Source organism: Chenopodium album, chromosome 8, assembly GCF_948465745.1.
Source record: "Chenopodium album chromosome 8, dcCheAlbu1.1, whole genome shotgun sequence".
In the NCBI taxonomy this organism is placed as follows: Eukaryota; Viridiplantae; Streptophyta; class Magnoliopsida; order Caryophyllales; family Amaranthaceae; genus Chenopodium; species Chenopodium album.
In genome coordinates this window covers 1,303,178-1,375,266 of record NC_137841.1, presented here as the reverse complement: position 1 = coordinate 1,375,266, position 72,089 = coordinate 1,303,178, and the positions used below count along the sequence as shown (strand labels likewise).

Here is a 72,089-nt window from a genome sequence, read left to right as displayed (position 1 = left end):
GGATCTGCAACTGTGGCTAATGGAAGTTGTGTTCCAACCGCACAACACCAGGCTACACTCCTCCAAGACGTTCGAGTTCTTCAATCTGGGACCCTAAACCTTGTCAAATCTGAGGAAGGAAATCTTTCTTCGAGATCCTCTACCTGCACCCATGATTATTGTTGCCTGGAATGCGAAGGGAATCGCTAGAAAGGGTTTCCTCACAAACCTGCACCACCTCATTCAGGAACATACCCCTAATATCATCTTTCTGTCTGAAATCAAAACTAGCCGTGCCCACACCAAACACATAATCCAAGACCTTCCCTATGATCGCTTTGAGCTGGCTGAACCTAGAGGGTTAACTGGAAGGGTGCTTCTCCTCTAGAAATCTGAGGTGCTGGACTTTTGTTCTGTCAGCAGGGACATTCATGCCATACATAGAATGTTTAAGGTAGTCTCCTCAAATTTTACTTTTTTTATTTCTGCTATTTATGCTAGTACTAAGTTTAAGGGTAGGATTGATACTTGGAATGATTTAGAAAAATTTTCTGCTTCTATTAATGTGCCTTGGATTGTTATGGGGATTTTAATGAGATTGTTGCTGCTAATGAAAAATTGGGGGGAAGGCCCATTGTTCAAAGAAGGGCTGCTAGATTTCTTGAATGCATCCATACTTGTGGGCTTATTAATGTGGGGTTCATTGGGAATAGATTTACCTGGTCGAACAAAAGGAAAAGAAGACCTATTTTCCAAAGATTAGAAAGAGCCCTGATCAACTCTCTTTGGATCCAGAAATTTCCCCAATTAAGCCTTACTCACCTAACTAGGGATACCTCTGATCATTGCCCAATTAAACTTCAATGTACTCAGCCCCAACCCTTTGTCCAAACCTTGAAATCCTTCAAAATGGAACCTTTATAGTACTTCTACCCTGGGTTTAGAAATATGGTTGAAAATGCTTGGCCCCTTGATTCTGTTCCTATCCAACAGAAACTAAAGTCCCTCTCCTCTTCCATTATGTGTTGGGTTAAGAATTCAGTCCCTAACCCTCTAGCTGTTACTAAGAAATTTCATGGAAGGATTGCTGGTGTCCAAAGTGCACTTGAAAGGGAACCAAATAGCCAATTCCTCCACAATCTAGATTCCCATCTGTCCTGTTCTCTGTCTACTGCTTATGCCCAAGAGGAAGCCTTCTGGGCAGTGAGAGCAAAGTTTAATTGGTTGTCTGAAGGGGATAGGAATACATCCTTCTTTCATAACTCTGTCCTCATTAAAAGATCCCACAATAGAATCCAAAACTTGTTTAATGAGGTGGGTGAGCCTGTGTCTAGCTCTAACCTGCATGATCATATTGCTAGTTATTTCTCCAAGCTATTCACTACTGAAGCTACTCTTTCCCTTGGTGAACCTACCTATGGGTCTTTCTTCTGTATCTCCCACCCTCCTACTCTGTTTGAAGTTCACCAGGCTCTTTTTAGCATGAAGAAATTTAAAGCCCCTGGTATGGATAGGTTCCATCCCTTCTTCTACCAGGAGCATTGGTCCTTTATTTGGAAGGACCTCTTAGATTTCTCTCAGGACTGTTTCTCCTCCCTTTCTATTCCTGCTGAGGTGAATAGAACTTCCATCTGCCTCATTCCCAAAGTCCAGAATCCAGAGTCAATCAAGCAGTATAGGCCTATTAGTCTTTGCAATACTGTCTATAAGATCATCTCTAAAATCCTAGTTCAGAGGATTAGACCTAGGATAAACTCCATCATTTCCCCCAATCAGAGTTGTTTCCTCCCTGGTAGGGGGTGCCAGAACAATTACATTGCTGCTTCTGAGATTTTGCACTCCATGAGAGCTAGAAACAGTTCTTCAGGCTGGTTTGCCCTCAAAATTGATCTTGAAAAAGCCTATGATAGACTAGAATGGCCTTTCATTAGATTTTGCCTTGCTAGGAATGGGTTTGATGAGCCCTCTACCAACTTGATTATGAACTGTATTGCTTCCTCCTCCTTTCAAGTCATGGTAAATGGCAAGCCTACCAAAACCTTTCATGCCTCTAAAGGGTTAAGACAGGGAGACCCCATCTCTCCCTATATCTTCATTATATGCATGGAATATCTGTCCTATCTTATTCAGGATGCCTGTGATGAAGGGGGATGGAAACCTTTCTTGTTTAGGAATGGTGGCACCCCTATCTCACATCTTCTGTTTGCTGATGACCTTCTTTTGTTTGGTAAGGCTAATCAATCCACCCTCCATGCTATAAACCAAACCCTTGATACTTTCTGGGATGTATCTGGTCAAAAAATGAACCCATCTAAAAGCAAAATCTACTTCTCCAAACACTGTTCCCTCCAAACCATCCAGGATTTCTCTGTTGCCCTTCATGTCCCTGTTAGTGATGACCTAGGGACCTACCTGGGTTTTCCCCTGACTGACAAGAGGCCCTCTATCTCTCAGCTTACTTACATCACTAACAACCTAGCCAAGAAACTCTCTGCTTGGAAGACTTCTAATCTGTCTAAGGCTGGTAGGTCCATCTTGATCAAAGCTTCCCTTGCTGCTATTCCTGAGTATTCTATGCAGGTGATTGCCCTTCCTAAGAAGATTTGCTCTAAGATAGATAGAATTTGCTCCAGGTTCTTTTGGGGGTCAACCCCAGATAAAAGGAAATCTCCCCTCATTGCCTGGAATAAGATTTGTGGCCCTGTCCATAAAGGGGGTTTGGGATTTAGAAAAAGTCACCTAAACAACATGGCCCTAATGGCCAAGCTGTGCTGGAAGATCCATAGCTCTAACAATTTAGCCACCACCATCATCAGAGAAAAGTATTGTAACAGGAGTACCCCTAGACCTTTCAGATATGGATCTCACATCTGGCAAGACATGGGGAAAGGTTGGAATACTTATGCTCACTTTACTCAATGGTGCATTGGGAAGGGAGACCAGTGCTCCCTCTGGTTTGATGACTGGACTGGCATGGACCCTCTTAGGAAGCTTATTGCTGGACCTCTCAAACCTGTCCAATACCATCAGAAGGTAGAATCAATCATGGGGAATGATGGTTGGGTGCCATCTAATTTTCAGGACCTTATTCCTCCCCACATTCTCTCCACCATCTCCTATACCCTTATCCTCAATCAATCTGAGGACTTCCCTTTCTGTTCCTTAGGTAAAGGCAATCATTTTAAGACCTCTACTGCTTATCTGCACCTCTGGAATCAAATCTATCCTAGGAATAGTGCTTCTTTCCTTACTGATGACTTTTGGAATATAGATGTCAAACCCTCTGTCAAATTCTTTCTGTGGGCCTGTGCTTGGAAAAGCTTGCCTACATCTGCTGTGCTCCATGCTAGGAACATTACCCCTTCTAGTCAGTGCCCCTTCTATCCCCATACTGATGAAACCATCCTCCATGTCCTTAGGGATTGCCCTAGAGCTGTTGAGATCTGGTCTACCATCCCTTGCCCTCAAAGTTTCTTCTCTGACCCTTTTTCTACTTGGTTCCCTAACAACATTAAGGACTCCAGCAATTCCTTGTTTCTTGACCAAGATTGGAACTGCCTCTTTGCTCTTATCTGTTGGAAAATATGGTTGAGGAGGAATAAATGGGTGTTTAGCAAGATAAATATGTCAACTGATCAGTGCTGGCATGCTTTAAAGTGGATGATACATGAGGCAACTTATCTGAGTCCCACCAGGTCACATAAGAATATGGTGTAGCTGACGCCAACCCTAGCTAACTGGCGCCAGGCGCCAGGCCTAGCTCTAGGCGCCAATGCCTAGAGTCAGGTGTCAGGCCTGTTTTTGACACGTTTTCGAAAATCAGATAATTTTTGCCGTAGAGGAGGATAAAATCGTATATTTTCCTCGAAAATACTTTTTAATTTTAATTAAAACTCTAAAAAGTCAACAAAAGTCAATTTATCAATGCTAATTGAATTAGGAATGAAAAGAACCTTCTAGAAGAATCTAGAAGACTAAAACCATTCCTAATTGCATTAGGAATGATAAATCATATCAGGCCCTCCTCTAGATCATTGGGCCGCATATAAGGCTCAAACCGGGCCAGTTTAGTAAATTGGCCATAACTTCCTCAATATTCATCGGAATTAGGCTTATAATATATCGTTGGAAAGCTCTTGTCAAGCCCCATCTAACTGCACTACTATTGGACCCATATCATGGAACAACCAAACTGGATTGGTTGTTTTCTTAAAATAAGTTTTCAAAAACAGAGAGAAGAGAAAAGAAATTAAAACTATCCGCAACACTAGACTTTCCACACTTTCACTTCATTCGATTATGATTCGACGCAAAAGGTACTCATCACTGGGTTTGGTTTTGTGGAGACACAAATGGGTGTCTACAAAAGCCCCTACTTTGACTGAGTTTGGAGAAACGCAAGTTTTGAAAACAAAAGTCAAAGTATCGATAGGGACGGAGAATGATTCAGAACGTTCTGCGATCCTAAATCATTCTTGCAACGCCGATACCTACAAACTAGCGTAAGTTAAACAGATAAAAGAGTTAAGAAACGCGTATCTTGCACCGTCGAGCACACGTCTCTGAAAGTAACCGATTGTTTTGATGACCTTCTGCAAGCTAGAGAATGCCATCCCGCTTGAAGACCGCTACGCCTGTAACTGCTTCCAATATAGAGGATTGCTTCGCCTGAAACGACCCTCCTCCGCATTGATAATATTCCACGTCCAAGGGAATACTATCGAATATTGCTTCTCTTGAAACAATCCTCAGTTGTTTGTGACAACTCTCCACAATCTAGGGAACGCCACATTGCTATTTCGATATTCACTCGTCTCTGAACAAAGAGCTTCTTTTTTATATGTTCACGCGCCTCTGAATAAAGAGCTTCATTTCTTTTTGGATATGTTCACGCGCCTCTGAACAAAGAGATTCTTTTTGATATGATCTTCTGAATGATGTGTTCACGCGTCTCTGAATGAAGAGCTTGATAATAGGATGCCCACGCGTCTCTGAGAAAAAGAGCTTGTAGAAAATGTCCACGCGTCTCTGAACAAGAGAGCTTGAAAAGGATTGTCCACGCCTCTCTGAACAAAAGAGCTTTGATGATATGCCCACGCGTCTCTGGAGCAAGAGAGCTTGATGGAAATGTTCACGCGTCTCTGAACAAAAGAGCTTTGATGATATGTCCACGCGTCTTTGAACAAAAGAGCTTTGATGATATGCCCACGCGTCTCTGGAGCAAAAGAGCTTGAATGAAGATGTTCATGCGTCTCTGAACAATAGAGCTTCGGTACTTGAACGTTTGTTGCAATAATATTCTGAAGAAAAATTTATGAAGACCAACGTTTGTCGATCTCTAAAGCTCGCCTGAACTTTGCTTCCGCTAAAACCAGTATGTCGGTGTCTCCGTGATTAGGCGCTTTAAGCTAAGTGAGACGATCTTTCACTAGTAGAAAATATCTAAAAGGCACCCCCTAATTGGCACCGGTTCAGCCCAAACCAGTGCCAAAAATGGCCTACAAAATTGGTGGGAAGCTGAACCAGAGTAAAAGGCACCGGTTCACTTTAAACCGGTGCCAAAATCATAAAGGCTACCGGTTTGAACCGGTGCCTTTGTGTACCGGGCCTTTAATTATTTTAAAAAAAAAAAACGGCCTCTTCTTATAACTCGGCCTCTTATAACGCCTAACCCTAAAATCAGTCGGCCTCTTCTCTCTCCTCTCACTCCGCCTCTTCTTTCTCCTCTGCTCTCCCTTCTCCTCTGCTCTCCCTTCTCTCTCCTTCATTCCCAATCTCTTTTCTTTCTCTTTGAACATCTCCGCAACAACAACAACACCACCACCGCAACAACAATAACAACACCACCGCAAAGCCGCCGCCACCATCTCTTCTCTTTAATTTTTTATGGGTTTCATCAAAAAAAATTTGGTTTAATCCACCACGAACACATGCATGAGCTAGGTTAGGGTATAATTTCTTGATTTTAATTCGATTTTTTTGTTTTCGATTTCTGGGTTATTTTGTTTCCGAATTCAATTTTGATTTTTTTTTTCTGATTTTTGTTTCTTGTTTATTCGATTTTAATACATTTCGATTTTGATTTTTTGTTTTTCGATTTCTTGGTTATTTTTTTTCCGATTTTAATTTTGATTTTTTTTTTCGATTTTTGTTTATTCGATTTTAATATATTTTGTTTTCGTTTTTGATTTTTTATTTTTCGATTTCTGGATTATATTTTTTCTTATGTTTGATTTTGAATTTTTTTTCGATTTTTGTTTTTGTTTATTCGATTTTAATATATTTTGTTTTGGATTTTAATTTTTTCTTTTTCTGATTTTTGTTTCTTGTTTATTCAATTTTAATACATTTTGTTTTCGATTTTGATTTTTTGTTTTTCGATTTCTTGGTTATTTTTTTTCTGATTTCAATTTTGATTTTTTTTTCCATTTTTGTTTATTCGATTTTAATATATTTTGTTTTCGTTTTTGATTTTTCATTTTTCGATTTCTGGATTATATTTTTCTTATTTTTGATTTTGAATTTTTTTTTCGATTTTTTTTTTGTTTATTCGATTTTAATATATTTTGTTTTCGATTTTGATTTTTTGTTTCTCGATTTCTAGGTTTTTTTAATTTATATTTTTTATCTGGGTTTTTTCGATTTCAATTTTTTTTCGAGTTCAATGTTTTTTCGATTTCTGGGTTTTTTAATTTATATTTTTTATCTGGGTTTTTTTCGATTTCAATTTATTTCCATTTCGATTTTGATATTTTTTTCGATTTCAATTTATTTCCATTTCTGGGTATTTTTTATCTGGGTTTTTTTTTATTTCTGGGTATTTTTCAATTTAATTTTTTTTCGGTTTAATTTTTTTGCGATTTAAAATTTTTTCTGGGTTTATTTTTTTTGGAAGCTTAATTATATTAATCGTTTTTTTTGCTTTAATTGGTGCAGGTATCTTGAGTTAGATCTTAAATGGAAGAACCAAGATGCAAGAATATTGAGTTTATTTTTTTTATTTATATTGTAATTTTTTTTATATGTTGTAATTGAACTACTACTGTATTGATCTATATTGTAAAATTGTTTTGATTATATATTGTAAATTTTTTATTATGTTGATTGAAATTCAATCTATATTTTGATGTTCTAAATAATTTAAGTCGATTTTTAATCGTTTGATGTTCTAAAAAAAAAATTATAATGTTTGGCACTTTTGGCACCGGTGCCAAAAACAATTCCACATTTTTTTAAACCCATTTTTGGCACCGGTTAACCGGTGCCAATTTCAAGTTTTGGCACCGGTTTGAACCGCTGCCTTTTTAAACCCCTTTTTGGCACCCCCCACATTGGCACCGGTTCAAACTGGTGCCTTAGGCCGGGTTTGAACCGGTGCCAAATTCATTTTTTCACGTAGTGTTTCATCAGGTCGAATCATTTCAAATTGCTTATAGGGGTTAACTGGCGTACCATGGAACCCGAAATTGTTGTATGAGGTCGAAATCACCTTTCTGAGAGGCTTCGAGCTCTGTCGTTGCTGAAATATCTCTGGCGCCAAGAATTGGAGTTGGGTCTTCCCTATTCTGCTGCACCTGTATTTATTTTTTACTATAGAACTTTGCCAATCTCTTTAATCATCTTAGGGTTGACCTAAGGCTTAATTATCTTAGGGTTGACCTAAGGTTTAATGTTGCTTGACTCAATAACTTGACACGACTCAAGGTATAAACTTGACTCGATGTGATCGACTGGCTCGAGGTTGACTCGATTCGAAGTGAAATGACACGTGTGACTCATGACCCGTGTGTGCATAGTGTTGATTATGCGACTCGAAAATGCAAAAAAGCAAAAATTTTCCGTCATTTTTGTGGAGGGTACCGACTTTCTCCTGAAAAAGAAAGACGCGAAAAAAGAATCGAAGTTTTGAAGGTGCATGTTGAACGAGCTTAGTCAAATGTTGTTTGACACTATCTCTCAAGGTGAAAGGATTAATCCATCCTAGGCTATCTCAACTATTGACTCCATGATGAAAGTATTTGGGTAACTTAGGCACGGAGGCTAAGTACTTCATACTTCGTGATGCAACGATGATTGGTGAGTGATGAGCGATGTGACAAGACATGCTTTATGTTAAGATTCCATGACAAAGGGTTCCTAAGGGGAGTAAATTTGGTCATGTATCTGTGCAGTGTGTGAAAGTAACACTAAAGCTAGGCCGCAAGAGCTAAGTGTGCGGAAAGATATTATTTCAAGAAGAGTCAAATGACGGTGACTCTTAGGTTAGGCAAGCTAATGATGTAAGGATCAAGCGTCCAAGTCTAGCTCTACATGAAAAGGGATGAGCATAGGAGATCCCTTGATATGATCATGGTGTAAGTGTGTGAATGTGAATATGAATGCATGTTTATTACGGTCGCACCTCGATGTGAGGTTGCCTACGTATCTGTTAGGAATCAGGCCGAACGTAGCTCTAGCCGAACCTTGCACAAGTGTATGTATACCTCAAAAAGGTCTTTTTAAGGGTTGTAACGTGATTAGGCTAAAGGCTTGAAGAAGAAGGGGATAAAGGCTCAAGACCCTAGATAAGCCCCCAAGGTGTGCAACCTCGCTTTTAAATATTTGTATATCCATGCTTGAGGTTTTCTACTCTTTTTTTAGCTCTTTCTTTTGCTTTAGCATTTATTTCATTTTGTTATGTGTGGGCAATCCCGATCATGCGGTCTATCACTCACTTGGCATTCATGTTTCTCAGGCAAGGTACCGAGCACTCGATAAGAGACGCAATCTAAGACGTGTTCATATCAAAGATATTTTCATATTAAAGACATTGGAACACTTACCCTTTTGTACACTTTTATTTATTTATTTGCTTTTGCTTATTTTTGCTATTTTTAATTTTTGAATTTGCTCAAGCTTTCTTTAGAATTGCAAAAGTTGCACACCATCCCATCCCAAGGTTAGGTAGATGTAGGTTGAAAAAACAAAGGTCTATCGTTAGACGAGGCTCAAAATGATTTACCAAAAAAAAGAGGATATATAATTGAAGGGTGAAAGGTAATATAATGTGGTTACAAGGGGTGCCTCAAATCATTGGTATACCTTGTGCTTAATTCGACATGGATTTTTTTTTTTTAAAATGCAATATAATGAAATGATCATATATAAGGAAATAAATGCTCATTTTTATTAAAAGAAAATATATAATGATCCTGCAAAATAAATCTAAGGAGAATAAAAAGGTGCCTATGCTAGACTTATTGGGGAAAGGAAAAAAAAAAAGGAATAGAAAAAAAAAAAAAAAAAAAAAAAAAAAAGAGGTCACGAAATCTTGTCATTGAAGCTCGCCTCTTGTCTTGTGTTATTTCCTTTATCATCACTCACTATTCTTGTAAAATGGAGGTATAGGAAGCTTATTATTATCAATCAAATGTTGGGCATCCTCCTTTAGCTTCCAACAGCTCTCAGTAGCATGACCCCTACCTTGGTGGTACTTGCAGTGTTGGTTTGGATTTCAACTAGGTAATCTTTTCTTAAGTGGGGGATCTTGAATAGGTCCAATGGGAGTAATGATTCCCTTGGCATGGAGTCGATCGAAAGCATCATCGTAGCTAATTCCAATAGGGGTAAATTCCCTTTTCGACTGCTTTCAATTACCCATGGCTAGGATCTCACTAAGGTCGAAAGTACCAACACTATTACTAGAGTAGGTGTTTTTGGAAGAAGAAGGATAGTCGTTCTTCTTCCCATTACAGCCACTGTTACCATTGTTACTAATCTTGGCCTTCTTGTCGCGCGGAGGAACATGAAGGAGATTTGAATCAATGAAGTCTTGAACACGATCCTTGAGGGCGAGACACTTTTCAGTAGTGTGACCACGATCTTTATGGTATCGACAATAGGAATTCGGATCCCAATTGGGAAAACGTTTTTCGGGTGGAGGATCTTGACCTTGATCGTGAAGAAAGTCAGAAGCTTCATTGTAAGTCATTCCTATTGGTGTGTATTCTTCAATGGTCCATTTTTCCTGTGGCTTAGGAGCATTGAGTTCTTCATTAAACCCTTGGCGAGAATTTTGTTCGATGGCTATTACCCGATTTGCTAATCCTTCTACCACATTCAAGAGCATGGCAACGACATCTTGCAATTTTCGAACGTCCTCTTTTAGACTTGACGAGTCTTCCTTGGTATTATCTAAGAAAAGACTTTCATCCTCCCCAATCATGGCCACTTCGTCAAGAGAGGTCATATAAGTTGTCTCGATCACGGGATCTTCTACAGGTGTGATCAGAAGTGATGGATCGAAGGATGCTTGGTCATCTTCGATGGCTAGAATCTTGGAAGTTTCTTTGCTATCGATCAGATCTTGAATAGCTTCTTTGATTTTCCAACACTCTTCAGTGTCGTGACCCTTTCCTTGGTGATATTTACAGTGCTTATTAGGGTCCCACTTAGGTGGCCTGGCTTCTGAAACTGGATCTTTGATGGGCCCTATGGGCATGACTAGTCCTTTGTGATGTAGCTTCTCGAAAGCTGTTTCATAACTCATACCAAGTGGAGTGAACACTCTTTTTGATCTTTGGATTCGTGGTTTAGAGGCGTTCGTGGCATGTACCTCGTTAATGGGAGAGGAAGAAGAAGGATGGTTGCTCTTCTTTCCTCTCGCACTATTATCTTTTAGAAGGTCATCTGCAATGTTAATGCCTATATCATAGACAGCCTTGAAAGTATTCAAATTGTGTTGGTACTTTAAGTGTTTTGAATACTTCCCTTGGAGATTCTTGATAAACATCCTCACAGATTCCTTTTCGGTGGGAGCCTTGACCATATTAGCAGAAGTTTCCCTCCATTTATTGAAGAAAGACGTGAACCCTTCGTTTTCTTTTTGTTTTAACATCTCAAGTTGTCTATGGTCCGTTTCGTCTTGGATGTTGCACTTGTATCTATCAACGAAAGCGTTTGTTATCGACTCCCAAGAAGAGGTTTTTTCTTTCTCGAGAGAAAAGAACCATTGTTGACAAACGGTTTCGAGAGAAAGTGGGAACAGAGAGGGAAAAACCTTCTTATCGATACCCTTAATACTCATTATGGTTTCGAAAGCTCTTAGATGAAAATAAGGGTTATCGGTTTCCTTGAATTTAGGGATGTCAGTGGCGTTGAACTTATGAGGAAGAAGTTCCTTGTCCAGCGAGACCCCTTGTGAACTCATGCCCTGAAATTTGTAGTCACTAGATAGCTTGCTCAAGCTTTCTTACATGAGGTTCATTTGTTTTTGCTTCACGGGATCATCGATCTTGAGTGTGAGTAGCTTTAGTGTCTCGGTCACGGTAACCAATTGGTTCCTAAGCTCATTGACTTCCTCTTGAGTTGTCATTATCTTCTTAGCCTTCCTCTTTTGACGAATCGGTTTATCAAAAAGTGAGACTTGAATAAAGAGGTTGTCCTTGATTAATCGTCCTTCTCTCCTCGACTAAGTACTGTGGAAAAGGAATTTGGGGATATTCATTGTTAATTATTTGACTCAAACTTTATTCAACGTGCAATGGATGGAGGAAGTGAAGAAAGATTGGAATAGAATGTGAAAGAAGATTTAGATGGAGGGATATGAAGAATTAGGAATATTATGTACCCCCCAATTCAAATGACGGAAAAGACCGACTCATGCATGAACCTAAGACGTGGTCATAGTGACATATACTCAAAGTGTGTGCTAAGACTAGTGAGCGTATGTGACATGTTAAGACTCGTTTCATGACCATGTGACTAGACTCAAGTAAAGACTAAGTTAAGACTTCACGTATATGCATTAAATTGGACAGGCTGTGGTATTTTAGTCATAACTTCTGATCTGTGACTTTTATTGGGATGAAACCAACGCCAAATTAAAGATAAAACTCGGGGCTACAGATCTATAGGTTATAAGACTCTTAGTTCTTCCTAGAACTCCAGCTATGACCAAAACAAGTTGACGCTTGTGCAGTATACGGGAATAAAAATCCGGGTTGTTTTAAAGGAACTATGACTCGATTTAGGTATATTAATTAGCTCTAATTAATTAATAAAATAAAGTCCTAAAGTCATTAATTAGTTTATTTAGGCTTAATCACAAGTAAAAAAAAAACGGTTAGGAAAAACACATAGAGTATGCACAACAAATAATGCACAATTAGTCAAGTAGGCACAATATGATGCAATGAGTTTGCAACCTAACCATGGCTCTAGTTCTCTAAAGTTCGGGATATGGTTTAGTCAATAGAGGGTCCATGGTTAATTGTCCAGATGCACCGCGCGGAAGCCTAACCGTGAAGGGTTGGCGCGAGTGGATGGGACACTGCGAGTTTTAGAAAAACTTGCTTCCATGGTTTGGTGAATTCAACATTCTCGGATGTACCCTTTGTTGCACGGAGCGTTCAATCGGGTAGATGGAGTATGAATTCCCAGAGGGTTATGTCCATATGTAGAACACATATGGGTTTCATAAAAGTGAGAAAAAATTCAATCAGGAAGTAGGATCGAGCAAACAATACGAAAAACCGGTCGAAATTAGAACGCATATTTCTGGCTCGGTATTGGGGGAGGTTGGCACCAGCAATCAGAGACTGGCGCCAGTTTTTAACTGTAGCGCCTGGCGCCAATACTGGCGTCTGGCGCTACGGCTAAAAGTCTGGCGCCAAGCTCTGGCCCATGGCGCTACTTCCCACATGCCTCAGCAGCTGTCTGTGTTCGATAAAATTTTTCAGTTTCGCGCGGTGTTATTTCGGTCCTAGTTGTGAAAGATATTTCTCAAGTTTCCTACGTGTAAAATCCTATGTTTTTAACTCATTACGGATGGTCTTTCCAATGAGATCTTTTTTATGCATATGACAATAATGTTAATCAAAATTACGCACATGAAATACTTAGAACGTTTCGAGTCTCATCCACTCATTCTAAATCATTGCCGAAACAAATTCAGGAATTAAAATAGAAATCCTCCCCCAGTGGAGTCGCCAAAAACTGTAGGGAATAAATTTCAAGCGTTAACCCCTAGCTTGAACCCCACTGTGATCATACACTAAAGTACGGTGGCGTCCAAAAGGGAAGAAGATAGAGCAAAAGAGTTGCCAACAAGTTTTAGGAACTTGTAAACCGTTCACAGGGTGAAGGTTACACCCCTTAACGATCCAAGAGATCGTCAACTCCATAAGGTCTTGAACCAAATAAGGGTTCGGGGATGAAGGTACAAATCCAACCTAAAAGAGATTGAACCTGCCCTAATAATAGGCCTCTACTTTATTCTGATCGTATTCATGTGCGCTTTCTGACTAACATGCAATCAATAGGATTAACCCTAAACCTGTTTATCTATGTTGGTTGAATATAATATTAATGCACAAATAAATCTATTATTGGCGATCACTTGAAATTATAATCACAATTAGCCCTAACAAGATTATTAATTATCTTATTAAGCGTGATTACAAGTACCAATTCCCTTTAAACATGCATAAAAGGTGTGATCAAGCAATAAATAAATAAATAATATCAAGCAACATAATAAATCATCAAAATAAAAATTATAATTATAACAATCATAATAATCATAACAACAATCATCATAATAATAACAAAAATAATCATCATAATTAAAATAATCATAATAAAATTAATTATAATTAATTTAATCATATTAAAGCATAATAATAATAATAATAATAATAATAATAATAATAATAATAATAATAATAATAATAATAATAATAATAATAATAATAATAATAATAATAATAATAATAATAATAATAATAATAATAATAATAATAATAATAATAATAATAATAATAATAATAATAATAATAATAATAATAATAATAATAATAGCAAGATCCTAGGCATGATACTAACAAGATTAATAACAAACCCTAGCATGTCACTAAGCAATAAAAATCAAATCTTTAACCCTAACATGATACTAACAATCATAAATATTAGGAAGAACATAGGAAGCATCATAACAATCATATTAAGCATATTTGATATTAAATTTACCCTAGACATGATACTAGGAATATCATAATAACAATTTAAACATGATTTCTACATCATAACATCAATAAATCAATTAAAGTACTTACTTTGATGCCTCGTACCTCTTTCTAATAACAAAATACACACGTTAGTAACTTCAAGGAAAATAATAATCAAACAATCAAATTAAATAATTGAAAAAGAGATTTGGGACCAAATCCTCAGAAATTAAACCTTTCACATCTAGGGCGAAGGCAACTTCGAATATGGCTAGGTGTTTCTAGATCTTGCGAATGCGAAATTTTGTATGTAAAAGCAAGGTTTAGAAAAAGATAAAGAGAGAGAGATGAATGAATTAAGGAAATCTTGATGAGAATCGGTGAACGAAAGAATAAGAATTGAAGAGAATGAGAGAGAATTGAAAACTGATTGTAGGTATATATTAATTAAAACTGATTGTTGATGAATGTAGATGAATGAAAACGAAGTTTTTACGTCGTTATTTATAGAGAAAATCAGCCAAAAAAGATAAAATTAACAAAACAGAGTATTGGCGCACGAAAAACAGAGCTGACGCCAACCCTAGCTAACTGGCGCCAGGTGCCAGGCCTAGCTCCAGGCGCCAATGCCTGGAGTCAGGCGCCAGACCTGTTTTTGACACGTTTTCGAAAATCAGATAAGTTTTGCCGTACAAGAGGATAAAATCGTATATTTTCCTCGAAAATGCTTTTTAATTTTAATTAAAACTCTGAAAAGTCAACAAAAGTCAATTTATCAATGCTAATTGAATTAGGAATGAAAAGAACCTTCTAGAAGAATCTAGAAGACTAAAACCATTCCTAATTGCATTAGGAATGATAAATCATATTAGGCCCTCCTCTAGATCATTGGGCCGCATATAAGGCTCAAACCGGGCCCAGTTTAGTAAATTGGCCATAACTTCCTCAATATTCATCGGAATTGAGCTTATAATATATCGTTGGAAAGCTCTTGTCAAGCCCCTTCCAACTACACTACTATTAGACCCATATCATATACCAACCAAACTGGATTGACTGTTTTCTTAAAATAAGTTTTCAAAAACAGAGAGAAGAGAAAAGAAATTAAAACTATCCGCAACACTAGACTTTCCACACTTTCACTTCATTCGATTATGATTCGACACGAAAGGTACTCATCACTGAGTTTGGTTTTGGGGAGACACAAATGGGTGTCTACACCATGGTATATCTATTTACATTTTGACGACCTTAACATTCTCCAATGCACATCTTAACGTATGCTAATAATTATTTTATTGAAGGTGTGGAGCATATTTGTGGAGACATGTTTGAAAGTGTTCCTAAAGGAGATGCCATTCTTATAAAGGTCACTTACGCATCTATTTTTTTTTTTTTTTTTTAATTTTTATAATGTGGTCTAATACTCTAATAATTGCATGCAATGTAATCTTCATTCCAATATAATTCAACTCCCATAGTTAGTTAACATTATGAAAGAAACTCTACTAAAAATGCTACATCATTTCGCGTACAATCAACATTATGAAAGAAATTCTACTAAAAATACTCATGTCATACGTATCATACATGTACGACAGTGGGTTCTTCAAGTTTGGAGCGATGAGCAATGCTTAAAACTGCTGAAGAATTGCTACAAAGCGATACCGGGAAGCTCATAATCGTGGAATCAATTGTCGAAGAAGAGGCTGAAACTACGGTGGTAGCAAAGGCAATTAGCCAAATGGATGTCTACATGATGACCAAGAAAAATCCAGGAGGTAGGGAAAAGACGCACAATGAGTTTTTTTGCCTTGGCTAAAGCAGCTGATTTTGGAGGCATTAAACTTGATTGCCAAGTTGGTCGAATTTGGGTCATGGAATTTTATAAATGAGTACTCTTTTATAAATCAAATTACATATGAGAATTATATGAATGATTTATGTACCAAGTGTTAGAATATTTGCTTCAAATTGTTAGTCGTTAGGCCACTTAATATTGTATAAGATTTTTTTAATTTACTAGTTAGTAAGAGTTTAATTTATAAATAGTTTGTTTTAGTGGAGTATTAAGAGTAATGGTCTAAGGGCATGTTCTCATTGACTAAGAGACTATTCTCATACGTTTATTTTCAGTTCAGTTCAGTTTAGCTCCTAATTTTCTTCTCTTATAAAATATTCAGTTTAGTTTAGTTCAGCTCAGTTCAGTTCAGTGTATTAGAACATGCCTTAAAATGAGCTGAGCTGAATTGAACTGAATTAAACTTATTAGAGCTGAACTGAACTGAATTTATTAGAGCTGAACTGAACTGAACTGGATTGAATTTATTAGAGCTGAACTGAACTGAACTAAAATGAATATTTTATAAGAGAAGGAAATTTGGAGCTGAACTGAACTGAACTTATTAGAGCTGAACTGAACTTGTTATAGCTGGACTGAACTGAACTAAACCGAATATAATCGTATGAGAACAGGCCCTAAGTTGTTTGTGGTATAGCGTATGATCATGGGATAATGTTCCCACCGTTTAGCTTTAATTAATTTGTTTTTATCTTTCCCCAATATTATTTTGGAAAAAAAACACCATTGATTACTTTTTAGTACAAATTGTTGTATGTAGTAGAAAATGAAATTTGTATAGTACAGGCGGTGCAATGGTACAGCCGAAAGAACATTAACCATAAATAAAATAACATAACTTATAAATAAAAGAACATACATTACATATAAATAAAATAAAAGAACATTATTACATATAAATAAAAGAACATAACTTTTAAATTAACTTTCATTCCTCCATGAATAATCAACCCTTTCGCATCAACCACATCGTGACGTTGATGAAAACACTCTTTTCCTTGGCCATCGAGACTCGAACAAGTTTAGTATACCGCAAGAACAACTCTTCCATGATGGATTCTCCAAAATGATGTATGAGTAAAGGCTCAGTCGCAGATCTCATGCACTTGACAAAGTCATAATGAGATGAAGCCGCCTTAGAAGAATTTTCACAATGATCATCTGCTTTTGCTTCCCAGTTTACTTCGGAAATATCAATTTGATTTACAACAAATGATCCTTCTTTCTCCACCAAAAAGCGTAGCTCCGCCTCTGATGGCGTGTAATAAGGGATGTTTAATGTGTTTAGCTTATCTTCTTCGATGAAACCCTGCATAATTCTAACTTTTACAAAGCCATAATGTATAATATTAATGTTCTAAATTTGGTTAACTTATTGCTTAATCCATGCTTGAATAAAGAAGAAAATTATATATTGTGTATTTCACTTCACTTTCTATGGACTTTAGTTCTTGTTCACTTCACATTGAATAATAACGTTCAGTACAAAAATAATTTCAATTCATTTAAAATAATTTTAATTCAACACAAATAAGGTGAAGTAAACAGAACCTTAAGTAGCTTATAATAAAAAGTTAATTACGAAAAGTCCCACAAATATCGAATGATTTTGATAGGGATAGTATTAAATACCTCAGAAACCATATCTTTGAGCGCAGTAGCAAGAAGATCAAACATATGACTTGATTCCTTGCTGTATAGTAAACTACTTTTTCTTCCCAATATAGTAAGCACCATTATACCTCCTCCTACTACTTCTTCGGACCGACATTGTAGAAACACTGAAAAGTCCTTTTGAAATTGCTTATAGTAAGCTTCAAGCACATTAGATGGGCTTGTCTTTGCTATGTAAATGTTCCCCTTGTTGTCCATTATATCTTCCGGTACCTTAAATATCATGATAAAATGGCATATGTACAGTTATGACGATATAACTACGTATACAATTTATTTAACAAATTAAATTTTACATAAGAGCATCCACGTTGATAGGCAACCCTAACGATCTCTTCATTTGTTTATTCTAAGGTTACGAAAACAAGTCATCAATCACCTCTATTTTATCATATCACAATAATCACTAAAAGTATATGAATCTATCTTGAATTTCAATCATCAGCATAACTTTTTAGTTGACCATCAACTTAACTTTTTGGTTGAGATGAACCTTTAATACAGTATCAGAGTCAACGTGATACAAAAATCACAGATTTAAATCTCATCTACTTCCCAGTTAAGTGAAATATTTTCTACTAGGCATGTGGGGTCCACATACATTGCATCCACACTTCAAACCCAATAGGCTGGTGATAAAGTATATAATTAAATCAATTTTAGGCTTCAACTATCAGCATAAATTCTTGTTTGAATTGGTCCTTTAACAGTATAATCACACAAGTATCATACATTAATACTAGTCTTAGGCAACAGACTAAAATCTAACAATGAAGATAGATAAGAGATTTTATTACCTGAGATAGCCACTGGAGGCTATATGAAGAATGGACAAATTGTAAATGATTTTTAGGGAAAAGCCTGCCATAGAAAGTTCCAGGGACCCCATTTATATAACATCTACCAAAATCATCTCCTAAGTGTTGCTTAAGCATATCTTTAAAGCTTCCTAGTGACCTAAAGATGGTGTTGAAATCGTTCCCCGGGAGATCATTTAGGTAAATTTGATAGTCTTGGGGTCCATTACCAAGTTCTCGACGAGCTTTGTCAACGATGGCTATGAGATCGAACACGACATTCAAGCTGTTCGCCGTAGAACACCCCAAGTCTGCAATGCATAAGGTTGCTGGTTGATCCTTGCAATAGAACTCTTTCATAGCTTTCTCTTTTATGTGTTTTGTCAATGATAGCACTTGTTTCTGTTGCATAAAAAATAATTATAATAATAATTTCTATTAACTATGATTAGTTGATTAGAGTAAAATTTAGTACATGTATGTATTTAAGTGCTCGCTCGAATTGAATCAATTAATCGTTTCCATTTCTAAATGGTTAGCAAACCTCATAGTAACAAAATTAGCTTTTGCCTTAGACAATGTCATGGTTCGTTATGATATGTTTTAGTAAACATATATGGTTCGTACATATATGGTTCGTATAATGTCTTCTACAACAACATCTCTAATTACTTCTTGTTTTTTCAAGTTTGATTTTTATTATCCCTTTAATGTGTTACCCTCAATCCAAGTATAACCTTAAAGATGATAAATTCAATTTCGTAACAAAAATATACTAGGTACGTAGGATGTATATTCCTATACTTAAAATTAAATATAGCAATGATGTATCAAAACTTGGAGCTAAAATTTCTCATCACTTTATTTTCAACATTTTTTCAAATTAAAAGTAAGAATAGTATACCAGGGCCGCCCAACCATGTTGGAGGCCATGTGCAAAAATAGAATATAAAATTTGGCTTAAGAATTTTCTCTACTCACGGTATTTTTTAATACAAGAAACAAAATCGTTGTTCTTCACAAATATGGAATATATAAAGTTTGTAATTATAAAAAATGAAATACTTTGTAAATAGAGTTTAGAAAAACATTAATGGTTTAGGAAATAGTAAACATTAAATAAGCATAGACATTAAATACATTAATGGTGAGAATTGAACCAAGGACCTCTTGCAAGTGAAGATGGTAGAGCTCATGAAACCACTAAGCCATTATTGATATAAATGAATAATTTTACAACATATATCAAAGTTGGGGCCTGTGCGGCAGCTCATGCTGCACACCCTATGGTCGGTCATGTAGTATACTACTACGTATAGTAGGATTTATATTTTTTTAGTACCTATTTCTTCTATCCTTTTTTTTAACCCCATTAAAAATTATAAAAACGTGATACTTAGAAATATACAATGTATCGAATCTAAAAAGACCCCCACATAACTATATTATCTCTTGTAAATTAACGGTAACATATGATCAAAATTTTAAAAGTTTAACCCAAACAATGACAAGCATAAAGAATGGGACAGATGATGAGACAAATTTAGCATGACTACACGTTATACATTTGTTTTTCTTAAGTTAAATTACAAAAAGATAGAAGGTCAAGAGAGAATATGTATATAGTGCAAAATTTTTGACCAAATAAATTATTCCGTAGTTAATACAAAGTATTAAAGAACAAAAGAAGAAAATGTAATCATACCTGAATATAGGATGTTTTTGCATAACTGGTTTCATTAGTCCCTTCGTTCATGTGTATCACCTGCATTATATCGATTGTCGTCGCCATTTTCAAATAACGAGCAAGTAATATAATAAGATACTTATGCAATAAGCAATGATCTTGTTATTGAGTTCTATATAATGAATTTTATTTTTTTATTTTTTTTTTTTTTTTTTGACGGAGAGTTCTATATAATGAATTAATGATAATAGTATTTATAGACGTTATAGGAGTATAGCAATGCCAATTATTCACCATCACCAATTTAAATTTTAAAACCAAAATAAAGGTACGTAGTACATGTACATATAATAGGACAATAATTACTTGACAGTCAACTAATTAAGGAGTATAATTCATTTCAAAAAAAAAAAAAAAAAAAAAATACTATGTGATTAATAGAAGTACTAATAGAGGTTATGGCCTAATGGGACAATCTCTAAAATTCATTTACTTTTCTACTATATTTTATATTATGTGCAACAATTACTAAAAATAGTAGTTATTTATTATTATGTGTAACAACTATTTAGTTGTCATTTTTTTTTTTTGTTTCAAAAAAAAAAAAGTTGTCATTTTTTTCTATGTATATCTCTCTTCTTAATTCTCAATTTCTCATGCATCATATGTATTTCTATCTTTCTCTCTGCATTTAACAACCATAAATAAATTTTATCTAGATATTTGTGTCAAATCTTTTGTGAGTCAATTTCAAATTATATTTGTAATCTAAGGTATGTTTGGCTGACATGGAAATTAATTTTACGGAGTAATACCCATTTGTATTTACTAGAATGAAATTCATCAATATCAATTTTTTCTAGAAATTGATGACTAAACTTATTTAATTATAATGAAAACATTTGAAAATCATTCGAATTTATGTTACCAAGGGAGGCTTGATAATTTAATTCTCATGTCTGTAGTCATTGGAAATTCACATAAATTTGTCATTCCTACGAGTACTTATTATTGTCAATTAAACAGAGTCTTCACTTTTATATTCTCATGATTTTTCAATTTCAACATTTTTTATTATATTTGATCAGTTGGTTAGAATTTCCCTTTCTATTCTAGGAAATCTTAGAATCAATTCTTATTATATAAACTTGTGGCTTTCCTTAAGAAAAAAACATATGACATGTTTTAGATTTTGTATACATAATTACATATACTTCCTACAATACATACTAAGGTAGGAAGAGTTCCAACGTTGTATAGCTGTAAGACATGTACCAATCAACAGGACAATTCATTTATAATAGGAAGTAATGAAATTTGTGGGGTACAACTGTACAAATGTGTTGTAAGAAAAAAAAAATTACTCCCTTTGTTTTATTTTTTATTTTATTTTTTTTACTTGTATCGATTTGACTGGTATCTTTGTGGAGACGTAACTTTAACCACTAATATCTTTGATTGCTAATTGGAAAATATTATAACAAAATTATATTATAAAACTAAACATTATGACGAATCTAATGATATATTATATAATAACATTTATTTATTTTATAGATGATGTGTAAACAAGATGGACAACTTGCTCACAAAAGGATTAGAATGCGTATGATGTGTTTAGAGTGATTTAGGGATGATAATTTAGAGTAATCAAGTAAGTTTAGGGGAACTCTCACCCTTAACTTGAGGATATAACAAAGAGGAACACTCACTCACTTGTTTGGACGTAGTAGAGACTAGGGAACTCTCACCTATTCAACAACTACAAGCTTTAGTTTTAGGAACTCTCACTAAAACTCAAACTCTTCAAATTTGGAAACTCGCAAATTTGGGAAAACAACTCCAACTCACACAAGTCGAAATTAACAAAACAAACTTAGAAATTTTTGCAATAATCTGATGTATGTTTCATTGATCAAATAGCACGCTATTTATAGCTTAGTACATCATCCTTTGCACTTACACTTAACTAAGATAAAACAGAATTAAAACTGAAATAAAGGGCAAATTAATTGGCTCATAATCGTCCAAATTAATCCCCATTACAATCATTAACTTAATTCAAACAAATGAGCTAAAAATAAGGAGAATTAACTACAAAAACGTCCAGCAATTATCCCTCAAAACTGATCGAATGTTTTATTCAAACAGCCCTTGATTCACGTCCATAATTCACTCCCAATTAACGCTGCTTTATTCCCTAAGATAAATCAGAAAAAAAACTCCTAATAATACTCCTTAAATGAGCTTAACTACCAGCTTGAAAGCCTCCTTGAAACAGCCATGTATTAACCCCCAAGATAATTAGTCACACTTAGCAAAGTGCAACCATTAGAGGACGTATGTGGACCATGCATACCAAAATCCATAGGAGAAATATCGAAATAAGCTTTGGACAGAATTAACTCCCTAGCATTGGATTCTTGGACTTGATTATTTGCAATACCTTGGCCTTCTTGGTCAATAGAAGTAAAAAAAATTAAGTCAACCATGGTATGTGAATAGTGCAAAAATCAAAGTGATGCATTTTAAAAAACGGAGGGAGTATATATATCCAATCAAAATAAAACAAAACACGAACATCTAAGACAACTAGTTTAAATCCCGTGCCACGCACGGTAACTTTTAAAAAATAGTACTCCGTATCAACTTTTAAATATAATTGGTTATTTAAAAAAAATTAAAAAATTAAAAATCTAAAAAAAAAATTATTAAATATACACACTATTTTGATGTGAATTCTAATAATAAATGGACAACTATTTTTATTAGAGAAAAAATATGAATACTTGCTTGAAGTAGATTAAAATATGTCGAAAATTATGTTAATATTCTCTACTATAGTCATAAATATTGGTGTGGAAAGATATATCAAATTCTTTTTATTTAAAGTAATTATCTTTGTTAACTTATACTACGTATAAGAAATTATTTTTGTATAAGATTTTATACTATAATTGATTTATATATATATATATATATATATATATATATATATATATATATATATATATATATATATATATATATATATATATATATAAAATCCCTAAGAACACACCAGGAGATGACATGTGTCATTGCTAGTGTGTCTTTTAATATATAGGTTATTGATGTTTTGTAGCCCGTGTGACACGCATGTTATGCGAATTTCTCAACTTAACTTTTACTTTAATCTTTTACGCTTGTTAAACCATAAATACCTTTTTACGATTTATTCAAGCTAAGGCGGCATCAACTTTCGAGGAGAAGGCAAAAATTTTTTAAGACCATGCCGAAATTATAAAGCATTTTACTTAATAAAGGCATAAAGGGATATGAGTTTAAGAAATCCACATGAAAAAAAAAAAAAAAAAAAAAAAAAAAAAAAAAAAAAAAAAAAAAAAGTGCAAATAAGGGAGATTGAACCCTTGACCTTCCAAATCTATGCAAGAAGCACCTAACCAAATAAACCCACTACTAGAACTTAATCTGTACAAGAAATTTAATGTATATGTATCAAAATATATGGGCATTGGGGGTAGGGGGACAAGACCCTAGTAAGTCCCCCTTGGATCCGCCTATGCCGAAACGTGATAATTGAGTGTTCAACTAATAATTTCTATAAGTCAATAAATGTCTTATTAACCCTTAAGTAATTATATGAAAATCACATATGCCCAATTTAAAGTGAGTAGAAAATTAAATAGTCATTTCCTTATCTACTGTACACCTATAATAAAGTTGTATGTCAAATTATCAATTGCCAATTTGTAGGAATAACAGCTCTTAATAAACGTAAGTAGTGAGTGGCTCGGGCATTGCCCCAGGTACTACTGTTGTAGACGTGCAATCATTAATTTTTTTTAAAGGTTTTTCAAGAGTGTAATTGTCATTGCCTAACAAAAATTGAGTTATTTTTAAGTATATTTTTGTTAATTGAACTTTGTTGTTTACACTTATATAAATTTTTTTACATATTAATAACATATTTGATAAGTAACTTAGATGGTAAAATTTTACTTTTTTTTTTTTTTTTAGGAAAGTTAGATGGTAAATTGTTATCTTTCTTATAAGAGGCTGAAAGAAAAAAAAAAAAAAAAAAAAAAAAAAAAAAAAAAAAAGGTAATGTTATATGTAGCCCTAAGGGCTATATATAAGCATTAAATAACTCTTGAAAATTGTATAAAATTAGAAATTTATGACAAAAACACGCGTAAATCAGTGTTATTAATGTTTATATTTTGATAATTTCTTAACTTTTTACGATTTTCAAGTGTAAATCTAATAAAATCATCATCAAAAATGAAAAAAATATGCTACATCATAATAAATACTGTACTCCATAAGTCAGACCACTTTCAGAGGGCCGAATGCAACATGGTTGTCTCAGAGTCTCAGTACATGACCCCAAATATATGTTGTCTCAGAGTCTCAGTACATGACCCCAAATATATGTGGCCTTAAATATATGGGCCTTAAATGATTGAGCCAACTAATTCCATACCTTTTCATTCACTTTTATCATTCACGTAGAATGATGGTTATATTAATGTCGTGACGCTGACTGAATCCAATCCATAAACCCGGAAACGAAACAAAGTGCGTTCCCTTTCGTCAAGTAGGTAAAGTATCCACGAAACGAAAACGGGCGGCATCGTCGTATGCTCCACATTTGTTGCCCTGGTTTTCCCAGAGTACTCCTATGGCCAATCTGTCACCCAACTTGCCCGTCAAATCAATGCCATACCTTAAATGTATGGGCCTTATGTGATTGTACATTTGTACGGTTGTACCTACTCATTCCATACCTTTTCAATGTATTTTCTGAAATATATTAATGCCACAAAAGTAAGTAATGAAAGATTTATAAAAGCAACTATAAAAAAAATAAAATAAAAATCATCAAATAAAAATCATCAATTAACCTATACTAAAAGCGAATCTAAAATAATATTTGTCATAATGTCATTAAAAATTTTCCCGCCCAATTTTACTTTCTATTTTTATGCAGATTATATATTGAAGGAAATCATTTTATAATAATTTAAAATATCTTTCTTCCAATTAAAATTCTTAACAATAATAATTCTCCATATAAACCTAACTAATATATTTTTACATATACGTAGTCTTTTATATTAGGTATTATTTTTATAAAAAAAAAATGAAGTGAGTATTATTAAACAATATTACTATACATTATTTTAGTTTTCGATAATACTATTAACTTTTTTTCATCCAATTTTTTACTTTTGCAATAATGTTTAATTCAATTAAAAATAAAATCATTTTGTTAAGACATATATACACACTTTATTTTTTACTCTTAAAAGTTGTATTAATAATAACGCAGAACGTGCAGGTACTATATAACCTTAGATTTTTTCAAATAAATAAATAAAGCCTCTTTTTTCTAAGTGTCACTAGCTAATCTAAGACATTGATATAGTTAGGTATAAAAGTTAAAGTTATATTTATTTTTGAATTAATATTATGAGTATAATTTATTTTATAAAAATATACAATAACCTTTTTTAAAAAGTTAATAACAACCGTGCATTGCACAGGACTTAAACTAGTTAATAAACTAAATAAGAGTTTTGGAGCAAAGTACAAAAAAAAATAACTTTTTTTTTTCACAAAGGGTTAAACACACTACATATTAATACTAACCCAAATTAAATGAGCAGTAGCTTCTACAAAGATTTGATGAGCTCGATGAGCATGTTGACGATCGGTCTTTGTTTAAAGGAAAGATAAAATCCCCAAAAAAAAAAATGCAAATTGCAGGAGTTCAAAGTTATTAGTATGAATACAACACAAATTCTTATATTTGTTAATAATATTTTTTTAATTAAAAATAATATTAAAATCTTCAAGTGTATATCCTCCTTCCATGTTTAATTTAGTCATGTAAGATCTTGTTGGAATTTTCTTGTTATTGTACTTTATATTTATATCAAGTTTTATTTTATATAAAAACTTTGACCGATAATTTAGGTCATATAAAAGGGATATTGATTTATATCCCTTTTATTTTTTTGATTCATCATATTAATTGATACCCCTTTTTAATGAACCTAATTTAGGATCACTAAATATTCCATTCTACACCTTTATTAGAATAGTATCAATGTATGGAATAGAATTTAAGATGGTAAGTAATTAACTATAATAACTCGATTTATTGAAGGCATGATTTTTAAAATTGATATATTGTAAGATTTGTAACATAAGTTTGGTCTGCAATCTTAAAAGGCTTTTTAGACTTCAATTGTTAAGTTCCCTATATATATAGTTGTTGATTAGTTATTCTTTTGGAAAACAATATTATAATACTAGTTTTTTAATTCACAAAAATCAGGGTAATTCCAAGGTTCTCATATTGGTCTTGTTTGGCAAAAGTAGCGGTAGCGGGTATCTTTTAGCGGTTGAGTAGCGGGTAGTTGTTAAAGTAGCGGGTAGCGGTCAATTAGTAGTGGGTAGAGGTTAGCTGTCAAAGTAACGGTTGATGGTATGAGTGTTTGGTAAAAGTAGCGATTGCAATATTAAAATATATCAAAATTTATATAAATATTGTTTAAAAAGTAATTAAAAAATTTGTCAAACGCTACCCGCTACTTCTAAACGCTACTATTTTTAACGTTTGATAAAAGCTACCTAAATGCTACCTCTATCGCTAATCGCTACTAGAATCGCTACTTTGCCAAACATCCTCAAATTTTTTCTAGTAGTGTTTTGACTGGTTAAAACTCTAACTGCTACCTCAAACGCTACTACCAAACACGACCATTGATTAACATAAATTGTTTCTCATGAGGGTATTTCTATAATTGTGGTATGACAGCTGTTTGACTTGACATAGACGGAGTTAACAAGGTAAACCCATGTTACTTTACTTTTGAACAATTCTCAAAAGTGATGCTCAGAAGAAAAAATACATTCCCAAATTCCAATTCAACACAATACATTATTTTCAGTTTTCCACCATTGAAGCAATTTAAGGTAAGATTTTCCCATAAAAAAAATAAGATTAAAATTTTTAAATCATCGAATTTAATGTTAAGCGCCACTGCTAATTATTGAGTTTCAATTTCACGATCTAGTGTTAATCGATAATCATCAAATTTCAATTTCACAATCTATTATTATGTACGTAGTAGCTTCAATGGAGAAGGAAAGCTCGTAAGCGTCAAACACCTATCCATTAGGGGTTAACCATACCCTTAATTTCAATATTTTCTGTAGGGTTTTTCGTTAAATTCTGGCGGCGAAGCCGCCATTCAAGGGAGGCATTCGAGTTTGAATGGAGGAATCCGAGCTTTTGTGGCGAAGCTTCAATGGAGGTTGTTGTCAGTGGAGATGATTTAGATAAAAGAGGAAGAAGATGGTGTTGGACAGTTAGTGGTTGTTGGTGGTGGAGACAAAAGAGGAAGGTGAAGGTGTTGGTGTTTGTTGTTGATAGAGGTGAAAGATGAAGCTCCGATGGTACTGCAATGTAACGCCGTTGACGATAAACGCAAACTTGATATGACGCCGTCAAGTTTAGTCCAAGTCATCAACTATAGTGGATTTTACAGTCAGCACTTCTTCTGATTATAATACCGTTAGTTTACAATTCCAAATGCATTTTAATTACACAAATGCCATTTGAGAAACTCTTCTTGTTTCTCAAGAAGAGGAACTGGGGCACACCCCAAAAATCACGCTAGTGGCGTGCCAGATTAAATGAAATAATTTATAGGTCGTTGTTCGTTGATATTTAATTAGTTGAATCACACTTCTAAATAATTAAATACTTTAATTCATGACACAAGCTTGACATATATAATGTAATGACATATAATGTATATAGTCATAACCTTCTATTAATAATAAACATGTTAAACAGTTAAAGTCTTCAATGTAATTCAGATTAATTATTATTAGTTAAAAGGAAAAATTAACAGGAATATTATGACCTTTGCCCCGTCCGCCCAAAATTAAACAACATTTTGAAATTCCCCCACTAAAACGACCTTTTACCCTTATCTTCTTAAACTAGGACATCTTCAAATGGTAACCTGATGTTGTAGGTAAAATGCTTACATGGCAATGACCGTTGGGGTTTATTTGCCATTTAAATACTCCCCCTTTTTTCCACCCAGCTCTCTCTCCTTTTTCTCCCTTGTTCCCCTTTTATACTCAAGAATATGCCATTTTTTCCCTTTATTTTTTATTTTTTTTTTAATTTCTAATCTCATTTCTTTAAGAAGGCAATTTTCTAATGCATTTGGGTCATCTTCAAACTCAAGAAAGGATTCTCATCCAAAAATTCAATGCAAGTGCAGGAAAGATGTTGTGGTTAGAGCAGTGAGACAAGGTCCTAATTTGGGGTGTACTGTAAATTCTATGAATGTCCGTTGTGGCCAGTAAGTTTGTATGTTTTGTGTAAATGACGTTAATTTGTATGGATTGTAGCTATCTAATGAAGTTTATTTTGTTTTTAGGATATCCATTGCGATATGTTCAAGTGGTTCAACGACAACAATGAGGTTGAAGACTACCCAATGAAGATGTTGGAGAAAGACATAATTATATTGGAATTGGAGTATGAGAAAAAGATAAAAGAAGACAAAATTAAGAAACTACAATTGAAGAAGGAAAACTTGGAGGAAGATGTATTGTACAAGAGAGATGAAGAGTGAAATATCTTGTATCTGGATTGAGTTAATGAAGGCTTGTAGAAATGAAAAAAAATTGGTGATAGTGTTGGCCTGGTACTTTCATGGATCTTCTTTGTTGTAACACTCTTGTATGTCAAGTACTTGATGTTATGAACAAGTTGTAATTTGTTATTAATGTAGTAATTATGGGTTGTGTTTGAAGTATTTTTCTTTCACTTTTAATGAATGACATGCATGATTTCATTATCTATCATATACCATACAAGACAAGTACAAGATAATTATGTAATTAGCAATAACAAGTAACAACAAGTACATGTTATATTTAAATAACGTTCAGTGAGTACCAACTGTTTAGACTAGGTACCTATGACTAGATAATGATTCAAAAGACTTGTCCACCCACAAATTGTCTTACCCAAAATATAAACATTAACGAATTCATTACAGACAATTGATGCAAGCATTAACAAAAAAAAAAGGCACTGTTGTTCATAACATATCACACTATAGCAAATCAAGGTTGATGAGTATCAAGAATAGAAGTTTGGCTTGACTGAGTTCCAATGCGGAGGCTTGTAGGACCCTGCAGCAATGAAGTTCCATCTGACCACTCCAACTCCAACAAGAACCTGTACACAAAACTGAATGGTTAGTTTTCAAATCAAACACATTGAAATATCTTTAGACAATGCTTTTGGAAGATATACCCTAGTCCTCCCTTTACCTCTCCCCCTTCCTATACCAGTTGCACTTGCACCCCTGCATGTCCCTCTCTCTACACCACTCCTTGTTGTTGTTGTACCTCTCCTTGTTGCACCCCTCCTTGAACCTCTCCTTGATGCAGTTGCACCCTTCCCTGAGCCTCTCCCTGATGCAGTTGCACCCTTCCCTGAATCTCTTCATGATGTTGCACCCCTCTCTGCTCCTCTACCTGTTGCATTAGTACTTGAGGTTGTGGCTCTGATAGTGTCTTGGCTAACAACTCTTGCACCCTACCTACCTAGAATGAGCCTCCCACCTTTGCCAAGTTGAAAAGGTTGTGCTGTGGTTGTGTGGTGTTGTGCTGATAGGTGAGGAATTGGTTAACCAGGAGTGGATGAGGAAGTCATCTGTGAATGTTAGCGATATGATATCATTAGTATCGAAAAATATATGTGTGATATATTTTCCGTATTGATCTTATTAGGAGAATAATATATTTAGATTTATTTATGTTATATTATTTAGAGAATATATCTTTAGGATATATGGTTATGGTAGGTAGATATCTTTTAGGAAGATTGTTTCCTATCGTATGATCTTAGGTTTTGTATAAATACTCAACCTATTGATGAATAATAAGCAAGCAATACAAAAAGTCATTCCATTTTCCTAATTTATCATGGCATCAAGACCAGGTTAGATCTTGGGAGGGTTTCACAATATTTCCCCCTGCCGGTGGGTTAGAAAGTTAAACCCATCGGTGGGATAAAACTTTAACCAAAGCTATAATTTTTTTTCTCAATGCTAAAGAATCATGAGTTGGCCTTCCTCTCCTCCTTTTAGGAGCTGCATCTGGAGGCACATAAGATCCTTTATCTAGACATCTCCTTTTATTATGTCCCTTTACTTGACAAATTGAGCATGTCATTTCAATCCCACTTCTATGTAAAGAACTAGGTTTCTTTGGGTTTTCCTCAGGGTTCTTAATCCTGTTCTTCCTTGGTCTCTCTAGACCAATCTTGATTGGGGTGGGTCTATGTTACAAGGTACCTTTGACCAGTACCTTTCACCTTCATATGGTGGAATTGAATAGAACCACCATATGCTAGGAAATAGGTCTCAACTTTGTAGCCCTGATGAACATAAGCTTCTAGATCTTTGTTCAGAAAAAATATACAGGCTACGATATGACAACAAGCAATACCTACCATATTCCACTTCCTACAACTACAAGACCTACTGTTAAAGTCTTCAATGTAATTCAGATTAATTATTAATAGTCAAATAGAATTTCATTGATAATTAATCTAATGAGAATTGTTTGATGATAACATTAAATATAATCACAAAATTCGTAATCATAGCATTCAATATGATTACAAAACTTTTTATGGTTGTAAACGAATAAACAATAAAACTCCTTGTTATAGGTAATGTCCTATTAGCATATTGCTGAATACCTAAAACAAAAACAAGAGTTAAAATTTAATTTTTATTTTTATTATTATTTTTTTTTATCAAACAAGGTTTGAAGAAAAAATTTTTATGGTTTCTTCTAAGATTTGCTTCATAAACACATATAATTGCCGATTTTGCATCCCTTGATTCAGATTGTCCACTTAAAATATATTACCCTAGGATTAAAAAACAACCCAAATTGACACAAACCTCGATTTTTGAAAACAAAAAAAAAAGTTGTAGATGGTGTGTAGATCGGGGCATATTTCATTCTTTGTCGATGCTTGAGTAAATTTAAGGGATAAAGATCATGAATTGGTTAATATCATAAAAATCTTGAAGAACATCAAAGTTCAATGAAAATAAATTTTAGATTTTAATTTAATCTTATTTTTTTTTTTTTATTAAAATGTGTTTTAATAAAATAATTATGAAAATAAAAAATTACTTTCAAAAAGTCAAAAGTTAATTTTTTTTTTAAAAAGAAGTAAATTAAAAAAAAAGAAAAAATATAAAAAAAGAGGTTTGACCAGGTATTTAGAATAAGGAACTTTTGCAAAAAAAAAAAAAAAAAAAAAAAAAAAAAAAAAAAAAAAAAAAACACTTTATAAGTGATGTTTTTGCAAGAAACCACCTTATTATTTTTTTTTTTTTTAATTTTGCAATAACACACCTTAATCAATTTTAGTTTAGTAAAATTAATTCAATTCAATAAAAATAATTTAAGTTCAGTAAAAAATAATATTAGTCAACAAAATTAAGGTAAAAAAAAAAAAACAGGGTCTAAGTTTAGTTTAGAAAAAATTATTTCAGTTTAGTAAAATAAATTTTTAATAAGTCAAAACCAGTAACTTATATTCAGTAAAATAAGTTTTTTTCAATAAAAATAATTTCAATAATTTTAGTAAATATAATAGTAGTTCAACAAAATAAGATAAAGTGAACAAAGTCTTAATGGGTTTTGGAATAGCCGAATAAGGGATAAAAAAATCAAAGTTATTACTCCTTCTATCACAAAAAAATTAACACGATCAAACTTGATACACATGCATGGCAATGCACTAGTTTGACCTTAGATGTATATTATATAGTAAAATATTAATAAAAAATAAATAAAAAGGTTGTCAATCATATTAATTATTTTGGAATGAGATTGTACGTATAATCAAACTTTATTAAACATGCATGTTTGAGATTGGCATATAGTAAATTAGCCTTAGTACAACATCCATTGACAAATGGATTATGCCTTAAAGTTTATACTTCCTCTATTTTCTTATAGTTGCAATATTTCTCTTTTTACACGCTTACCAATATATGATTTCAATATTTAATATCTTTTAATTATCAATATGTTAAAATTATAAAATTTGATATTAAAATAGTATAAATTGAGACGAATCTAAGAAGATGTCACATACTATATTTTTACATGCATGGCTATAAATCATCAAATCTAGTTGAAATATAACACATGAATGTATAGCGTAAAAAACAAATTGTTCCAAGCTAAGTATAAAAAAATAAAATAAAAAAGTATTATTTTGCCCATTTTGGCATGGTGGTGCTCAACTTTAACATTATATCTCTTTGTTGCATGTTAAGCATTCAAACATATTTATTATTATTATTATTATTATTATTATTATTATTATTATTATTATTATTATTATTATTATTATTATTATTATTATTATTATTATTATTATTATTATTATTATTATTATTATTATTATTATTATTATTATTATTTTTCACATCCTTTATTTTTCAATAAAATATTAATTAAGTTGTTGGTGGTATAGCATATGATCATGGGATAATGTTCTTACCTTTTAGCTTTAATTAATTTGTTTTTATCTTTCCCCAATATTATTTAGAAAAAAACACCATTGATTACTTTTTAGTACAAATCGTTGTATGTAGTAGAAAATAAATTTTGTATAGTACAGAAGCGGTGTATCATGCACATGGTAAACCCAAAAAAAAAACATTACATACTACCTCCGTTACAGGTTATGTGCAATAATTTGACATAAAGCGGAGAGGGAAAATGTTTAATCATTGCACATAACCTGTAACGGAGGTAGTATAAATAAAATAACATAACTTATAAGTAAAAGAACATTACGTATAAGTATATTCTTTAAATTTATAAAATAATGGGCATATAAAAAATTTGTAGTTATAGTAATTTATTATACATTACAACCAAACATAGAATATATCATGTTTTCTGGAAAAAGAACTTTACATATTGTTAAGATTCTGAAATTGAGAGTTTAGAGCAATTTCTAGAGAGAGAAACAGGAGTTTGTTTTATTAATTGAGGAAAATTTCTGAAATGAATCAGAATATTACAGCATTGTTGCTTATATATGCAAGAGCTTCTAACAGAATTATTACATAACAAAATATCTATACAAAATATCTTGTAACAAACTTTACAACAAACTCTAACAAACTTATAACAGAAAATAGTAGCTTCTAGACTTCTTCCAGCTAGCCATACAACTCATCATCAGCCATTCAATCTTCTGTCCTGTGCCAGCTTATGAGGAAAGGCTGATGTGTCATCTTGAGCTAGATCAATCTTGCTGTGCTCTGTAAGAACAGAATCTGAAACCTAGTATGATCATTATCATGATCATCAATACCCCCCTTTAAGCTGGGTGTGGATGACTCAGACAGACCAAGCTTGGAGAGCAACTTAGTTAATTGAGGAGCAGGTAGAATTTTTGTCAATATGTCAGCCAACTAAGCATTAGTAGGAAGATAAGACAACTCAATGAGACCTTCCAAAACTTTATCTCTGGTGAAATGGACATCAATCTCAATAGCTTGGCCCTTTCATGCATAACAAGATTTTTTCCCAAGTGAATTGCTGACTGATTATCACTGTTTAGCTTGATTGGTTTCAAATTTGTAACACCAAGATCTTGCAGCAACCTGACAAGCCACTCAATCTCTGATGATGCTGCAACCATGGCTCGATATTCGGCCTCAATTGATGACTTTGAGACAGTAGATTGTTTCTTAGATTTCCATAAACTCTTTCCAAGCATCATTAAGTAACCAGTCACATACCTTCTACTATCAATGCAGACTGCCCAATCTGAATCTGAGTAGGCCTGTAAAGTTAACTGTGTAGAGGCTTCCAGAAATAAACCTTGTCCAAGAGTACCAGCTATATACCTTAAAAGATGTTGTAAGGCTTTTACATGTTGTACCCTGGGGCTATGCATAAACTGACTTAGAGTTTGTACAGAAAAAGAGATATCAAGCCTTATATGAGTAAGGAAATTCAACTTTCCTACCAAGCATCTGTAGTGTTCTGGATCACTATATAGTACCCTTTCTGTTGCTGTGAATTTCAGCCTAATAGGCAGAGGTGTCGTCTTAGCTGATTTTGAAACATCCAAACCACAACCTTCAAGTAACTCCTTAGTAAATTTCCTTTGACTGGGAATGATACCTCTATGCAGTCTAGAAACCTCAATTTCAAGAAAATAGCTCAGCTCTCCTAAGTCTTTGATGTTGAATACTTGATGCAGATGGACCTTTAAGTCAACCAAAATCTCAGAATTTAAACTAGTGAGAATAATATCATCAACATAAACTGCTGCAATGTAAATATCATTGTTTTGTTTAAGAATGAAAAGTGAATAATCATTCTTATTCTGAATAAAACCTTTCTTCTTTAGTTCTGAAGTCAATCTAGCAAACCACTGTCTGTTGGCTTGTTTCAACCCATATAAAGATTTAACAAGCTTGCACACCTTGTTCTCTCAATTGGGTATACCCTGAGGCATCTTCATGTAAACTTCTTCATCAAGTGTGCCATGCAAAAATGCATTGTTAATGTCTAACTAGAACAAGGGCCAATTATAGCCAGCTGCAATGGCCAGTAAACACCTTATTGTTGCCATTTTAACAACAGGAGAGAAGGTTTCATCATAGTCTATTCCATATTTTTGTGTAAAGCCTTTAGCAACAACTCTTGTTTTATACCTTTCAAGTGTCCCATCTTTCTTCAACTTCACCTTATACACCCATTTACACCCTATAGCTTTCTTACCCTTAGGCAAGTCTGTAACAACCCATGTGTTGTTGGCTACCAAAGCTTCAAGTTCTTTATTCATAGCATCTATCCATTCTAGGTATTGTGCTGCTTCAAAGTAAGTAGCTGGTTCTGTTACACTTGAAATCTGAGCAATGAAAGCCTTTAATGGAAGGAAACTCATCATAGGCAACATAATTACACCAATGAGAAGTAGCAGAATCAACTGCACACACATAATCAATCATCCAGGCTGGTTTCTTTGTGGGTCTGGTTGACTGTTTTTCAGGTGGGGGTGGTGTTTGGGTTGTAGGTGGAGGGTTATTTGAGATAATATGACTAGGGTAAGGTAATATTTTTGTGTTTGGGTTATTTTGTGGATCTAGTGTAAGGTTAGTAGTAGTTTGGTCAGAGAACAGAACAAAAATGTCAGGTATATTAGGATCAAAAGTAAAAGTATATGCTGTTTTTGCTGGGAGAAAAATTGGATCTTGTATGGGTGTATTGTTTGATAAATGAAATGGAAAGTGTCTCTCATGAAAAGTAACATCTCTAGAAACAAACATTGAATTTGTTTCTAAATTCAGAAGCTTATAAGCTTTTTGTCCAGTTGGATATCCAAGCATTACACAGGGTGTTGCCCTGGAATCAAACTTTGTCCTGCTATTTTTAAGAGTAGCAGCATAACATAAGCAACCAAACACTTTAAGATGCTCAATGCTAGCTGCAACCCCATGAACTTTCTTATATGGTGTAACATAACCAATACAGGACAATAACATTCTGTTTATTAAATGTGTTGTAGTTAATAAACACTCTCCCCAATATTTTGCAGGAACCTTATACTGAAAGAACAAGGCTCTTGCAGTCTCCAAAAGGTGCCTATGTTTTCTCTCCACAACTCCATTTTGCTGTGGAGTATCTACACAACTCCTCTGATGAAAAATCCCAAACTTCTCATATACTGTGAGTATTCTGCTCTTTTGGAAAAGACTTCCTAACTTGTTTAGGTTTTGGACAAATTTGACACATTCTGCCATTACAAGCTTTATTTGAGAACTTAGAATCTATATGATTCATTTTATTGAAAGGAAAGTGACCTAATCTCAAATGCAGTAGCTTAACTTCATCTCCTACAGCCAAATCTATTGAAGGTTTAATCATTGTCTTCTTAAAGTCACCGTCTAATACAGCATACAGACCTGAGTCCAAATTACCAAGAACCAGAGAAGTGTTCTGGGAATGATCCTGAATCAAACACTTATCATGTGTAAAGACAATATCACAACACATAACTCTACAGATCCTATGTGTGGATATCAAATTGAAATGCAGATCAGGAACATGCAACACATTCTTAAGCACTATACCATTATCAAACTTCACAGTACCTATATGCTTTACTTCTACTTATTTTCCATTTGCCACAGTAATTGTACTTGGAAACTTATCAAACACATCATAGGAATCAAATAAACTCAAATTTGAGCATATATGATCAATTGCTCCACTGTCCATTATCCACTTAGAATTCAGACAAGTGATTAGGTAATTACCTGCCATATTGGCCATACCATTGAACTGCTGAGAGCTATCCTGCTACTTATATTGTTGAATAAGGCTAACAAGCTTCTTATACTGCTCTTTGGTGAAGTAATTAGTGTATTCTTCTTCACCCTGACCTTCTCCACAAGCTACGGCTGCAACTCTCTTTCCTTTGTTCTTAGTGAAACCTCCCTTTGCAGGATAACCATGTAATTTCCAGCACTTGTCTATGGTGTGATTATTCAATTTGCAATGATCACAAAATAGAGTTGCTCGAGCAGCTGTAGGATAGTGTTTACTGTAAATTATCCTCTCCTTTGCGGCTGCAAATGCTATGCTACTAGGCTGCCTAGCAACTACATTAGTAATCTGCTTTTGCCTTTCATCTTGAATAAGCAGATTATATCCAACAGACATAGAAGGCAAGGGATTCATCATCAAAATATTTTTCCTAACTCCAGCATGTTTAGGATCAAGTTTCATAAGAAATTGAATCAGTCTTTCATCTTTCTGAGATTTCAGAAATTTTTGTGTCAAATTACAGGTACACCTTGAACAATTGCAGATAGTAATCAGATTTGCAACAATGATCTGATCTCAAATTCCTTTGATCTTTGTAAAGAACTCAACTATTGAGGAAAAACCTTGCTCTAACTCATTCAAAGTTTGCTGCAATGAATAAATCTGAGGTCCAAAAATTACAGAAAACCTGTCTTCAAGATCCTTCAAGATCTCATATGCAGTTGAGAAGAAGATAACACTCTTAGCAAGAGTATTGTCCAGAGATCTCAGTATGTATGATATTATCATATTATTACACCTGCTCCAAGCATTGTACATTGGATTTGCTTCTCCTAGATTCTGCAAGCTTCCATCTATGAAGGCCATCTTGTTCTTCATTGACAGTGCCAAAATCATACCTCTCTTCCAATCTTGATAATTCTCACCATTAAATTTCTCAGAAACAAGTGAAATTGCTAGATTTTCACTTGGATGAATGTAATAAACTGATCCAAGATCTTGTGTTGGATTAACACTTTGTGCTATCATTGTAATCAAGGTTTAATGCTTGAAAATTTATCTTGAAACAATTGATTTCAGCAAAGAATTTATATGAAAAATTGTTTCTGAATTCAAAAATCAAACCAAAAAAATGCAAAATTATACGAACTAATATTAAAATGAGTATCAGAATTACTGCATATTATGAAAAATTTGCGGAAAATTAGCAGATCTTCTGGCTCTGATACCATGTTAAAATTCTGAAATTGAGAGTTTAGAGCAATTTCTAGAGAGAGAAACAAGAGTTTGTTTTATTGATTGAGGAAAATTTCTGAAATGAATCAGAATATTACAGCATTGTTGCCTATATATGCAAGAGCTTCTAAAAGAATTATTACATAACAAAATATTTATACAAAATATCTTGTAATTAACTTTACAACAAACTCTAACAAACTTATAACAAAAAATAGTAGCTTCTAGACTTCTTCCAGCTAGCCATACATCTCATCATCAACCATTCAATCTTCTGTCCTATGCCAGCTTAAGAGGAAAGGCTACTGTGTAATCTTGAGCTAGATCAATCTTGTTGTGCTATGTAAGAACAAAACCGATCTGGAGTCTTGATAGTATGATCATTATCATGAACATCAATACATATAAAATAAAGAACATATATATATATATATATATATATATATATATATATATATATATATATATATATATATATATATATATATATATATATATATATATAATAACATTAAATTTGTCTCAATTTTATTTAATCTATATGTTTGTACTTTTGGGTATACTATGCATAGTACACCCACCTATACCAATTAACGATTGAGTAGAAAATCCTTAATTGAAACAACAACAAATTAAGCTTCCTCCATGAATAATCAACCCTTTCGCGTCAGCCACATCGTGATATTGATGAAAACTCTCTTTTCCTTGGCCATCGAGAGTCGAACAAGTTGAGTATACCGTAAGAACAACTCTTCAATGATGGATTCTCCAAAATGATTTATGAGTAAGGGCTCAGTCACAGATCTCATGCACTTAACAAAGTCATAATGAGATGAAGCGGCCTTAGAAGAATTTCCACAATTATCATCTGCTTCCCAGTTTACTTCGGAAATATGAATTTGATTTACAACAAATGATCCTTCTTTCTCCAACAAAAAGCGTAGCTCCGCCTCTGATGGCGTGTAATTAGGAATGTTAAATGTATTTAGCTTATCTTCATCTATGAAACCCTGCATAATAATAAATTTTACGTACAAAGGTATAATGTATAATATTAATGTTCTAAATTTGGTTAACTTAATCTATGCTTGAATAAAGGAGAAAGCTAGGTATTGTGTATTTTAATTCACTTTTTATGGACTTTAGTTCTCGTTCACCTCACCTTAAAATAATTTTAATTCACCAAAAATAAGGTGAAGTGAACAGGACCTTAAATAGCCTATAATAGAAAGTTAGTTACGAAAATTCAACCTTATACAAATTTTAGTGATGGATCATTAACCAATTTATAAAGTCGTCGCACAAATATCAAATTGATTTTTATTAGGGATAGTATTAAATACCTTAGAAACCATATCTTTAAGCGCAGTAGCAAGAAGATCAAACATATGACTTGATTCCTTACTATATAGTTCACTACTTTTCCTTCCCAATATAGTAAGCACCATTATACCTCCTTCTACTACTTCTTCGGACCGACATTGTAGAAACATTGAAAAGTCCTTTTGAAATTGCTTATAGTAAGCTTCAAGCACATAAGATGGGCTTGTCTTTGCTATGTAAATGTTCCCCTTGTTGTCCAATATATCTTCAGGTACCTAAATGATCATTATATGTACAGTTATGACAACATAATTAACTACATATACAATTTACTACCTCTGGTCCAATTTACTCGCAACAAAGGAATATTTTATGTCTCACAAATAATACGCCTTTGTTGCGAGTAAATTAAACCGAAGGTAGTATTTTACATATTAAATTTAACATAAGAGCATCCATGATGATCTCTTCATTTGTTTATTCTAAGGTTACGAAAACATGTCATCAATCACCTCTATTATCATATCACAATAATTGCTAAAGAGTAAATATGAATCAATCTTGAATTTCAATCATAAGCTTAACTTTATAATTGACCATCTACTTATCTTACTGGTTGAGATGAACCTTTGATATAGTATCTGAGTCGACGTGACATAAATATCACAAGTTCAAATCTCATCCACTTCCACTTTTAAGTAAAATATTTTATGTTGGACATGTGGGGTCCATATTTAATCAATTTTGGGCTTCAACCATTAGCTTAAATTCTTATTTAAATTGGTCAATGAAGATAGATAAGAGATATTGCCTGAGATAACCACTGGAGGCTATATGAAGAATGGACAAATTGTAAATGATTTTCAGGGAAAAGCCTGCCATAGAAAGTTCCAGGGACCCCATTTATATAACATCTACCAAAATCATCTCCTAAGTGTTGCTTAAGCATATCTTTAAAGCTTCCTAGTGCCCTAAAGATGGTGTTGAAATCGTTCCCCGGGAGATCATTTAGGTAAATTTGATACTGTTGGGGTCCATTTCCAAGTTCTCGACGAGCTTTGTCAACGATGGCTATGAGATCGAACACAACATTCAAGCTGTTCGCCGTAGAACACCCCAAGTCTGCAATGCACAAGGTTGCTGGTTGATCCTTGCAATAGAACTCTTTCATAGCTTTCTCTTTTATGCGTTTTGTCAATGATAGCACTTGTTTCTGTTGCAAAAAAAATCAATTTTTTCTGTTAATTATGATTAGTTGATTAGAGTAAAATTTAGTGCATTAGAGCATCTCCAATGGCAAGCTACAATGCCTGTGTAGCTTGCTTTTCTACATCAAATTCTAAGCTACAACACTTTTAAGCAACAAATTGTTCCAACGGTAAGCCATAACATATGTAGTTTGCAAAAAATAAAATTTTAAAAAAAAATATATACTTCGTATAATTATACACATGTTACAATATGAGTGGTGTTTATTTGTCTCTTTTTCAATCAAGCATAATGTAGCTTGGTTGGGCTACAGTTGCTTGCATGTTGCTCAATTTTTTGTTCTCTAACGGTAAGCATGTAGCTAGAAACTTTATTTAAATTACAAGCAAGTCCTTATAGTTGAACCATTGGAGATGCTCTTATGAATTTAAGTGTTCGCTTGAATTAAATCAATTAACCGTTCCATTTCTAAATGATTAGCATGAATGTTAGGGTAACACACAAACCTCATGGTAACAAAATTAGCTTTTGCCTTAGACATTGTCATGGTTCGTTATATATAACATTAAAAATTAAAATCATCATTAAGACTTTACTAACTCAATCGTAATTCATAATATATAATTATGAAATATTATATATTTTTCATTCAATTATAAAATATTCCAAAGTTACAATTAAAAATAATCGGAGGTAGTATATAGAATACATTTATTACTAATACTGGTAAATGTTAAAAATAAATTATTGTCGTTTGGTATAAAACTTTGACCTAGTCTGCTTGTCAGAGGTGTTTTTGAGTTTTGCCATAAATAGAAAGGTGTGTTTTATGGGTTTTGCCATAAATTGTTTTCGATCGGTTGTTTTTTTCATACCTTTTTTCCCTCCATTTCTTAATTATTAGTCCCACTGTGTTGTAGGCGTTTTAGAAATATACTCCCAATTTCTATTTTAAGTCCTTATATTATTAATAAATCTTTTTTATTTTCCCATATTACCATTATTTTAATGTATATTTTTAATATACTAACTCTGTTAATTTTTAGTTGCAACTTTGGAGTATTTTTGTGAGACATAAAATATTCTAAAGTTGCAACTAAAAATTAACGAAAGTAGTAATAATTTTTGATAATATTTTTACCAATGAATATATACAAAAATTAATGGTCAAATTTGTATCTTGCATAGGTGGATCTAAGGGGGGCCTACCCGGGCCTCCCTCCCAATACCTAAATTTTTGATATTATATAAAATAAAAAAAGCTTGTACAAATATTCGAGTTTTATAGTCGGCTTAGTTGATTAGTCAAGGGATCAATTCCCCTTGTTTGCACATTGATCCACCCTTGGTGTCTTGATTATGTATATTAAAACAAAGATATTATTTAATAAAGGAAAATGATATACATAGCCCTAAGGGCTACATATAAGCATTTAATTTACTCTTGAAAATTGTTTAAATTTAGAAAATCATGACAAAAACACACTAATTACACCGATTTGCGCGTGTTTTTGTCATGAATTCCTAACTTTATACATTTTCCAAAAGTAAATTCAATGCTTATATATAGCCCTAAGGGCTATATATAGCATTACCCTTTAATAAAAGTGAATAAAATAAATTTTCAACATTTTTTCAAATTAAAAAGCAAGAATAGTATACTAATACATACAATTTATATTTTTCTTAGTATGTATTCCTTTTTTTGTTTTTAACCCCATTTGATTTTTTATAGTCTTTAAGACTTGCCTTAAAACGTATAAATCTTCATTGTCATAAACGTAAAAATTATAAAAACGTGATACTAAAAAATATATAATGTATCTAATTATTCGAATCTAACAAGACCCCCAAATAACTATATTATCTCTTGTAAATTAACGGTAACATATATATAATCAAAGTTTTAAAGTTTAACCCAAACAATGGCAATGAGGCAAAAAGAATGGGATAGATGATGCTGAGACGAATTTGTTTATATATTTGTTTACAGGATGATTACACGTGATTATATATATGTTTTTCTAAAATTTAAAAAAAAATATATAGAAGGTCAAGAGAGAATATTTATATTGTGCAAAATTCTGACCAAATAAATGATTTATTCCGCGGTTAATACAAAGTATTAAAGAAAAAAAGAAGTAAATGTCATCAAAGAAAGTACCTGAATATAGGATGTTTTTGCATAACTGGTTTCATCCGTCCCTTCCTTCATGTGTATCACCTGCTTTATATCGATTGTTGTCACCATTTTTAAATAATGAGCAAGTAAGATACTTATGCAATAAGCAATGATCTTGTTATTGAGTATTTGAGTTCTATGTAATGATAATAGTATTTATAGACGTTATAGGAGTATAGCAATGGCAATTATTCACCATCACAAAAATTCAATTAATTTAAATTTTAAAAAAAAAAAAAAATATACAGAGTACATGTACATATAATAGGACAATTACTTAACAATCAACTAAGGAGTATAATTCATTTCAAATATATGTGATTAATAGAAGTACTAATAGAGGTTATGACCTAATGGGACAATCTTTACTTTTCTATTTTATATTATGTGCAACAATTACTAGAAGTAGTTGTTATTTATTATCATGTGTAACAAATATTTAATTACTTGTTTTTTAAGTTGTCATTTTTCTCTATATATATCTCCTTTTTCATCACATGCATTTCTATCTTTCTCTCGGCATTTTAGCACCCACAAACAAATTGCATTTGTTATCTAAGGTATGTTTTGGCTGACATGGATTTTAATACTCATTTATATTTACTAGAATGAAATTCATCAACATCATTTTTTTCTAGAAATTGATGACTAAACTTATTTAATTATAATGAAAGCATTAGAAAATCATTCGAATTTCTATTAGCAAGGGAGGATTGATAATTTATTTCTCATGTCTTTGTAGTCATTGGAAATTCGCATAAATTTGTCATTTCTACTACTTGTATTATATATTATTTCAACCAAATGAAGTCTCCACTTTTATATTCTCATGATAATTCAATTTCAACATTTTTTATTATATATGATCAGTTGGTTAGAATTTCTCTTCCTATTATAAGAGATTCTAGTATCAATTTTTATTATATGTACTTGTGGCTTTCAAACAAAAAAAAAAAATACTAGTAGAAAAAAAACATAGGACATTTTTTAGATTTTGTATACATATACTTCGTACAATACTAAGGTAGGAAGAGTTGAGACTAAAAAAAAGTGTATGTAAGCCAACGTTGTATTGTTGTAAGACATGTAACAATCAACCGGACAATTCATTTATAATAATGAAATTTGTGGGGTACAAATGTGTTCTAAGAAAAAAAAAAAATATATCCAATCAAAATAAAACAAAACACGTACTTATAAGACAATGTTTTGTATCCCGTGTGACACGCAAATTCCACGCATGTCACGCAAATTTCTCAATTTCTATAGGTCAATAAATGTCTTATTAACCCTTAATTAATTATATGAAAATCACAAATGCCCAATTTAAAGTGAGTAGAAAATTAAATACGGAGTACTCATTTCTTTATCTACTATACACCTTTAATAAAGTTGCATGTCAAATTGTCAATTGCCAATTTGTAAGTAGCTGTTAATAAACTTAACTAGTGACTGGTACGGCCCGGGTTACTATTGTTGTAGACGTGCAATCATTAATTTTTGTAAAGGTTTTTCAAAAATGTAATTGTCACTTACAAACTAAAATTGAGTTATTTTTGAAGTATATTTTTTTAATTGAACCTTGTTTGCAGTTATATCAATTTCATTACATATTAATAACATACTTGATAATTGACTTAGATGGTAAAATTGTTTTCTTTCATAAGAGGTTGAGGGTTCAATCCTCCAAAAAAATATATTCTGTAAAACAAAACATCAGCATTAAATTCTATTAAAATCGTCATCAAAAATGAAAAAAATATGCAACTAAATAAGTCACACCACTTTCAGAGGGCCGAATGCAACATGGTCCTCATTACATGACCCCAAATATATGTGGCCTTAAATATATGGGCCTTATATGATTGAACCAACTATTTCCATACCTTTTCATTTTCATTCACTTTAATTTTATCATTCATGTAGAATGATGTTATAATAATGCCTGTCAAAAAAATATTATATTAATGCCATACCTTAAATGTCTGGGCCTTATGTGATTGTACATTTGTAGTTTTGTACCAACTAATTCCATACCTTTTCAATGTATTTTCTGAAATATATTAACGCCACAAAAGTAAGTAATGAAAGATTTATAAAAGCAACTATCAAATATATATATATATAGAATCATCAAATATAAATAAATAAACAAACTAAATAAGAGTTTTTGGAGTAAAAAAAAAAATAATAAAAAAAAAAATAAAAAAAAATAAAAAAATAAAAAATAAAACCTTTACTACACATATATTGTTGAGATAAGATAGTATATTTAGGGAATAAATTATCTTTTAGTATATTATCTTATAGTATATTATCTTTTAGTAGGATAGATCTTTCCTTAAGCTAGATATATTAGAATCCTACGTTGAGTAGCTTTCTATATGATTGTATATATATTTGATTGATGCTGAATGAGAAGATGAACACTGGGAGATTATCTTGACATGGTATCAGAGCCAAGGTTCCATTCTAATTTTTTCTCTGAGAAATTTTGAAAAAAAAAAAAAAAAAAAACACAACTCCAAAAACTAAACAACACAAAGTGAAACAGAGCATACCTTTACTGTGAGGGATGGGTGACAAAACTCCAGTAGATTTAACTTACTATCTCGGTTCCAGTGATGCTCCGGGAAATTTAATCACGCCTATTCAATTGCGTGGTGAGAATTATGATGAGTGGGCTCAAGCGATTCGACGCTCGTTAATGGCCAAACGAAAATTTGGCTTCGTAGATGGATCAATCAAGATGCCGACGGATGAAAAGAAGTTAGAAGATTGGATTGCTGTACAATCCATGTTGGTCTCGTGGATATCCAATACACTTGATCAGAAATTACGATCGACGATTGGTGACTATGATGATGCGAGTATTTTGTGGACGAATCTCAAGAATCGGTTTTGTGTTGTAAGTGGTACGCGTGTGTGCCAATTAAAGACTGCGTTGGGTGCGTGCCATCAGGCGTCTACGGAGGCCATAGCTGATTACTTTGGTCGGCTATCGAAGATTTGGAAGGAGCTTCTCAATTATACGAGGGTCCCTAAGTGTAAGTGCGGGAAGTGTAACTGCAATATAGTTACACAGGTGGAGCAGATTAGAGAAGAAGATTACTTACACTATTTTTTAATTGGGTTAGATGCTCATTATGCTGCAATAAGGACTCAATTACTCGCACAAATCCCTTTGCCTAGTGTGGATGTGGCATACCAAAATATTGTTATGGCCGAAAGTTTGCGGGAAGGTAGTATGAAGGTGGAGAATGCAGTGGCCTTTAAGGTGGATTCTCGGGCAAAACAGAAATATGAGGATAATAGTGACAAGTTTTGCAATCATTGTAATCGAGTAGGCCATGACAAAAGTGGGTGCTATCAGATCATTGGTTACCCCGAGTGGTGGGGGGAACGTGGTCGTGGTGGACGAGGACGAGGTCGAGGTGGAGGTGGAGGAGGACGTGGAGCAGGCCGTGGAGGGGCTCGCAATTCTGGCAGCAACTCGGCAAATTCCTCAACCCAACAGCAAACCGTGAGAGCTAATAAGGTTGCTGGTGCTACACAGTCGCAAGCAAAGGCCACCACTTCCAATGAAGATGCAGCAGCGAGCTTGGCAGGCGTGAGTGCTACCCAAGTTCAACAAATTTTGGAGATTTTAAATCCCAAAAACAGGCACTTGCATGGTAAGACAAATACAATTCCTTGGATTGTAGATACCGGAGCGTCAAACCATGTTACATGTGAATTTAACTTGCTAAAAAATGTGAAGAGAATACAAAATTGTCCCGTAGGTTTGCCAGACGGAAAGTCGGCTAATGCGGATCAATTAGGCACAGTGATTTTTCCAGGAGGGTTACAACTTGATAATGTGCTTTATGTACCTCAGTTGACTTGCAATTTGATTTCTGTCACTCAGTTAAGTGATGAATCTCATTGTATTTTACAATTTACTAACAAAATATGTGTTATACAGGACCAGCAGACGAGGAAGGTGATTGGTGTGGGTGAACGTGAGGATGGATTGTATTTTTTCCGAGGAGTTCCTCAAGTGAAGATTCTAGCAGTAGATGGTGATTCTTCGTTCGACTTGTGGCATCAACGGTTAGGGCATCCTTCAGAGTCAGTTTTGAGATTAATTCCAGTTGTGAGTAGTAATTTTAGAAGAACTATTAAAGTCTGTGATGTTTGTCCTCGTGCAAAACAATCTAGGTCTAGTTTTCCTATAAGTGAGAATAAAGCAAGTCGTATATTTGAACTTGTGCATATAGATTTGTGGGGTCCATATCGAATACCTTCTTCATGTGGTGCTCGTTATTTTTTAACAATTGTTGATGATTTTTCTAGAGGTGTTTGGGTTTATTTGTTGCAAAATAAAACCGATGTTGAATTGATGTTTTTAAATTTTGTGGCTATGGTGAAACGACAATTTAATCATGATATTAAAATTGTTAGAAGTGATAATGGCACGGAATTTAATTCCTTGAAAGATTATTTGAATACTAATGGCATAATTTTTGAAACATCATGTGTGGGAACACCTCAACAAAATGGAAGGGTAGAGAGAAAACATCAACATATTTTAAACGTTGCACGAGCTTTGAGGTTTCAAGGGAATTTGCCGTTAAAATTTTGGGGAGAGTGTGTTTTAGCGGCATGTCATTTAATAAATAGAACTCCAACTCCGTTACTTGAAAACAAAACACCTTTCGACATATTATTTAATAAACCTCCTTCATATGAATATATTAAGGTGTTTGGTTGCCTATGTTATGCTCACAATCAAAGAAGTAAGGGGGATAAATTTACGAGTCGTAGTAGAAGGTGCATTTTTTTGGGATATCCCTTTGGGAAAAAGGGTTGGAGAGTCTTTGATTTAGAAACCGAAGAAATATTTGTGTCACGTGATGTGCGTTTTTTTGAGAATATTTTTCCATTTAATACGGATTTAGTAAGGGAAAATATGGAGAGGCACGAGCAATTAGGTGGGAGTGTGTGCTATGGTGATGATGATGAGTGGCTGGCAGTATGTGCCGAGCCACAAAGGCAGGAGCAACAGCCACCCACGACCCAGCCAGTGGGTGCAGGTGGCGCCACAAACCCCCAACACCAATCTGCCCAGCCCGAGTGTACACCAGCGGGTGTTGGGGGGAGCAGTGGGGGAGACGACCAGCAGCACGATGCTGGCTGCGGTGTGCGTGATGAGCAGCAGCATTGTGCTGCTCGTGTGCGTGAAGAACAGCGAGAGGAAGTGGGGAATGCCGAGATCTTGGGGAGAGGACAAAGGCCGAAAATTCCAAATGTTAAATATCGTGATTTTGTGACTCATACAATACGAAAATACAATTCATCTTCAAGTACATCGACTCCTACATCACCTCCCTCAGGTACTCCTTATCCTCTCACATATTTTGTTGATTGTTCTCGTTTCTCTGAGAAACATAAAAAGTATATTGTAGCTATAACAGCAGGGAATGAGCCTAGATCTTTCAAAGAGGCAATGAAACATGCAGGTTGGCGAGATGCAATGGCCGCAGAGATTAGAGCTTTAGAAGAGCAAGGTACTTGGGTTCTTCAGAAACTTCCGCCAGGGAAGAAAGCCTTGGGTAGTAAGTGGGTCTTTACAGAGAAACGTGATGAGCACGGGAATTTGTTGAGATTGAAAGCCCGGTTAGTGATACTGGGTAACCATCAAGTTGAAGGGCTAGATTTCAATGAAACATTTGCGCCGGTTGCAAAGATGACTACAGTTCGGACTTTTCTGGCAGTAGCAGCAGTGAAAAATTGGGAGGTACACCAGATGGATGTGCATAATGCATTTTTACATGGAGACTTGGAGGAGGAAATTTACATGAAAATTCCTCCGGTTTTCAATAAAAATAACTCTGATTATGTGTGCAGGATGAAAAAATCATTATATGGTCTAAAACAGGCTCCAAGATGTTGGTTTGCAAAATTGACTGCAGCTTTGAAGAAATATGGGTTTAAGCAATCCTACTCAGATTATTCTTTGTTCACATTGACCAAAGGACAATTGCAGTTGAATGTGTTGATATATGTTGATGACTTGATTGTTGCAGGGAACAATAAAGTAGCCTTATCAAAATTTAAGGCATACTTAGGAGATTGTTTCAAAATGAAGGACTTGGGAGTATTAAAATACTTCCTTGGACTTGAGGTTGCGAGAAGTAAGCAGGGAATTTATATTTGCCAACGGAAATATGCATTAGATATTATTTCTGACACTGGTTTGTTAGGAGCTAAGCCTGCAGATTTCCCGATGCAACAAAATCATAAGTTAGCTCTTGCGGAAGGCAGAGTGTTGGAAGATGTGGAAAAATATAGACGACTTGTTGGACGTCTAATTTACTTGTCTGTAACTAGACCGGATCTAGCATATTATGTTCATATTTTATCTCAGTTTATGCAGAGTCCGAAGGAGGCACATTGGGAGGCCGCACTTCAAGTGGTGCGTTATTTGAAGAAAAATCCAGGACAAGGGATACTTCTTCGCTCGGATAGTGAATTGCAACTTGAAGGTTGGTGTGACTCTGATTGGGCTAGTTGCCCTTTGTCTAGGAGGTCTTTGACAGGTTGGTTTGTGTTGCTTGGTTTTTCCCCGGTGTCTTGGAAAACCAAGAAACAACCCACTGTTGCTACATCATCTGCGGATGCGGAATACAGGTCGATGGCGGCTGCGACATGTGAATTAAAGTGGTTGAAACAACTACTAAGAGCTTTGGGTGTACTAAATCCGCAGGGTATGAAATTATATTGTGATAGTCAGTCAGCTTTGTACATTGCTAAAAATCCAGTTTTCCATGAGAGGACGAAACATATTGAAATTGATTTTCATTTTGTAAGAGATGCAATTCAGGAGGGACTGATTTCACCTTCGTATGTGCCTACGAAGGAGCAGCTAGCAGACATTTTTACCAAAGCCTTGGGGAAGGCTCAGTTCGAGACACTACTTGCCAAGTTGGGCATTCGAGATCTTTATGCTCCAACTTGAGGGGGGATGTTGAGATAAGATAGTATATTTAGGGAATAAATTATCTTTTAGTATATTATCTTATAGTATATTATCTTTTAGTAGGATAGATCTTTCCCTAAGCTAGATATATTAGAATCCTACGTTGAGTAGCTTTCTATATGATTGTATATATATTTGATTGATGTTGAATGAGAAGATGAACACTGGGAGATTATCTTGACATATATACTGAAGCAAAAAATTAATAATAATGCAAATTGCAGGAGTTCAAATTTATTAGTATGAATTCAACACAAATTCTTATATTCTCTAATAATATTTTTTAAAAAATAAAAATAGTATTAAAATCTTCAAGTGTACACCCTCCTTCCCTGTTTAAGAGCAACTCCAATGGCAAGCTAATTGTCAAATTAGCTTGCCATGCCACCTAAGATTGCAAAGCTATTATTCCTGCTAGCTAATTCATATCACAATGGTTAGGCTAATTAATATTTAGATTTTTCAGCTTTATTTTTTAAATAATTAGTATTTATTAGAGACAATTAATTTCTAAGCTAATTAGCTTAGCTAAGCTAATTTGCTTGGCATTAGCTTGACCAAACTAATTATTAAATATACTCCAATGGTTGGGCTATTAGCTTGAAAATTATTAAAATTGCAAGCTAGTCCTTGAAAGCAACCATTGGAGTTGCTCTAATATAGCACTAATAGAAAATTGCAATTCTCCACCGGTTCAAAACCCCCCTATGCCACCGGTTTTGAACCACTGGGCATTTGGGGGGTGGGAATACACCCTTGAAAAACCACCAGTTCAAAACCGGTGGAAAAAACAAGGATAGCCACCGGTTAACCGGTGACAATAAACCTTGCCACTCTATTTTTTTTGGTATTACATATAAATGCCACCAGTTAACCAGTGCAATGTACATGTAATTTTTTTTTGTTTTGTCTTTTTCACGAAATATAATCGAACCATTAAATAAAAAAAAATCCAACACCAAACTATAAATCAAACAATATCAATCAATATAATCAAAAAATTACAACATATAATGAAATAAATTACAATATAAATCAATATAATCGAACAATTACAACATATAAATAAAAAAAAAAATTACAATATAAATCAAAAAAAAAAATACAACATTAAAATTAAAAAAAAAAAAACCCATACAACATCTAAATCAATATTCCTGCATCCTGATTCTTCGATTTAACATCTAAATCAATATAGCTGCATCAATTAAAATAAAAAAATAAATCGATTAAAATAAATAAGTTGCGAAAAAAATAAAAAATAAAAACTAGAACACTATGCACGTACCCATAAATCGATTAAAATCAGTTAAAAAAACCCACAAAAATAAAAGTAAAAATCCAGAAATTTAAAAAAACCCAAAAAAAAAAATTAAACAAAAATAAAAATAAAAACCCAGAAATTAGTTAAAAATCGAGAAAAAACCCACAAATTAATTTTCACAAACTTAGAAAAAAACCCAGAATTAAAATCGAATTAAATCCAGAAGGAGATCGAATTAAAATCGATTAAAATAAAAAAAACCGAATTAAAATCGATTTAAAAACTCAAAAAAATTCAAAAATCGATTAATTAAACATAGAAAAACCAATTAATTAAACCCAAAAAAATCAAAAAATCGATTAATTAAACCCAAAAAAAATCGATTAAAATCAATTAAAATCCACAATCTATTAATTAAATACAATTAAATCCAGAAAAATCTATTAAAATCGAATTAAACCCTAACCTCATACATGTCTTCGTGTTCTTGGTGGTGGTGGAAATGGAAGAGAACGAAGGAGAAGGAGACGAGAAGGATATCAAAGGAGAAGTGAGAGAAGGAGATGAGAAAGAGAAGGAGGAGAGAGGAAAGGGAAAGAGAGGGGAGAATAAAAGGAGACGAGAACAGAATGAAGGAGGAGAGGGGAGAGCAGGAGAGAGAAAAAGAGGAGAACGGCTGAGAAGAGAAGTGGAGAGGAGAGAGTTAGGGTTAGGGGTTTATAGGAGGGTTAATAACAAAGTCATCGGTTCAAAACCGGTGGGAATAATATTTTCCCCACCGGTTCGATTTGAACCGGTGGCAATACCTCTCCCTCATTTTTTCCCCTTTTTTTCCCCACCAGTTTTTAAAAACCGGTGGGAATGGCTCGGTGCCTTTTTGTATTTTTCTACTAGTGTAGTCATGTAAGATCTTGTTGGAATTTTCTCATTATTATACTTTATATTTATATCAAGTTTTATTTTATTTAAAAACTTTGACCAATAATGGTCATATATAAAAGGGATATCAATTTATATCCATTTTATTTTTTGGAATCATCTTATTAATTGATATCCCTTTATATGAACCTAATTTAGGATTACTAAATATTCCATTCTATACCTTTATTATGATAGTATCAATGTATGGAATACAATTTATAGTGGTACGTAATTAACTATAATAACTCGATTTATTGAAAATATGATTTTTAAAATTGGCATATTGTAAGATTTGTAACACAAGTTTAGTCTGGCAATCTTTGTCAAATATTAAAAGGCCTTTAAGACTTAGGTTCATATATATATATATAATTGTTGATTAGTTATTCTTTTAGAAAACAATATTGTAGTATTAGTTATTTTAATTTGCAAAAATACGTTAGTGACGTGCCAGATTAAATAAATAATTTATAGGTCGTTCTTCGTTGATATTTAATTAGTTGAATCACATTCAATTTCTAAATAATTAAATATTTTAATTCATGACATAAGCTTGGGATATATCATTTTATAATGTAATGACATATAATGTATACGATCATAAACTTCTATTGATAATAAACATGTTAAAGTTTTCAATGTAATTCAGATCAATTATTAATAGTTAAAATGAATTTGCATTGATAATTAATCTACTAAAAATTGTTTGATCATAACATTAAATATAATCACAAAATTCATAATTGTAGCATTCAATATGATTGCAAAACTCTTTATGGTTGTAGACGAATAAATAATAAAACTGCTTATTATAGGTAATGTCTAATTAGCATATTGGTGAATAACTAAAACAAAAACAAGAGTTAAAATTTAATATTCGATATTTTTTTTTAATCATATAAGGTTTTGAAGAAAATATTTTACGATTTCTTCCAAGATTTGCTTCATGAACACATATAATTGCCGATTTTGCATCCCTTGATTGAGACTGTCCACTTAAAATGTATTATTCTAGGATTAAAAAAAAACAACCTAAATTCGCACAAACCTTATTTTCATTCTCAGATGGTTTGTAGATTGGGGCATATATATGTTCATTCTATGTCGATGCGAGAGTGAATTTAAGGGATAAAGATCATGAATTGGTGGGTAATATCATCCATGGATGAAAAATCTTGAAGAACATCAAAGATCAATGAAAAAAAAAAATTTAGATTTTAATTTAATCTTATTTTTTGATTTTATTAAAAAGTGATTTTAATAAAATAATTATGAAGATAAAAAAAAATACTTTCGAAAAGTCATATTTTTATTTTCAAAAAAAAAGAAATGAATTTTTAAAAAAAAAAAGGTTCGACCAAGTATTTAAAATAAGAAATTTTGTTAAAAAAAAGCCACATTTTATAAGTGATTTTTTTACAAGAAACCACCTTATAATTTTTTTTTTAATTTTTGCAATAACACAGTTTAATGAATTTTTTTTTTTGCAATGTCACACCTTTGGCCGGAAAAGAGGATTTGACCCTATTTCCTGGCATTGACCCGACCACGTACGAGACACGTCACCTCTTAAAACCACTTTTATTCAACTATACCACCCACCAAAATGCCACTAGAGAGAGTGGTTTTGGTGGTGGTGGGGTGGGTAAGGCGGTTTTGGTAGGGTGGGCAAGGAGGTTTCGGTGGCGCTCTAGTCGTTGGCGTAGTTGGAGAGTGATTTTAAGAGATCACGTGCTTTGCACAAGGTCAAGTCAACGCCAGAAAACATAGTGAAACCCTCTTTTCCGGCCAAAGGTGCGTCATTGCCAAAAAAAAAATTGAGCAAGGCAGGTGTGTCATTGCAAGAATATACTTCCTCTGTTCTTTTTTACTTGACGTGTTTTCTTTTATCACGCTTGCCAATATAAAACTTTAACGATCAATAACTTCAATTCTCCATAAGTAAAAATTATAAAAGTAATATATTATGATAGTACTTATTGAGACGAATCCAAAAAGATCATACATGAATATATTTTTCCTTACATATTATTCACAAAACACGGTCAAAGGAGCGGTGAAAGGTGTAAAAGTCAAAGCGCGCACTACTACAAAAATGGCCAAAGAGACCCAAATTAAGAGACTGGTTAAGTGCATAACAGGTCTCTTATAGAGGAGAGACCGATTATCTTGGATGACAGGTCTCTCGAAATATCAAAGAGACCCGTCATTAAAGAAAATAGGTCTCTTGGGATTTTTTTAAAAAAATCGAGGAATATAGAGAGACCCGTCATTTTAGATGACAGGTCTCACGTAATAACCAAGAAACCGGTCAATTATAATAACTGGTCTCTTGAATGTTTTTTTTTTTTTTTTTTTAAATGTGAGAAATTAGAGAGACCCGTTATTCTAAATAACAGGTCTCTCGAATTGATTTTCCCATATACACGTAGGCAGCCATAAGCCCATTAATTAAGTCCCAAACCTAGAACTTTTTCACTTTCTCACTTTGTCCTCCGCCGCTCTTCACCCTCTCATTTCATTTCTGATTTTCTTTCTCTCTCTTCTCTCTCCTCTCATCTCGATCCATCTTCCTCATTTTTCTGGTTTCTCAAACGAATCTCACACAAAATAAAATGAAATTTACATCATTTGCTTATTTCTCAATCTTCACTATATTGGTTCAAAATTTCAAGATCTATATTGCCAAGGTGAGTTTTGTATTATTTTTCGTTATTAAGTGTTAATCTTCACCTTTTTCGGTTTTTCTTGATGAAAAATCTAAATTTCTTATAATTATTGCCTTTTAACATCCTTTTTTATTGTTAAAAAACAATAATTTTTTCGAATTTTTGTTTAGCCATGAAAGTAGATTGTTTGTTTGCTTATAAATTTTTTTGTTTCAAAACCTGTTTTCGCCAATTTATTATGATATTTTCATTTAAAAACACCTTTCTTAGTCAGATCTAGTAATTTTCATCTTTATTAATTTTGCATTTGATTTTCTATTTTTGTTTCCATTTTCAATTTCGATTTTAGCGCTTTAGATTTAAGTTCTGGTATTTTTTTATTCCTTTGAGAATTTCTTGACGAATTGTTCTTTATTAGGCTGTCTTTGATATTAGTATATTTTTCTTGCTTTGATTTTTTGTTCAATATCATTTAAAACTAATTCTCGTATTTCATTAGTTAAATTGAACAATTTCTCATTTTTTTTTTATTGTAAACGAATTTTATTTTATATCTCGTTTTAAGATGTTTGTTTTTTTATTTTCAATCTGTTCCTTATTATGTTTTATTTTCAGGATAATAATATTTGCGTTTGTATTTGTGGTTGTAGGTAACGATATCTCAATTTTCAAGTTTGAACTGAAGAAATCTGCAATAGATGATCTAGGAATTTTATAGTCATCATTTCTGGAAAATTTTATTTTTATTTATGTATTGAATTTTCATTCATATCTGTAAAATGTACATAATTTTTAGAGTGTATGAAATACAAAAATTATTTTTTTACTTCTTATTTTTTTAACTTCTGATTTAATAATGGAATAAATAAATAAAATTATATCAGTTATTATTGATGTTAATATCGATGAATTGTACGAGTAATTATAAAAAAAATATTTTTTTTATTTAAAATGAGACCAAAGAGACCCGTTGAGTTGAAAAGCGGTCTCACTTTTCTCAAGAAAGAGACTGCTTATTTAAGACATGCGGTCTCAATTTCCTAAAAATTGAGACCGCTTGTATTTAAGAGGCGGTCTTAGCTTTCTCATTCTAGAGATCGCCTCTAATAAAGAAGTATCTTTATCAAAGAGACCGCCTCTAAGGCAGTCTCGTTGGCTAATTTGGACCAATCTCTTTGGCCAATTTTGTAGTAGTGGCATATATATATATATATATATATATATATATATATATATATATATATATATATATATATATATATATATATATATATATATAGAGTGTGGATCACGTGAAAACAAGATTATTAGAACTGAAAACATGCAATCTCCACCGTAGATTATGATCTATCATTCACCCCTCATCTTACGATTGAGATTTTTTCCCCCAAATTCAAGCAAAATGACAGCAATTTCTCTATCCTCTTTCATTTGCACGTAATTTCTCCCTTCCCTACTTTCTCTCTCTTAGTTTCCCAATTCTTCTACCAATTTCATGCTACTTTTTCAAATCTAGCTTCAATTACTTTGATTTTCAGCAATTTCTCAGCTCTACAATCTATCATCAAGTAAGTTATTCGTGTTAATTTCGCTATTTTTGCTTGATTTGAGGTACTTAGGTTTCCGCAATTTTGTTTGCCTGAATTTCATGCGTATTTTTTTGTAGATTCAACTGGAAATTTAATATGTCCATTGTATTTTTCGTTCATGATTTTTGTTTAATTTTGAATTTTGCAAGTTTTTTTTATTGGTTTTTTCAATTTGATTTGAATTTTTGAGTTTCGACTTAAGTTTCGTTTTCGTAATTTTTGTTTCACTTTTTCAACCTAATTTTCTCATTTTTGCTGGATTTTGATTCATTTCATTGATTTTGATTTTTTTTTTGGATTGAAATTGCAGTAAATCGTTGATTAAGCAGACGAGAACCCAAATCGAAGTTGTCCGACGAAAACGAAATGCGACGCAGAAGTTTTTGAGGAAAGACATTGCTGATGGCCTCGAGAAGAATGCTTATGGAAGATTGAGTTTTTTTTTCCCTTGTTTATTGGGGAAAATTATTGGGGAAAATTCGTAATTTTGTTGGATTTTTATTGCTTATAATTGATGTTGATAAGTTGGAATTTGTATGTGTTTTGTATTTTTTTTTTATGCTTTTGACATGTTGTATTGTGAGAATGTTGGGGTTGAGCTTGTTGAAGTGATTTTATAAGCTACGAATATTGATTTACTTTTGATTTTTCTGAATTTAATGGTGATTTTTTAAATTTACTAATATTGATTTACATTAGAGTTTATTCTGGGTTGGTGCGTTGAAAGCCTATTAGCTCAAGTGATTGAGCAATGTGTAATTACCGGTACACATGGGATGTAAGTTCAAATCCTACATATGCTTACATATAGTAATTCTTTTTTGACATGTAATGATATCTTTGTTTTAATATATACTCCGAAGTAAACTCTTTTTGTATATAGTTATCAATAATATATATATATACTGACTTTTGTTTACAATTTTGCATATATGCACCATTAATGTAGTTATCAATGATATGGTTACCTCTATTTGTATATAGTTATCAAGGATATATATAGTTAATTTATTTTTATATATAGTGACCTTTGTGTAAATGTCGTCAAAATTGATAAAGTTACCTTTATTTTTTTATTTAGTGACCTCTATGCAAGTGTCGTCAAATAGATATTGTTACCTTATTTTTATATATAGTGAATTCTGTGTAAATGTCGACAAAATTAGTATAACTTGATATAATTACCTTATGGATATTTTGTGAAAAACTACCTTTTAAACTTTGAATTTTGCGAAAAACTACTCTAAAAATAAAATGTTGTAATTAACTACCTTATAAAGTATAAAATGTTGTACTTAACTACCTTATAAAATATAAAATGTTGTAATTGACTACCTCCCACCAGAATAACACATTTGATTTTTATTTTTCGGTGTTGAACATGTCATGTGAGGGTCACATGATCCTTTAATGACTTAATTCCACCCTTTCTCCCAAATTTTCCCGCTTTATACCAACTCTTTTCCTTAACAATACGATTAATCATATTTTATATTGTTTATTTGCAACCCCTTTGATAATTGTGTCATTCCGGTAGAAGGTAGTCAATTACAACATTTTATATTTTATAAGGTAGTTAATTACAACATTTTGTTTTTAGGGTAGTTTTTCGCAAAATCTGGAGTTTAAAAGGTAGTTTTTCACAAAAAATCCTTACCTTATTTTTGCATATAGTGACCTCTAGGTAAATAGGATCAAATTGATATAATTACCCTAAATTTATATACAGTGACCTCTATATAATTATTTTCAAATTAATATAGTTACGTTATTTTTATATATAATGACTCTATGTAAATGTCATCAATTTAGATAAAGTTACCTTATTTTAGTATGTAGTGACCTTTAAAAGGATGAATTGGTTATATGTAAGGTTGGAAAGATCTGATCTTTTGTGATAATAATGAATGGTTAAGATTTGTTGTTTTTAGCATATGCCTTGTTTTCAGCATAAATCTTGTTTTCAGCGGAACCAATATATATATATATATATATATATATATATATATATATATATATATATATATATATATATATATATTGTTGGAAAAATAACTGTTGAAATCAATAACAAACAATAAAAGATTAGAACTTTCCTGGATTGAAGATCCCAAACTCGCAGTCGCGCCGTGGAACAATAATCCACTGCCTTAGAAGCGAAATACGCCACCACCGGTACAAGTTTCCTAGTGACACACGCCCCCCAAGTTTAACGCAACTCTCTCCGTACCGTGCACCCGAACTCGAAGAGTGGAATTGCTCAAGAACTGTTCAGATCTCAAAAGGTAGGTTTGTTTTTTCGGCTAGAAGAGTGAATCATGTCACGAAAAAGTAAGACTCGTATTTATATGAGTCCTAGAAAAGGAAACACGTAATCAAACCGACCTAGGAAAAAGGCGGGCCCGATCGGGCGCGAGATCAGTTTTTTCCAGACGCAGTGTCGCGCCCGGTCGGGCAATCTGAAATCCCCATTCCGGGCGAGCCATCGGGCAAAGCCGCCCAATCGGGCTCGTCAAAAACTTGAGTCCGCCGCCCAGTCGGGCGAAGCCCGCCCGATCGGGCGCGAGAGATCTCGTAGAAAAAACTCTTGTCCGTCGCCCGGTCGGGCGAAGCCCGCCCGATCGGGCGCGAGAGTTCCCTATTTTCCTTGACCACCTTCGCCCGATCGGGCGCGAGTCATCAGTTTGCATTACTATTTCCAACAATCCCCCACTAAAGCGAGCGGATCTTCAACATGAAATCTGAACAGTAAATGAAAGTCTTAGTACTTAAATGCTAGTATCCAAAGGTTTGAACTAACACATTAGTGCACAAGGTTTTCAACACTTCCCTAGTGAGTATCCTAAGATTTGAACTCCTAGGAGCGAGGAAGGGACCTTGAATGCACATACCTTGACTTTAGAGCTTAAGCAACTCCGCCAATCTTGGCCAACACTTGGGCTCTCATGAGTACTTCAGGAAAACAATACTTCAGTCTTCCCTTGAGAGAGGCCACCTCTCGTACTCACGTAGGTGTTCATCCTATGTGTTACTCACACACGTTCCCAGCAAATTCAAAGGTCTTTCCCTGCAGGCTTAAACATGTTTAAGCACCTTGCAAACCAAAGAAATCCATGCAATGGAACTAGAACATTAAGAACATAAGTTCAACCCTTCAACTTTCGGTGTCATTATCTATCCTGTTTTAAGAGCCACTGGGACAAAGGTCTTAACTCTTTAAGAACCTCCACCTATCCCTGCTCAGAAAACAACTGGACTAATGACATTAAGAGATAAACTCATCCTAACAGAATCTAACTGGTAAAACTTACCACTCTTATAGAGTAATAGATTCAAACACATGATACACATATAACAAATCCACGTGATTCATTTCAATGAAACAAAATAACCAAAACAGGTTCCTGATTTATTAAAAACCAATGTATCATGTCACATAGCTAGAATAGCTACCATTTCAAGTCATTACAACAAAGGTCCTAAACCCATACCAGTTGATGACTCCACCACTAGTCTACGACTCAAGCCCTTAGTAAAAGGGTCTGCCAGGTTTTTCTCTGTTCGAACATAGTCCAACAAAATAACCCCATTCACAATAAACTGCCTAACAGACTCGTGTCTGACTCTTATGTGCCTTTTCTTACCGTTTTAAACGCTATTTTTAGCAACACATATAGCGGCTTGTGAATCACAATGCATAGAAACAGGTGGTGACGGCTTCCCCCATAAAGGAATATCAATCAGCAAATTTCTCAACCAATCTGCCTCTTGTATAGCAAGATCCAATGCAATGAACTCATCTTCCATAGTTGATCTAGCTATGCATGTCTGCTTACTAGACTTCCATGAAACTGCACCCCCACTAAGGGTAAACACATAGCCACTTGTAGAGCTTGTTTCATCACTATCCGTTACCCAATTTGCATCACAATACCCTTCAAGAACCACAAGATGACCAATAAAATTCAATCCCCAAGACATGGTTCCACACAGATATCTGAGCACACGCCTCAAAGCAACCCAATGTTGCTCACTAGGACAATGAGTATAGCGACTAAGTCTACTAACAGCAAAAGCAATATCAGGGCGAGTGCAATTCATCAAAAACATCAGACTACCAAGAACCTTAGCATATTCAGTTTGAGACACACCGTCCCCCACATTTTTCACCAAAGTTCCAGAAGGATCAAAAGGAGTTCTCAATGGAGGCAAATCAAAACAATTAAAGTTCTTCAGAATTTTCTCCACATAATGAGACTGAGACAGAAAATACCATTTCTTGGTTTTAGTAACTTTAACACCAAGGATCACATCTACCTCTCCCAAATCCTTCATCTCGAACTTTGAATTTAAATATTTCTTAGTTTCATTTATGACATACATGTTTGTGCCAAACAGGAGCATGTCGTCAACATACAAGCATAATATCACACATTGCGCACCAAACATCTTAGAGTGCACACATGCATCACTACCATTGACAACAAAACCAAAACTAAGAATAGTTTTATGAAATTTTTCATACCATTGCTTCGGAGCTTGTTTCAAGCCATATAAGGATTTCTTTAGTCTGCACACCTTATTCTCCATCTCAGGAACTACAAAACCCGGAGGTTGCTCCATGTAGATCTCCTCCTCCAAATCGCCATTTAGAAAAGCTGTCTTAACATCCATCTGATGCACAATCAAGTTGTAAGATGAAGCTAAGGAAAACAAAACACGAATAGTGGCAATTTTAGTCACCGGAGAATAAGTATAAAAATAATCAAGGCCAAATTTTTGAGTGAATCCTCTTATCACCAATCTAGCTTTGAACCTTTCCACGGTGCAATCGGTTCTCATTTTTCTCTTGAAAATCCACTTGCACCCAATAGCTCTGCTCCCTTTTGGCAGGTCCACAAGCTCCTAGGTTCCATTCGACATGATTGAGTCAAGTTCACTGTTTACAGCTTCCTTCCAGAAGGTTGCATCCACTGAACTCATAGCTTCTTCAAACGATTTCGGATCTTCATCCACAACTTGTAGACACAACATGACCTCATCTAGATCATCTTCGAACTCACCTAGATTTCCGCACTCTGCTATAAAGGCTGTTAGGAAATCAGGTCCAAAGCTTGTCTCCACTCTTTGCCTTTTACTTCTCCTAGGTTGAATCTCACTTTCAATCCTAGGGGAAGTATCTTCTGGCTCTGCAAATGAAGGAACTGAAGAGACATCGTTAGTAACTAAATTTTTCTTCAAAGGAAATACCTGTTCAAAGAACTCTGCATCACGAGATTCAGATATAGAGCGATCTTCCAGACTCAAAAACCTGTATGCGGCACTATTCTCAGCGTAGCCAATGAATACTGTATCATAGGTCCTAGAACCTATAGTTGAGCACTTGAACGATGGATAGCCCACCTTAGCTAGACACCCCCACACTTTCATGTGATTCAAGTTTGGAGCATAACCCTTCCATATTTCATATGGAGTCTTGTCTAACTTCTAGTGAGTTACTCTGTTCTGTACATAATTAGCTGATAGAACCGCTTCACCCCACAAATTGTCTGGCAACCCGGAACTTAGGAGCATTGCATTCATCATTTCCTTCAAGGTCCTATTTTTCCTCTCTGCCACACCATAATGCTGCGGAGTATACGGGGCCGAAACTTCGTGAATGATTCCCTCACTTTCACATAAGTCCTTGAGGAAATCGGAGCCATACTCTCCACCCCTATCTGAGCGAACTCTCTTTATTTTCCGCTCCAACTGTTTTTCTACCTCTGCCTTATACACAAGAAACTTGGACTCAGCTTCATCCTTCGTCCTCAAAAGATATACCCTGCTATATCTAGAACAATCATCAACGAAGGTGATATAGTAGCGTTTCCCGCCTCTATTTTCCAAGTTCTTAAAGTCTGCTAAATCTGAATGAATTAGCTCAAGTGGTGTGGTCTCTCTCTTCGTGACAGATTTGTAGGGTTTCTTCACGAATTTAGACTCCGCACACACTTCACATTTTTCAAATCCATCTAATGACATATTTGGGAGCAAATTTAAACTTTTCATTTGTTTCAATTTTGTTGCACCAACATGACCCAATCTACTATGCCATAATTCAAAGGACTCAACAATATAAGCAGAAGTAGAAATCTTATTCATTGAAGGAACAGTTACAATCTCAAGAACAAATAGGCCCCCACTAAGGTAACTCTTTCCAACATACTCCCCATTACGGGTTAACACAAGTTTATTAGCATCAAAAACTAACTTAACTCCTACTTTGTTCAACAAAGCACCAGAAATTAAATTTCTACGAAGAGAAGGAACATACAGCACATTGTGAAGAGCCAAGGTCTTCCCTAAAGTCAGCTTCAGAACCACTTTGCCCTTTCCAAGTACCTCAGAGCTGCTTGAATTTCCCATGTAGACTTGTTCACCTTCCTTTGCATCTTCCATACTGACAAACAGGTCCTTGTTAGCACAGAAGTGTTTAGATGCACCAGTGTCCACGATCCATTCACTGTTGTTCTCAACCAGATTGACTTCAGAAACAACTGCAACAATGACATCTTCATCCTCATTCTCAACCAGATGAGCATGACCCTTGATTCCTCCACTCGATTTCAGATTTTTCTTCTTCTTGTTTTTGCACTGTGAAGCAAAGTGCCCCACTTCACCGCATGACCAACACTTGCCAGTGACTTTCTTCCCAATCTTGCCCTTAGCTTAGAGATTTCCCTTCTTCTCAGAGTTCCCCTTCTTGGCACGATTATCACTTGTTTTCTTGTCAGAGTCAGCACCAGATTCAACAAGGTTAGCCTTGATTGCTAACACATTTTTAGGCTTAGAGGAAACATCCTTAAGCCTATTGGCTTCCTCAATCTTCATGTGGCTCACAAGTTCTTCTAGGGTTAGATCCCTCTTTTTATGCTTGAGGTGATTTCTATAATCAGACCAGGAATCAGACAATTTTTCAATCAAGACATTAGCCTGAAGGATTTCACACATCTTCATACCCTGAGCAAGAATTTCAGCAACATAATTTTCATACACATGGACTTGGTCCATAATAGGCTTTGTATCAACCAATTTTAAATTCAACCAATTTCCAGTCACATACTTCTTTTTCCCAGCATCATCAGCACCATATTTCTTCTCTAAAGACTCCCACATCTCCTTAGCAGATTTTATATTGACATACAAATCAAATATGTTGTTTTTCATGCTGTTCAAAAGATGACCTCTAATGAATTTATTATCACGATCAAATTTCTTGATTTCAGATTCATTAGCAATAATAGTAGTGATCCTTTGACTAGAACTAGATTCTTTATTCCCAGGAGCAGGGGTACTAGGAATTTCAATCATGGTATTGGTTTGCTCAATGGGTTTTGGAGCATCCCTAAACAAAACATAATCAATCTCTACTAGTTCAAAAGCAATCAACATCCTTTGTGACCATCTCTTATAATTAATTCCATCAAGAGACTCAACCTTAGACAGATCTAGGTATAGACGAGTTTGAGAATTGCTAGTCATGATATCAACAGAATAAATCAAATTCTATTTCGCTTCTAAATTGTTGGAAAAATAACTGTTGAAATCAATAACAAACAATAAAAGATTAGAACTTTCTTGGATTGAAGATCTCAAACTCACAGTCGCGCCGTGGAACAATAATCCACTGCCTTAGAAGCGAAATACGCCACCACCGGTACAAGTTTCCTAGTGACGCACGCCCCCCAAGTTTAACGCAACTCTCTCCGTAATCCGTGCACCCGAACTCGAAGAGTGGAATTGCTCAAGAACTGTTCAGATCTCAAAAGGTAGGTTTGTGTTTTCGGCTAGAAGAGTGAATCATGTCACGAAAAAGTAAGACTCGTATTTATATGAGTCCTAGAAAAGGAAACACGTAATCAAACCGACCTATGAAAAAGGCTGGCCCGATCGGGCGAGCTGCCGCCCGATGATCGGGCGCGAGATCAGTTTTTTCCAGACGCAGTGTCGCGCCCGGTTGGGCGGACACCGCTCGATCGGGCGATCTGAAATCCCCATTCCGGGCGAGCCATCGGGCGAAGCCGCCCGATCGGGCTCGTCAAAAACTTGAGTCCGCCGCCCGGTCGGGCGAAGCCCGCACGATCGGGCGCGAGAGATCTCGTAGAAAAAACTCTTGTCCGTCGCCCGGTCGGGCGAAGCCCGCCCGATCGGGCGAAGCCCGCCCGATCGGGCGAAGCCCGCCCGATCGGGCGCGAGAGTTCCCTATTTTCCTTGACCACCTTCGCCCGATCGGGCGCGAGTCATCCGTTTGCATTACTATTTCCAACATATATATATATATATATATATATATATATATATATATATATATATATATGGGTAATGCTATACATAGCCCTTAGGGCTATATATAAGCATTGAATTTACTCTTGGAAAATGTATAAAGTTAGGAATTCATGACAAAAACACGCGCAAATCGGTGTAATTAGTGTGTTTTTGTCATGATTTTTTAAATTTAAACAATTTTCAAGAGTAAATTAAATGCTTATATGTAGCCCTTAGGGCTATGTATAGCATTTTCCTATATATATATATATATATATATATATATATATATATATATATATATATATATATATATATATATATATATATTCTCGATCTCTTTCCACTACTCTTAAATTTTTTTGCAACACCGAAGTAAAAAAAGTGTAAAATATATCAATGTATAGTTAATTAATATAGTGAAGCTTCAAATTATATTCTAAGACATTTATTAAGTGACATTTCAAATTAAATCGTGACACAAGGATATTAATTAGTGAAACACTTGTTACGAAATGTATTAAAATATCATCCATTAGTTATGTATTAAATTAAACATTTACCCTTTTTTGGTAAATGTTGCAAATACTTGTTAATGGAGGTAGTATATATGTTGCTTTGCAATTTAACTTATCATTAATTGAATAAACTGTGTATTTTATAATGTTGCAAATAACTGTTAACGGAGTTAGTATGTTACTTTGTAGTTTAATTTATCAATGATTGAATAAAATGTGTATTTTATTCTTTCCCATCTCTCATCTCTATTTTTATTTTCAATATTGAAGGTTATTGTAAGATCATAGGAGTTAGAGTAATATCCGGTTGATACAATATCCAGCTTATTGTACCCTTAATCTAGCTTTTAAACCTGTTGAACAGAAAAAAAGAGGTTATTGTTTGATTTTTTTACGCTTTCAATCATGCATGAATAAAATGTGTATGTCACTTGAAATTAGAAGTAAGCGAGCAAGTATAGTATCTTGACTTTTTATTATAATATCATGATTGTTAAGCAAAAAGACAGTATATTACTAGAACAATCAATGATGGATCTAGAATGTTTTCATTTTTTTTTAACACAATCTGAAAGTACTTATATTATTAGGCTATTGCCATTGTTTTAATTACATCAAGCATTACATAATTTATACAATGAAAATGGATGCTTATCAAAATATAACCTAGAATGTTTTCATTGATTCATAGATGTTAAAGTTCTATTTGATAACTTGATCATTTTTAAAGTACTATATATTTACACAAATTTTTTATGTAGTTGGGATTACTCACAAGGGTTGCTTATAAGTAACCTCTAATTTACTGACTAGGTAACTCGGATAAGTAACCCCTGATCGGCTAAGTAACCTTTGAATAAGTAATTCCTAAAGAAACCCGTGACTGATTAAATAATTCCCGAATAAGTAACCCTTATAAGTAACCGTTCCAAATAGAAAAAGCACCAATGTATTTAATAACTTGATAAAATTTTATGTGTTGGACTGTGTTTGATCAATTTTACAAAAGGCATTTGAAAGAGCATATTTAAGGACAAATGAAGACACACGTTGAAATATAAAACAAACAAGGGAAGAATGTAACAGAGCCTAGATGCATGATGAGCTTATTTTGTAGTACAAATCGTTGTAGTAGAAAATCCTTAATCGAAATAACAACAACAAATTAAGTTTCCTTCATGAATAATCAACCATTTCGCGTCAGTGACATCGTGACATTGATGAAAACACTCTTTTCCTTGGCCATCGAGACTCGAACGAGTTGAGTATACCGTAAGAACAACTCTTCAATGATGGATTCTCCAAAATGATTTATGAGTAAAGGCTCAGTCACAGATCTCATGCACTTGACAAAGTCACAATGAAGTAACGCCGCCTTCGAAGAATTTATGCATTGATCATCTGCTTCCCAGTTAACTTCGGAAATATGAATTTGATTCATAACAAATGATCCTTCTTTCTCCACTAAAAACCGTAGCTCTGCCTCTGATGGCGTGTAATTAGGGATGTTAAATTTATTCAGCTTACCTTCATCTATGATACCCTGCATAATTATTACAATTTTTACAAAGGTATACTGTACAATATTAATGTTTTTAATTTGGTTAACTTTATTGCTTAATCTATGCTTGAGTAAAAGCGAAAATTATTGTGTATTTTGCTTCACATTATGTGGTTTTATAGTCTTGTTCTCTTCACTTATAAATAAGAATATTCAGTAAAAATAATTTCAATTCACTAAAAATAAGGTGAAGAGAACAGGACCTTAGAAAGCTTATCATAGAAAGTTGATTTTAGCAATGAATTATTAATAGGAAATTTTGTTTTTTATCACCTCCCCAAAAAAAAGTTTTACCTTACCACCAGATAAATTTCCAAAAATTTGGTATTACCATCACTTAACTGATTCCGTTTAGGAATCCATTAAGTAGGCCCATAAAGCCACGTGTCGTGTTATTATTGGCCAAAAAAAAAAAAACCCTAAAACTACCCAGCCACCACCACAGCGCCACCACCGCCCTCTTCCCAACCCAACATTGCCCTCCCCGAACCCACCACCGGCGTCGCACCACCAGCCCCAACCCACCTGAACCCTCCCCCTCCCTTTCGCGCAACCATGTCGCCCCCGAAAACAACAAAACCCTCGTTCCCCAAAACGACCACGAATCTGGCCACAAATGGCCGAAATCGGCCGGTTTTGGGGCTTAGTAGCGTTAACCGGCTGATTTCGGCCTTTTAAGGCCGGATTCGTGGCCGTTTAGGGGGGCGAGGGTTTTGGGTTTGGTGGTTTTTGGGGGCGATATGGTTGCGGGAAAGGAGGGGGAGGGTACAGGTGGGTTGGGGCTGGTGGTGCGACGCGGGTGATGGATTCGGGGAGGGTTGTGGTGAGTTGGGGGGAAGGCGGTGAGGGTGGCGCTGTGGTGGTGGATGGGGTAGTTTAAGGTTTTTTTTTTTTAATTTCTCTTTTTTTTGAACAAATAAAATGCTGACACATGTTATTGTGGGCCACACTTAACGGAATTTTTGAATGGAAACCGTTAAGTGGTGGTAAAACCTATCTTCGTGTTTTTTATGAGGTGGTAAAGTAAAACTTTTTTTTTTTGGAAGGTGGTAAAAGTAATTTTCGTGTTTTTGTGAGGTGATAAAAAACAAAATTTCCTTATTAATAAGCAATATATATAAGTCGAACAAAATATCGAATTGTTTTTGATAGGGATAGTATTAAATACCTCAGAAACCATATCTTTGAGCGCAGTAGAAAGAAGATCAAACATATGACTTGAATCCTTACTATAGAGTTCACTACTTTTTCTTCCCAATATAGTAAGCACCATTATACCTCCTTCTACTACTTCTTCGGACCGACATTGTAAAAACATTGAGAAGTCCTTTTGAAATTGCTTATAGTATGCTTCAAGCACATTAGATGGGCTCGTCCTTGCTATGTAAATGTTCCCCTTGTTGTCCATTATCTCTTTTGGTACCTAAAGTACGATGATCAAATGGCACGTACAATATTATAACGTTATAATTACGTATATAATTTCTTTTATAAAATTGAATCTCAACTTAATTAAGAGCATCCACAATGGCAGGCAAGTCTAACGTTTCTTCTCTCCAATTGTAGTTATAAAAACAAGTCCTCAATCATCTCTATTTCAATATATTATTACAATATTCAAACCAATTATTTTAAATAATTCTACATTAGTATTCTTACGCAAAAGACTTGTTATATGTAAAAATCTAACGAAGAAAGCTAAGAGATATTATTATTACCTGAGATAGCCATTGGAGGCTATATGAAGAATGGACAAATTGTAAATGGTTTTTGGGGAAAAGTCTGCCATAGAAAGTTCCGGGGACACCATTTATGTAACAACTGCCAAAATCATCTCCCAATTGTTGCTTAAGCTTATCTTTAAAGCTTCCAATTGACCTAAAGATAGTGTTGAAATCGTTCTCCGGAAGATCATTTAGGTAGACTTGATACTCTTGAGGTCCTATTCCAAGTTCTCGACGAGCCTTATCAACGATGGCTATGAGATCGAACACGACATTCAAGCTGTTTGCGGAGGAACACCCCATGTCTACAATGCCTAAGGTTGCTGGTCGTTCCTTGCAATAGAACTCTTTTATAGCTTTCTCTTTTATGTGCTTTGTCAATGATAGCACTTGTTTCTGTTGCAAGAAAAAAACAAAATTCAAATTTCTGTTAACTCGAATCAAATCAATTAACCGTTTCTATTACTAATTGGTTAGAGCATTAAAAATAGATATACGACTAATACGTGTAAATGTTGTTTGGCACGGGTCACCCACCTTAATGAGTCGCATGCACACTCCATTCCACATTAATATGATATTATTCACTTTGGGCCTAATCCATATGAATTTATTTTTGAGCACTCATACTATTTAAAGTATGCACTCACTTATAAGGAAGTCCTCTCTGTTAAATATATCTTGTAGATATTTTTGTAATGTATATCTTATAGTCAAAGCTTATCAATTAAGCTCCTAATTGTTAGCCTACTGTGACGCCTATTTGCAGGCTCCATTTTTGTATATATCCTAACGTTGGTTATTGTGAATAATCGAGGATTATAATCTTTCATGGTATCACGAGTTCTAGGGTTTATCGATCTCTCTTCCGCTGCACCCTAACTCCCCCGCCCACACTGATCTTTCTCTTCACCGTTCTTTTCTTCTCCAGCAGTCTAAATATGTCTAAACATTCCTATCACCCTGCTCTAGCTGTTACAAACATCAAAACTCTCATCTCCATTACTCTTGAAATGGGAAACAATGCTCAATATTCAACGTGGGCGGAACTTTTCAAGATCACCGCACGGTCTCACCGGGTCTTACATCACATCATCCCCCCTGAGAAAGGGAAGGAGAAGGAGAAGGCCTCGTCGTCGACCGATGATGATCCAGACCTTTGGTCTACTCTTGATGCAATGGTCCTCTCTTGGATTTATGCCACCATATCCAATGATCTTTTGAATACCATTCTTGAACCCGACGCTACGGCAATGGAGGCCTGGAATCGCTATGCATAATATACTACTATTACGAGATCCCCTTTACCTCGTAATCCAGTGGCTGCTCTTCGAGACTCGAATTGGAAAATGGCTATGGATGATGAATATAATGCTCTTATTAAAAATAAGACGTGGGAATTAGTGCCACGTCCCCCTAATGTTAATGTGATTCGTTCTATGTGGATTTTTACTCACAAGGAAAAATCTAACGGTGTGTTTGAGAGGCACAAAGCCCGTCTTGTAGGTGATGGCAAGACACAGCAGGTTGGCATTGATTGTGAGGAGACTTTTAGTCCAGTGGTAAAGCCGGCTACAATTCGTACCATTCTCAGTCTATCTCTCTCAAAGGCATGGCCAATTCATCAATTGGATGTCAAAAATGCCTTTCTTCACGGTGAGCTACAGGAAACTGTATATATGCATCAACCCTTGGGTTACAGGGATCGTGACCATCCAGATTATGTTTGCCTCTTGCGTAAGTCATTATATGGACTTAAGCAAGCCCCCCGAGCCTGGTATAAGCGTTTTGCTGATTATGTTATCTCTCTTGGATTCACTAACAGCACAATGGATAATTCTTTATTTATTTATCGTAAGGGGTCTGATATGGCATACATTTTATTATATGTTGATGATATAATTCTCACTGCTTCATCTGATGCTCTTCGTTGTTCTATTATGGAACTTCTAAGCTCTGAATTTGCTATGAAGGATCTTGGCCCTCTGAATTATTTTCTGGGTATTGCTGTGACCCGGAACAAAGGAGGTATGTTTCTGTCTCAACGAAAATATGCTGAACAGATAATTGAACGAGCAGGGATGTCTTCATGTAAACCGTCTTCTACTCCGGTTGATACAAAGTCAAAGGTTAGTGCTACATCGGGTACTAAATTTGATAATCCCACTCTCTATAGGAGTCTTGCCGGGGCTCTTCAATATCTTACTTTTACTAGGCCGGATATCTCTTATGCGGTTCAGCAGGTTTTCTTACATATGCATGATCCCAGAGTTGGTCATATGTCAGCTCTAAAAAGGGTTATTCGGTATGTTCAAGGTACATTGGATTATGGTCTTCATTTATACCCATCTTCTTTTTCTTCTCTGGTGTCATATACAGATGCAGATTGGGGTGGATGTCCCGACACACGACGATCTACCTCTGGTTATTGTGTATTTATGGGTGACAATTTGGTGTCTTGGTCGTCGAAACGACAACCAACATTGTCAAAATCTAGTGCAGAGGCAGAATATCGTGGGGTGGCGAATGTTGTATCCAAATCTTGTTGGCTTCGGAATCTTTTATTAGAGTTGCATTGTCCGATTAAAAAGGCTACTCTGGTTTATTGCGACAATGTAAGTGCTATTTATCTATCAGGAAATCCAGTTCACCATCAACGGACCAAACATATTGAAATGGATATCCATTTTGTCAGGGAAAAAGTGGCTCGGGGTGAGGTCCGCGTGCTTCACGTGCCCTCTAGACATCAAATAGCAGACATTTTTACTAAGGGCCTTCCACTGGTATTATTTGAAGATTTTAGGGACAGTCTCAGTGTCCGTAAGTCTCCCGCTTCGACCGCGGGGGAGTGTTAAATATATCTTGTAGATATTTTTGTAATGTATATCTTATAGTCAAAGCTTATCAATTAAGCTCCTAATTGTTAGCCTACTGTGACGCCTATTTGCAGGCTCCAGTTTTGTATATAGCCTAACGTTGGTTATTGTGAATAATCGAGGATTATAATCTTTCACTCTCTTCCTTATTTCTTCCATGTGGGACTTGGGATGAACTACCCTAACAAATGTTATTGTCGATGAGTTGTGCCGACAAAGATAGTGTAATATTTTGACATAATCAATGGTGTTTTTGAGTATTGCCATAAATTGTTGCTTTTCCTCTACCATATTAAACTTTTCATACAATATACTCCGTCTATTTCATAAAATTAATTAGTCTCACTTTTTATTGTGGACATTTTAAAAAATATAGTCTTATTTTTTATTTTAATCCTTTATAATACTTCCTCTGTTTTTTTAGTTGACATCGTTTGACTTTTACACTGTTTACACAACACGCTTTGACTCGCTTTTGTGGTTTATGGATACGATAAAACATTTTCATGTGGAATCTTGTTTGAATCGGTTCAATGTATATTTTTTCAATATCCACTTTTTATGATTTTATAATGTTGATAATTAGAGATATTAATCGTTAAAAACATGCATTGTCAAGTGTGATAATAGAAAGATTTCAACTTAAAATAAACAGAGGAAGTACTCTCTTTATTTTCATGTATAACCTTTATTTATAATGGTCTCAATGATTTACTTTATTCCAGGTCCCAATATATTTTATTTCAAGTCTCTATATATTTTAATGGTCCCAGGAACTCTTTATATTAAAAAATCAGCCCGTCTTGTGTGTGGTTGGCTACACCGTGTGATCACTTATAAAAGAATAAGGTAGCCCTTATAATACTGATCAAGTAACCTTTGTAACATTATCGAGTAACTACTATAATACTGACAAAGTTAATTACCAAATTGACGGTAATTACCAAGATCAAGTTATAAAAATTACCAAAGCAGATCCACAAACAAAGAGAGAGGAAATACTTCCACTCTTTTTTTGGTGCGATGTTGTTGTGTTTAGTTAAGATATTATTCGATTCAATAGTTGAGTGTTGAATGCAGGAGAAAAAATTTGTAGCAATACAGTTTTGGGTTATGTAGCCAAATTGTAATTGGTACGTACCAAATCATTTGATATCTTGGTATCAAATAGTCAAATACTCCTTCCGTTTTGTAACAATTTTGCACTATTTATATGCTTGTTTTGACTTTAGTTTTTACTGGTATATTAAAAACAATTGGTCTTGTATG

At 34.0% G+C, this 72,089-nt stretch overlaps 3 protein-coding genes, 2 long non-coding RNA genes and 1 pseudogene across 6 annotated transcripts; 3 read left to right on the top strand and 3 right to left on the bottom strand.

The window, feature by feature from the left end:
• Positions 1-16,771: 16,771 nt before the first annotated feature.
• Positions 16,772-20,088, bottom strand: LOC145555600 (S-adenosyl-L-methionine:benzoic acid/salicylic acid carboxyl methyltransferase 3-like). The gene is made up of 4 exons (XM_081617342.1): positions 20,002-20,088; positions 18,297-18,698; positions 17,458-17,712; positions 16,772-17,134 (listed from the first exon to the last, which is right to left on the bottom strand). The coding sequence occupies exons 1-4, from the start codon at positions 20,086-20,088 to the stop codon at positions 16,772-16,774; spliced, it is 1,107 nt and encodes a 368-aa protein (XP_081473468.1).
• Positions 20,089-38,308: 18,220 nt separating this feature from the next.
• Positions 38,309-42,695, bottom strand: LOC145555599 (S-adenosyl-L-methionine:benzoic acid/salicylic acid carboxyl methyltransferase 3-like). The gene is made up of 4 exons (XM_081617341.1): positions 42,353-42,695; positions 39,791-40,192; positions 39,000-39,254; positions 38,309-38,666 (listed from the first exon to the last, which is right to left on the bottom strand). The coding sequence occupies exons 1-4, from the start codon at positions 42,437-42,439 to the stop codon at positions 38,310-38,312; spliced, it is 1,101 nt and encodes a 366-aa protein (XP_081473467.1). The 5' UTR covers positions 42,440-42,695; the 3' UTR covers position 38,309.
• Positions 42,696-53,981: 11,286 nt separating this feature from the next.
• On the top strand, positions 53,982-55,071 carry LOC145555598 (uncharacterized). The gene is made up of 2 exons (XR_014091516.1): positions 53,982-54,266; positions 54,896-55,071. It is a non-coding gene; the product is annotated as an uncharacterized LOC145555598 (long non-coding RNA).
• A 468-nt stretch (positions 55,072-55,539) lies between these two features.
• LOC145555597 (uncharacterized) lies at positions 55,540-56,517 on the top strand. Its single transcript, XR_014091515.1, has 2 exons — positions 55,540-55,813; positions 56,145-56,517. It is a non-coding gene; the product is annotated as an uncharacterized LOC145555597 (long non-coding RNA).
• A 9,225-nt stretch (positions 56,518-65,742) lies between these two features.
• On the bottom strand, positions 65,743-68,247 carry LOC145642550 (S-adenosyl-L-methionine:benzoic acid/salicylic acid carboxyl methyltransferase 3 pseudogene; annotated as a pseudogene). Its single transcript, XR_014115696.1, has 3 exons — positions 67,939-68,247; positions 67,389-67,643; positions 65,743-66,202 (listed from the first exon to the last, which is right to left on the bottom strand). The product of XR_014115696.1 is annotated as an S-adenosyl-L-methionine:benzoic acid/salicylic acid carboxyl methyltransferase 3 pseudogene (transcript).
• A 638-nt stretch (positions 68,248-68,885) lies between these two features.
• On the top strand, positions 68,886-69,224 carry LOC145642549 (uncharacterized). The gene has a single exon (XM_081693752.1). The coding sequence runs from the start codon at positions 68,886-68,888 to the stop codon at positions 69,222-69,224; it is 339 nt and encodes a 112-aa protein (XP_081549878.1).
• Positions 69,225-72,089: the final 2,865 nt, after the last annotated feature.

Coding starts and splice junctions, on each gene's coding strand:
- LOC145555600 (XM_081617342.1), bottom strand. CDS start 20,088: ATGGCGACGACAATCGATATAATGCAGGTGATACACATGAACGAAGGG. Junction 18,699..20,001: donor CAAAAACATCCTATATTCAG/GTATGATTACAT, acceptor TTTATGCAACAG/AAACAAGTGCTATCATTGAC. Junction 17,713..18,296: donor GCCTCCAGTGGCTATCTCAG/GTAATAAAATCT, acceptor ATGATATTTAAG/GTACCGGAAGATATAATGGA.
- LOC145555599 (XM_081617341.1), bottom strand. CDS start 42,439: ATGGTGACAACAATCGATATAAAGCAGGTGATACACATGAAGGAAGGG. Junction 40,193..42,352: donor CAAAAACATCCTATATTCAG/GTACTTTCTTTG, acceptor TTTTTGCAACAG/AAACAAGTGCTATCATTGAC. Junction 39,255..39,790: donor GCCTCCAGTGGTTATCTCAG/GCAATATCTCTT, acceptor ATGATCATTTAG/GTACCTGAAGATATATTGGA.
- LOC145642549 (XM_081693752.1), top strand. CDS start 68,886: ATGTCTAAACATTCCTATCACCCTGCTCTAGCTGTTACAAACATCAAA.